Source organism: Crassostrea angulata, chromosome 1 (genome assembly GCF_025612915.1).
Source record: "Crassostrea angulata isolate pt1a10 chromosome 1, ASM2561291v2, whole genome shotgun sequence".
Lineage (NCBI taxonomy): Eukaryota > Metazoa > Mollusca > Bivalvia > Ostreida > Ostreidae > Magallana > Magallana angulata.
The window spans coordinates 56,473,163-56,527,538 of NC_069111.1; the positions used below are offsets into that span (position 1 = coordinate 56,473,163).

General features: G+C 35.1%; 2 protein-coding genes and 1 long non-coding RNA gene across 5 annotated transcripts; 1 reads left to right on the plus strand and 2 right to left on the minus strand.

Annotated features, from left to right (window-relative positions):
- The first annotated feature begins 17,206 nt into the window (after positions 1-17,206).
- LOC128176986 (endoplasmic reticulum membrane sensor NFE2L1-like) lies at positions 17,207-30,341 on the plus strand. 3 transcript variants are annotated; one of them, XM_052843507.1, is made up of 9 exons: positions 17,207-17,516; positions 24,378-24,509; positions 24,945-25,044; positions 25,355-25,512; positions 25,627-25,845; positions 26,192-26,468; positions 27,044-27,253; positions 27,411-27,499; positions 27,662-30,341. In XM_052843507.1, exons 1-9 carry the CDS (start codon positions 17,466-17,468, stop codon positions 28,484-28,486), a joined length of 2,061 nt encoding a protein of 686 aa, XP_052699467.1. In that variant the 5' UTR covers positions 17,207-17,465; the 3' UTR covers positions 28,487-30,341. The 3 variants fall into 3 exon arrangements, with proteins under 3 accessions (XP_052699467.1, XP_052699460.1, XP_052699454.1); XM_052843500.1 differs by lacking the exon at positions 17,207-17,516 and adding an exon at positions 17,817-18,739 and having other exon boundaries at positions 27,414-27,499; XM_052843494.1 differs by lacking the exon at positions 17,207-17,516 and adding an exon at positions 17,818-18,739.
- On the minus strand, positions 19,914-20,405 carry LOC128177006 (uncharacterized). Its single transcript, XR_008242806.1, has 2 exons — positions 20,197-20,405; positions 19,914-19,979 (listed from the first exon to the last, which is right to left on the minus strand). It is a non-coding gene; the product is annotated as an uncharacterized LOC128177006 (long non-coding RNA).
- Positions 30,342-31,704: 1,363 nt separating the features above from the next.
- On the minus strand, positions 31,705-42,268 carry LOC128190951 (gamma-interferon-inducible lysosomal thiol reductase-like). Its single transcript, XM_052863193.1, has 7 exons — positions 42,110-42,268; positions 41,361-41,537; positions 41,132-41,209; positions 38,883-38,984; positions 38,376-38,522; positions 32,465-32,533; positions 31,705-31,893 (listed from the first exon to the last, which is right to left on the minus strand). Exons 1-7 carry the CDS (start codon positions 42,227-42,229, stop codon positions 31,828-31,830), a joined length of 759 nt encoding a protein of 252 aa, XP_052719153.1. The 5' UTR covers positions 42,230-42,268; the 3' UTR covers positions 31,705-31,827.
- Between the last annotated feature and the right edge of the window lie 12,108 nt (positions 42,269-54,376).

Consider the following 54,376-nt stretch of genomic DNA (forward strand, 5'->3'; position numbering starts at 1 on the left):
GTTCATTTTTTCCTAATCGATCATTTCCCACACAATCGTACAATGTACCTCATTAATAGCAAAAACTGTACACCAAGTTTAAACCGGTACACAAAAATAAGTAATCGAATATTTTTGCAATATTTTTGTAATATTCTATTAAATATTTTTGCATACATACTTTTGATTTTTTTATCACGATCTTCAAAAACAAAATTGCATCGTGTCAGTCAATAATTACATTGTTTCAAATGTACAATATTTAATTTATTTTGACAATAGAAAAAGGATAATCTACATGTATATGTAAAATTATTCCGGACACTAACTTTGAGAAAGAGATGGGGTGGCTAAGGTGACTCCAGTGGCTTTCGTATCCGGTTCCTTTTTTTACACAACGGGATAATTTAACATGACATGTATTTGATTTAAAGTATTGTACAAGTATTGTTAAAGGTTCAGTACTAATATATACTAGTAGCTAATAATTTTCAAAAGGAGAGGAAACCAATAAATATGTCAAAAACCTTGGTGGAAATTAGCGGGTCAATTCAGATAATCTAATAGTATGTTTTTTATTTTGTTAGCAAAATATATAACTCTGAAAAAATAGTATGTAACAGTTAAAATGTTAATTTTTGAAACAAGTTCCGAAAATATGATTTTGCAAAATTTTTAGAAAGGTTTGTGAAGATTAAATGCAATAATTTTTTGTATATTTTTGTAGAACATCAATAGGACTTTTTCATTTAATGACTATTATATTGGATTTTCCTAAATCATAACCAAGCATAAAGTATTTTGATGTATAATTAATGAATTTTTAGACCTTGTGGGCTGAAGCTCACCGTAGGAAAATAAACGTGCAAAGGTATGAATATGTTGGCCTCTTAAGTAAGTTAATAAGTTGTTTTAATTCAAAAATTCAAATTAATAAAAAGCTTGCTTTGACTGAGATTTCTAAAAGGCTGGGTGTGCGTCGCCGGGTGACTGAATGCTCGTTATTTAGTTATTTACTAGTAGTCATTAATGAGTCGTGAGTCGCCGGGTGAATGCTCGTTATTAAGTTATTTGCCAGTAGTCATTTATGAGTTGTGTGTCGCCGGGTGAATGCTCGGAATTTAGCTATTTGCCAGTAGTCATTAATGAGTCGTGAGTCGCCGGGTGAATGTTAGTTATTAAGTTATTAAGTAATTTACATGTAGTCATTTATGAGTCGTGAGTCGCGAGGTGAATGCTCGTTCTTTAATTATTTAGCCATGAATGAGTTGTGATCGTGAGTCGCCGGGTGAGGGCTCGTTTTAAGTTATTCAGCCAGCCGGGAGAAGTCTCACTATGTAACACCTGTTAGTCTTGCCCATAATAGAATATGTTAATTAAAATTAACGATTTAATGGACTTTTTGTAAAACATTCAGTTGCTAGGAGCATGAAAAGTATATCATTGACCTATTAATGTGAGAGAACAAAAGCACAGTTACATTTATTAATAGGTAAACAATGTACAATTGGTTGTTTCAATTCTATTAGTAGAATTTCACTGTTACTTTTTTTTCGGGGGGGGGGGGGGGGGGCTGTCATATTTAACGAAATTCGTAACCCTAACTAATATTTCTAGTGTCTACGTACGTGTATATATTGTTTTCCAAAATACAAGCCCCGCTGAAAAACATAAATATTCTCGACGTGACATTAAGAACAATCCTAACACTCCAGCGGAAGTGTTTAACTTTACTCATCAAAATATAAGCTTATTTCTAAATGTTTCTGTCTTGAACTCAATTAAAGTAGCAGTGCCTGATTGGTTTATTTAGCAAGAAAATTCCAACAATTATCACAATAGCTAAAAGTTAATGAACTTGAATATTCGTAAATATGCGCTTTAAAAAACAAAATTTTTACTCTAACAATATTTGTATTGACCGAAAAACCGATTTTACTCATTGTCAGGACACCTTGGTCCGGTTATTACAACTTGAGTATTTAGTGCATGAATCACAGAGTTCCTCCCAGGCACGTAGCATTGTTTTTGAAAGTGGGGGGGGGGGCAGACTCATCCCAAAATTCTTGACCAGCCAAAAAAAAAAGGGAAAAGGTTACTTTACAAAATCCTGAAAATCCTAATCCGTGGTGGGAGGGGGGGGGGGGGGGCAAGTAATCAATTTTTTACATGGTCCTATAAAAGTGGGGGGGGGAGGGGGGCAACTCCATGATAATTCAATTGTTTGTATGTAAATTTAAGAAAATTCTTTGCTGCGCAAAAAGGTGGGGGAGGCCAGGCTCCCCTGCCCCCATCCCCCGATGCTATGTGCCTGCCTCCGTATTACAGATATATCTAGCAATGATCGATATACTGCAAATAGTGCCTAGTGGAAATCATTACTGAATCGACACCGCTTGGTCCTCGTGCACAGACATCGGTTGGGCCTCGATTTCATCCACAGACATCAGTACTAGTTTGGCCTAGCTTTTATCCACAGACACCGGTTTGGCCTCGCTTTCATCCACAGACACCGGTTGAGCCTCGCTTTCATCCACAGACACCGGTTGAGCCTTGTAGTCATCCAGTCTCTCTTTCATCCACAGGTACAGGTTGGGCCTCGCTTTCATCAACAGACACCGATGGGGCAGCGATCTACATGTAAGAAACTCGTGTTTTCAATAGGGACTGAAACAACAAAAACCCAAAGTAATTGATAAGCTGAAAAAGCAAGCAGCTGAAGAAGTAGCTACACTCCATGTATAGTAAATGAAACATATTTTTGCTATCCAACGTTTCTCATCAGCTGCATAAGCATTTTTCATTTTAGAAATAAACGGGAGTTCCATAAAAAGGATAGCAACACTATCGTTTTAACTGGTTAGATAAGTGTAATATTTAGTTTTCTTGAAATTATTCATTAAAGTATACATATACCTATTAATACCGCTTTCATTTGTCTTCATTGATACTTATTTGATACATTTGCCATTTACAATTCGTTAAACATTACAAATTGACGTCAAATTTTCAAATAAGGAAATACATCCAATGTCAACTATTGTATTTTTTCAATAAAACGTGAATATATATTTTCAGGATCTACACTAATATTTGCAACAAAATACATGTACTCATATTTTGTGATCATATGGAATGATTTTGACCTTTATAGGATGATTTTCACCCCCTATTTTTTCACTTGCCAGTGATAGCAGTATGATAATGGGAGATAAGCAACTCTACTCTCTCTCTCTCTCTCTCTCTCTCTCTCTCTCTCTCTCTCTCTCTCTCTCTCTCTCTCTCTCTCTCTCTCTTTCTCTCTCTCATGATACGTGAGATAAATATTTTTTGACATCAAGATAATATTGTTAAGGATATTCCTGGTGTTCTGAACAGACGAAGGTCACCTTAAACCAGCAAGGCCTCCTGGTCTTACTTAGATGGATGTCTTCCATCCCCACGGACCGCCCCGTGGAATTGTCCTCTAACTCTGTGCGAACGTGAACTTTCCCGAAAGTTACAACATATTTCTAGAAGCAGAGTCCTTCTAAGGACATTTTTTATTAAAATAAATGGTCTCAAAAACATTATCAAATATTTCCTAAGACATGTTTGAATTACTTAATTGATTCTGTAAGTTTTAGACTGCACAGGTTTACCAAAATTAACCCTCACGAGAATTAATTTTAACATATAAATTATTACTTTCCTACAAACCGATAATCTTTTTTATCAACCACTTTTAAACATTCTTTTATGATTTAATTTTAGTAAAAATAATTTGATAATATTGATTTTTGATTTCAATTTCCTATTTTTGTCACCATTTTATTCATGGAGTGTTTATTTTGTGGCAGTTTTATTAAATTACAATAAAATGACAAATAAATGAGGAAGGGTCGTTTGCTAAACAAAACTTCTGGGTTGTTTTTTCTAAATTTGATATTGTTTGAGTCATACCACTAAAAAATGGGCCACAACTACAATTAAATGTGAATCCACGCACGTGTTCACGTTCAGACATTGTCCTTGGCTAGTGTCCCGAATAAAGACAATGACAGATAGAGTAAAACAATGTAATTTTTATTTTAAAAAATAATTAAGAAACACGTGAAAACAAATAGTTTTTGAGTCATTTAAAAAAAAAATATATTCGTTATTTCAGATTTGCTTGTTAAAACTATTAATTGTTGGGGATTATGAAGATCTACAAACTCTGTGCATTGGTCCGATTTGTAATTGTCGGTGAGAAATCGGCGAGCCTGCTAATGTTTTCAATATTACAATATACATGGAGTGGTACATCGATTTATGTTCATTAACATCACAAAACAGGGTACTTGTATCTACATCTAGAAGTAACAGAACAGGATCAATGCACGTTACTCATGCTGGGCGCGATGGGATCAGTTATGTAACCCCCCCCCCCCTTCCCACACACACACACACACCCCTCTACATCGATAACCAAACAACCCGATCTCTAACAAAAAAACGAAAGATTTTTTTTTTGCATTTCAATATTTTCCTGGGGTAGATTTACCAATGGACCAACACTACCCCTGTCTTCAGACTTGACGCCTATTGTACTTCCAATTGCAACAACGTGTGGAAGATCTGAGCGCGTCTGATCGATTTCTACTCTATGCCCCGCCCTGGCCGTTGTGGGGGCCTCTACTCGGTGTGTTCCCGTTTTGCACACATTTGATAATTGTGTATAGAACAATAGGTGTGAATTGTGTTGTGATAGCATCTATAGTCTGCTTTCAGTCCAAGATTTTACCTGGATTTTTACCTGTGTTTTATCATTCACTTTATGAAACAAGAAGAATATAGACATTTTGTTGGGTTTTAGGTCTAATAACTAATAAATATCATCATTTTTTTTTCATTTGATAAAATAAAGATAATGATATTTTTAGTCTTGTGACGCTGTAAAGATGATGGGATACGTACTTCGTGTCTCTTTTTACAACTTGGTTGCAAAAATATGTAAAACGCATGTTTATAATTGGTTGATTGGTATCAACAGAAAGAATATTGTGAAAGGAGACAGATCTTTATCACAAAATATTTCAATCTTTGAAGTAGCGACTTTGACAGTAGTTCTTATGACATCGCCGCTTTAGTATATACTGTGGGTCACTTTCTGATTTTTCAGATTTAATACTAAGCTAAATACATGAAGCACAAACATTTCCGACAAAAATGATTATTTTGACATTGATTGGATAAGTTCTTATGTTCCGACAAAAATGATTATTTTGACATTGATTCGGTAAGTTCTTATGCTGTCATCGCTTAAGTATATAATGCGGGTCACTTTCTGGTTTTTCAAATCAGTGGCTAAATACATGAAGCAAAAATAATTCCATTTATTGCCTATTTATCATCATATATATCATCATACAATTTGTCTATTTTCTATGATTATTCAAGCAAAAGCATAAATGAAAAATATTTAACAGCGTTTTCACTAGACATATTTCCTTCATTTATGTTGGCAAAAGCATTAATTGAATATTAAAATATATTTTCTCTTCAAACTTGTAACAAGTACTTCCTATAGACAGCAAGTTAATGCATTACATATCCAACATTTTTGCAATAATCTTTTTTGTTTAATGAAATTATTCTTGACCAAATTGATGTTTGAAATTAGATTCAAGAACATGAATGTCAATTTTTATGTAAATGTGCTTTTACGCAATTCATATTGTAACATAAAATAAATGTAAATATCAATTAGAGTAGATGTTTTATATTTATTTTACTGTCGATTGCCCTCACAGGAACTGTGATATAGACTATAGCAATTAAGCAATTATCTCACCTGGTCAAATTCCCGTTTCGCACACATTTTTTCGATACCTAATTTTCAAATGTGTGCAAAACGGGAACAAACCCTCTACTCTTGGACACTGCATGTCAAGTATGACGGGCGGCGTGACACGAGGTCGGCACACAGCGGTCTGTTAATGTCTTAATGTCAAACAGTAGCGGTCATAAGGAAACGGAATGTGAAGGCGACAAACCCGGCTGTAGATGACTGTCAACGGTCGCAGGAGATCATTTATAGCCTCATAGTGTTTGGTGATTATCGAGAAATCATCTTTGCTCTAAGTACCGCACTTTTTAAAAGATAATACATTTTTATGGCTTTGTTCGTCCGCTCGTCTGTTCAAAAGTGTCGTGGAGAAAAATGCCTTTAAAACGACAAGGCACCGAAAGATGCATCGGTTTACGATCCAATCTATTCCTCCATGCAATTTAAGGAGCAGAGTGGATCGTAAACCCTTCGCTAGCGAAGATGCGAAAGATGGCTTGTTTCGTATCTATTTTTTCTTGGGTTTTTTTTTTGTGTGGGGGGGGGGGGGATATTTGTTTGTCACCTGAGGTTATTGAATATCTAGATGGGTATTGTGTCTTTGGGACGTTCACGTAAAGCAAACATTACGTCACACCGGTATCTGTTCGGTCTATTTCTATATACTTCTTTATTTTGCTTATATAAATTCTATTAATGGAGGAATTTCTTTTTTATATCTAAAACCGCACATTTATGAAGTGTTCACGCTGTTGAGTAATTTTAAGTGAATGCCAGCGAGAATTGAGGTGTAAATTTGTTGACGTTCTCTTGTTGACCGGTAAGATGAGCTAAGACGATTTTCACCTCAGTGATTCAAACCCAGGTGTTAATGAGACAGATGCCTATTGCATCAACATTTGGGGATTCTACCACCAACGATACTTTATGAGAATGAGGTTTCCTATGATGAATTCTGTTGTGATCAAGCGTTTTCATATATCAAACTGTTAGGTCTATTTGTTCTGAAAGTCGTATGATCTACTTTGCGTTTATCTTTAGTAGCTACTGTACTTGAATAGACCACGTGGTCTTTGTTCCCACCAACCTACACGCCCAGCACTAAACCCTTCATATTTGTTTGTTTGTTTGTTGTGTTTTTATTACAATGCCATATAAGGTCAACGATTTCTTTTTTAATTACATGCCTTTTTATGAATTTGATATCCCTGCTTGTTTCTAAGTATACTACATGTTGTATGAATGTAACCATCTTTAGGAATATTAATTCTTTTCTATTTATAACAGAGTAGAAATGGCTATCTACATGCAGTCGAAATATCCATGTGATTTTGACATAAATGTACATGTTTACGTACATAAAGCTGAAGATATTGGAATTCAGTAACGGGGATCAATGTGAATCAAAAATCAAAACAGCCTTTTTGCACGTGTCGGGCCTCGTAATGTGTTTGCTATTCGTTCATACGATTTACATGAGGGATTTCGCGCCTGTGTGTGTGTGTGTGTGTGGGCGACCATCATTTATTACGTCACAATCTAAGGTGTATATCACAACAGCAGGTGTTTGTCGCTGAATGAAACTTAAAAATATTGTGAGGTTTTAAATGATGGATGTATTGATCATTTGATATGTCAATATAATAGAGATTTGTTCTGATGCAATGAACGCAATAGCTCACCAGGAATAAATTGTTTTTCTATAATGCATACATTTGTTTTATAAATGAGATCATTCAAACTATCTCTCTCTCTCTCTCTCTCTCTCTCTCTCTCTCTCTCTCTCTCTCTCTCTCTCTCTCTCTGCGTCCGTGTGCAATAATCTTAATCTTAGTTTCCTGATATTATCTTTATTTCTACACTCTACACCCTCTACAGTCCACAAACATGTAATATGAACCATTCTATTGAACCGTTTACCACAAGTTCCCCGGTAAAAGAATTAAAGGGACCTGCATTATTTGTTCTGAAAGGAAATAATTTGCAAGAAAAAGAAAGAAAAAAAACACGAATGAGTTTTTATCAGAACATCAAATGGAAAAGGAAATGGAAAAGAAGCGAAAAGTTGAGTAAATAGCGATCGACTGGCAGCTGAGACCCTTGGCTGGAGGCAAGTCTGGAAAAGAATCAAAACACATATAATTGTTCACTTTATACCCGACCATCATGTAAGAAATTGTAACATTAGACCATAGATCATCCAAAAGATCTCAGACTTTGTAATCAATTGTTAAAGGGTTTATATAGATGAGCATTATTTCATTACGAATGTCCTTAGTTTTCAATGGAGGAACTGTGGGGGGGGGGGGGGGGGAAGAGAGAATCACTTTAAACTATCATCAACTTATAAAATAAACCTAGAACTGTGTATATAATGAAACTCTATTTGGCAGAGGATAATGCCAGTGAAATAAATAAATGAGGATAATGATAGTGAAATTAATAAATGAAAAATAAATGGAAACTTGGAATTTCAATAAACTTTTCAAAAATTATCTGACTATAAAAACAGATTTCTATGCAACCCCGACGTATAAAAAACCGGGAAGCGAATGAAAGTTCTAATTTTAGTTACAAATTTAGATTGATACAGAGTCAGTAGCTTTATATCTTCTAGTGGAATTATGTCGTCACAACCCTACCCGGTCCACCATTGTCTCCATATTCAATGTAAACAACTTAAGCATTCTCGTAAATGTTCGCTAATGAGTATTTTTGCGATATGAAAATTGTTCATAATATCTGCTAGTTTAATTAACGGAAAATCACTTGCACATGCAGAAAGCTGTTAATTATTGTTCATTTGTGAATCTTTATAAATGAAGCTGTTAACAACATATTTAGATTCACTCTGGTTTTGATATTAGTTTCACGCGCGCTATTGCGCTATCTTGACGCACGCGTAGCACTTGATCTGAAAATTTTTTTATTCCGGGTTTTATTGGATATGATAACCCCCGACCGTTTTGATCACTTCGTAATTCTCAAATAATAATTCCTTTTTCCCTAAATGTACTCATCGTTATTGTAATTAGATGTATATTGGGTGTACACGTTTTCTAATCCCGTGGTGTCAAACTCCTGTCATTTCATTCAATATCGCTCTGCTGGTGTTTTAAAACAAACGAGTTCTGTCTCTCTATATATGGTGAATATAAAATATATGGAAATAAAATGAAACAGTAGAAATTTCATGGGTTTTTTTCTATTTGCAAGCTTGCCTTGTTCATGTTCATTATTTTTTTTTACCAATATCAAAATAATTCTAAAAAGGGGGAAATACAGTTACTACATTGTCATCAGTAATTTGTTAGATCGTCACCCTGGAAAAAGACTTCTACAAATAAACACTACATCCATTCCCTTTGGATATGGTGGAGAGCAATAGGTAAAAGTAGATATTACCAGTGTGTAATGAAAAGTAGCGGGTAAAAACTACAGTTCTATCCAGTGTTAATGGAAGAAATTCGTTTTAAATTCAAATAAAGTTTCTAGACAGGCAGACTACAATCAAATCACGTACCCACTGGCTTGGAAAATTTGACAGTTTATAATGATAGATTTTTTATTGCTTGCCCACGGAAAAAAGACTAATTCAAAGAAACATTTACATTTCGTGCATTAGATCAGGTTGGTTGGATACCTGAACGGTGTACATGGACAGGTAGTTCTGTAGTATTTCAATGTTAATATGTTTACTTAATGTAACAAATTTCTATGTAATTTTGATATTTCAAATATGCATTTGAAGAGCCTTTCAAGAGAACTCAAACATTTCCTCGGAGTTCAGCCGCGAACTTTCGACATTAATGCTATAAAGTCCCTACTGATAGATCTTATTGCCTCAAGACAACAAAATAATTTCAAGCTTTCCTCAATCATTCATTAAATCGCATAAAATGCTGGTATTTGTTGAGTATATAAAATCATGTACCCTGAACCATGTTGTTCTGGCATTTATATCTTTTGAAGCAATGTTACAGTTTTCTTCCAATGAACGATACTGCTTGTTAACTATTCATTAACAAATGCCGTGTTCGTTTCAAGAAAAACAAATTGTGAAGAAATAGGATAAGCAGTCAACGACTTAAACTGACAGGGAAAAGGGTTCAAAGCCAAGAATTTTCATAGAAAAATAGTTTTGGTTTTGTGTCTTTTGTATAATCAATATGGGGATGCAAACACACACCAGAAATGTCATTACAGCACTGAAATAATTAGTCAAACATTTTCAGAGTGCGAAATGAATTAGGTTTCAATTCAGCTGAATCACCCTTAAAATATATATTACAGAACATTTAATAATGTTCGAAACACAAATAAAGAAAAAATAACAAATAAATATGGCCAAAACCTCTGTACACACAAAGCTTCATATTTTGTGGGTCCTATTTAAAACTCTGGGCCAGGTAGAATGTCCTGTATTTGGGGCATGCATAGTATTCTATATACCTATGTGTGTTTTGTATACATGTATAAGGGCACACTGCACACGTGTAATTGTTAGGTCTATATTCTTCAAGTACATGGGTACCCATGCACGATATACTTATATATTATAGTAACTGTATTATAAAATTTAAAAAATAAATGAAGGAATCTGCTATTTCGTGTAGGTCTGTAGAAGCTTAGAAAATCTTCAGTAGATTTTTTTTAATTGCATGGGACGGCATTAAAACCAATGCCTAGAATTTACGTTGTCGGACGGAGGTTTCGCATATTTCATCCACATGTAACTTCGGTGATAATATTGCTTTCTTATTCTTTGGACTCTTCGGAATTTCTGTGTGAAATTACGGAAATTTGTGGTACATATCTCGGTTATGTCTGAAATGGTTCGCATTTACGACTTTCTTTCACGCAATTTTTTCTTTGATCGTCTGCTTCCTCTAAATCAAGGTCTTTGGCGTCCTTCCGGGTTTTTTCTTACGAGACCGGAAGTCGAGGTTTAGATTCTACTACAATAAGTCGAGGACTGCGCGCTTAATGATCTCCGTTTCTGACATGACCGTACAATTATAGCGTGTAATCAGAGAACATACGTGAACAGCGAGCCTTTCTCACCATCGTTACCTGCGCACTTCCCCTGTGCGCGGATTTCATGGTAATGGTTTTTATAAATTTTTCAGTTTACTGTTTTCTAAATCCGCGCACATCTTGATGTCAGTCAAATTGAGAATCAGATGCACAGGAAACACACTGGCCGGCGACCTCGACCCATTTAGTGACCTTATCATGTTTCCCTGAGAAAAGTGTAGGCTTCAGTAACCTCTCCCTTTTCTCCATATCATCAAACCACAATCTACACTGTACATGTATTTATGATACCACGGCATAATGTGCAATAGAAATTCAAGACATTTTATTTTATTTGCAGGTGCAATAATACCCATATATGAGATAATCGACCGCGTGTGAACCATATCATTTCACGCTCATGCTTTCAACATTGGGGACTTTTTAACAGGTACAGGAAGGGATAATCTTGCCATCTACAAGAATACATACAGCGTATGAACCGAAAGAAGATTTGGATGCTTTAAATCTAATATTACATGTATGTACATTTCAAAGTTTTCCGTGTGATCTACCAATTACAGAGTCCAGTGACTGAATACAGTCAGTCATTTATAATGACGTCAGTCGACCTTAATTAAAATGTATTACGTATTAGATAAAGATTTGGTGTCCCAATCAAAAAACATTACTTAGTTTCCATAGAAATAGAATATCTAAAAATGCTAAACTTAGTTTTAATTATCCAGTATATATTATTGTATGAGCAAAATGTTTATTTGTTCCAGGTTCGATTGACTTCGATTAACTTTGAGGTTTCATTAACTGATTTACGGTCTTGGTCAGTTATTTAAACATTTTCAAAGATATAAATGTACATATAAATGTATATAGTTAAAAAAGAGTAGATTCGGTTAATTACGGTATGTATGGCTATCCGCGATATGTGAACTCTCTGTTTAATGAGTGACCGATCGATCAACTGTTTGTTGTTTAACGTCCGATCAATAACTTCATTAGAACTCTGTTGTGTGACGATTTCTGTGTCTCTCTTTGATTGTCGTTGATTATATCTGTTTACGATTTCTCCAATACTTTCATATATTCGTAAAGGATAAAATTAATTCGATTTTTTTTTCTCTAAAAAATAATTTCACGATCGTTTACGTTATCGATTATCATTACCAAAACTAAGTTTGTCTAGAAAAAATACAATGATATATCTTTAGAATGAATTGATATGACGTCAACTTCTAAGTTTATCATTTAACAACTTGATAAGTTGAAGACACTTGTGCATCAATCTTATTTTAGGAGATATTTTAGATAAGTTTATACTTTCAAAGAAGAAAGCTTTAATCTGATGACGTGTGCCGGTAACAAACATTGAACGTGTAACAACTGTTTACCTGGAGAATAAATTACAAAAACGGTAATTAGCAGAACTTTCTCTCCAGCGTAGATTTAATGGGTAGCTTTGGCGAGGACTGTTTGTACAGTTGCCAATCGATAGTACAACAAATGCAACGTCTCTGTGTAACATGCAAACTGTTAATTGGGTATGCACAGAAAAAAAGGGGGTCTAGAATGCATACATACTTTAAGTCAGTCCCAATAATGGAGTGTCAGATCAAACAGTGCCGCATCTACCTCTGAATTAAATAGATTTATTGTAGTGCTGTATTCAAGGTCAGGAGAGGCTCTGCTTTAATAGAGGACAAAGACTTCATTCTTTTCAGGAGTTCTTTTTTATGTCATTAAATATTCCGGCAGCCTCTCTTGAATTGATTGTATCGCTATTAGGTAAAAGAAATGTAAAAAAGATATAGTTTTTAAAAAACTGGATTCTTTCAATCGCCGACCAGAAGAATATCGATTTGGTTGATCGGGGAGCAGTGAGGCGGAACGTTATTACAAACGGCTAGAGCCTTCAAACTTCTCAACGAACCTCGGTCCTAGAGCGGAGAGAGAATGTATACCGACCATTCCTGATTCATGACATTACCGTACACATACTAATATGCTTATCTGCGTCAAAGCGTAACTTTACAGAAATTGCATGTAACTTAGTAAGTACCTGCGTCAAAGCGTAACTTTACAGAAATTGCATGTAACTTAATAAGTACCTGCGTCAAAGTGTTACTTTACGGAAATTACATGTAACTTAGTAAGTATCTGCGTCAAAGTGTTACTTTACGGAAATTACATGTAACTTAGTAAGTACCTGCATTAAAGCGTTACTTTGCAGAAATTGCATGTAACTTATTAAGTATCTGCGTCAATGTGTTACTTTACAGGAATTACATGTAACTTAGTACTAAGTACCTGCGTCAAAGCGTAACTTTACAGAAATTGCATGTAACTTAATAAGTACCTGCGTCAAAGTGTTACTTTACGGAAATTACATGTAACTTAGTAAGTACCTGCGTCAAAGCGTTACTTAACAGAAATTGCATGTAACTTAATAAGTACCTGCGTCAAAGTGTTACTTTTACGGAAATTACATGTAACTTAGTAAGTACCTGCGTAAAAGCGTTACTTTGCAGAAATTGCATGTAACTTATTAAGTATCTGCGTCAAAGCGTTACTTTACAGGAATTACATGTTACTTTGTAAGTACCTGCGCCAAAGCGTTACTTTACAGTAATTGCATGTAACTTAATATGTACCTGCGTCAAAGTGTTACTTTACAGAAATTGCATGTAACTTAGTAAGTTTCTGCGTCAATGCGTTACTTTACAGAAATTACATGTAACTTAGTAAGTTCCTGCGTTACTTTACAGAAATTACATGTAACTTAGTAAGTTCCTGCGTTACTTTACAGAAATTACATGTAACTTAGTAAGTACCTGCGTCAATGGTGTTACTTTACAGGAATTACGTGTGATTTAGTACGTGTCTGCACCAAGGGAAACCTTTCGGGCACGAAGCATTCTTTTCAAGGGATGGGAGGGGTAATTTGTATATTAGAATATTTAGAAGAAATCAAAATTGAAAACAAAAAACAAACTTTTCTCAACTTCAAAAAAATCCTATTCGGGGATATGACTGAGAAGGTTGAAGGAAGTTTGATTTCATTTCTTTCAAGATAAATTGTATACTGTCTCAGAAAAGTAAGGAGGTTAGTTTTCTTTAATGTTTATTTTAACAAATGAAAGAATTGTTATAGTCCACAAATGTGAATAAGTCAGGTCCAGAATTCCCTCCCCCGCACACCCGTAGTATAAACCCTTAATATATAGCATGTCCAGCATCATATTGTACCTGTATAACGCCCCTGCTTCGATCAGCCTGTATCGTTCATACCTGCTAAATCCTGTATCATGCAGTTTTCATCTGCCTTTATGTGTCATGTATCACGTCCTTTGGTTCCGACCTTTTCGGGGTTTTCATTGTTGGGGGTTTTTTTTTGTTGTTTTTTTTTGGGGGGGGGGGGGTGGTTGTTGTTGTTTTTTAGGGGAGGTGTTTTGAGGATTTTGTTTTATTTTTTTTTTCAATTTATTCTATTTTATTTTTTTTTTTTGGGGGGGGGGGGGGTGACAATTATTTCCTTCGTAAAATAACAAACAAGTGTAGCATTTGGTTTTATGTATGATATACTATATAGCATAGTATTACATTTTATTAATGTGTGATATTTTACAAACAATGTTGCAAATATTGAATGACAGAATTCTAAATAACTCCATCGATAAACGAATAAACTGTGGTAACAGTAGTGGAAAAATACTCATGCTTCAGATGCTGTCAGATGCATGTCTACACATGCTTTGAGAGGAAGGTAAGACACCTGTGAGAGAAGGCGCGGTAAGCATCATGCATAGGTGTTGAATATCAGCACTCATGCCAATATACCCCACCTATAGGATATTGACAATTGTTTATCGATGCTTACCTGATTATCCAATCATATGTACGCATACCGCGAACGATCACCCCACACGACCCTACCCTACCCTACCAATTCATTTTTTTCTTGTATTAGACCCCATGTGACTGCTTGAAAGGAATTATCATATTTATAGATTCCATTCATAAATTTTAATTTTAATTCATTCCCACTGATGGAAATTCCTTGCCTGTTGTTTTCTTACCGTTAGTTCATTAACACAGAGGCAAATCAATAATTCATAGATATATCCTAGATTGAAGACATGGACACAGAGAACAGAAAAGTCATGTGGCGATGTGATCGTAGTGAAACATGTGACGTAACTACAGGACATCGGGGGATAAAAACGATGGCCAATATGTATTAAATCATTAAATACTGTAGGTGTTTCCCGATACCATATAACAATCTGTAAAACTGGCCATCGTGTACACGGGGATGGACAGTATAATTTCAATTTCAATTTTTTTATTGACCAATTAAGGGTTCTCTGACAAGGGGCAACATGAAGATCGTATAATAAACATTCAATAAACATGTACCGAGGGGCAACATGAAGATCGTATAATAAACATTCAATAAGCATGTACCGGAGGGAAAGAGTTGGATGATTGAAAGAGCTAGAGAGACATGAACATTTAATTAGTATATGTAAGTATGCTTCTATACTTAATACTTATATCAGAAAACTAACAGAAACAAACCGGTTAACATTCACTACGTTATTGCTTTGCAATAGTTAAAAAACGATTTTTGAACCCAATGTATTAAAATTATCATCTGTAGTTCGGTAAAATAAACAATTTATTGCAATTTTTGGAACTCAGAAATACAAATTAAAGCACTGCCTTTTGTAAAATGTTATTCCTGGCCCCTAAGAATGGTAGCCATTAGCATTGAAGAAATTCTTCATTCTTAATCTTCATATGCCTGCTATATTTATTAATTGGACTGGAGTCTGGATCTTTTTAAAATAGAATTCTATATTAAAACCGTCATCATCATGGTTTGTTGTAACCTGTCTATGGTTTAATTATATCCATGCAATTGCAAATATAAGTACGTGTATCTGTCTGAAATTCTTAATACATAATTAATTCGACAAAAAAGTTTTAATTTATTTAAGATACTTCATAAATTACTTCTTAACCGCATTCTTATACGAAGATTTGCATTAATTGACCTTTATTTAAAATTCTACTCAACTGGAAAATCCATCTTGGAACTACTGCAAGTATAGTGACGTCCAGTTGGTTTATCTCAGTTATCTAAATTTCAGTTTGAATTTTCAAAGCAAATTAGAGAACAAATCTAAAAGTGCAATTTCAGTATTGGCGATGTGAGCGGTGTATAGTCTACAGGTGAAAAGATTGCATTCGTGTCCACTTATATATCCACCTTCTCCATGCATTTAGTCGTCCTTTTAATTATTTCCTTTGCGCGTGCTTTTCATCCTGTCCTAATCACAGAGGAACATGCTCAATATAGATCTGCACTGGGTGGAGAGACATTATGTAGAGGCCGAGTCCAAAAAATGACTGAGCCTTATACCTGCTTTAATTAGTGATGGCGTTCCTGACCTTGGACGCGAGATTCAATGCAAAGCGTGAATCAACGGGCACCTGTTAAAGTTGTGGTCGGGGGGGGGGGGGTGAGAATGGAACAGAAAAAGAGAAAAAAAACTTCCTCTGATTTAGTTTAATCACAATTTGATATTCCCAAGTGTACGACATTTCAACTATTCAAGAAATTAAAATATGATATTTAATTAATTAATCGTATGCATAAAATGGTTATATCTTGCCTAGCTGTAAGACAAACGGGAATTTTGCTATACTTTGTGCGTCAGAGTCTAGTAATTTACACTTATATTAAATTCAAATTTTGTCTGTTTTTTTTTTTTTTTTTTCGAAAGACAACGCTTTTTAAACTAGCGATGTTGTTTTATCTTAGTTGTATCATGCATAAATGCATAATCTATAGAAAACAAATTATTGAGTATATCTACATTAATGAAAAAGTTATTATAAGCGTAAAAATTGCAATAACTCTCAAAGTGACATATAACTGCCCATTAAAGTTATTATATATTGTCTCTGCATCTATTTTACTTTAACTCTCTTATAACATTTGTATACTTTCATTTCAAAACTAGGTATATGTTTTATACATCTATATTTTCCACATTTCCGGAAAAGCTCGGCTTTCCTTAACTGATGATAAATATAAAGTATTCCAACAAATTAAAAACCTATATCAGTTCTCAATCTAAATACTGGTTAAATGAAATCATAAAATTTATTACGTTAATGCATAATCCTTTATTTTAAAAACATAGATCAATCTGACTCATCCTTTCTTTTTCTGAAAATAAATAACAACATGTGTACAAATGAAGGTATGAAATATGTAGACTGTAAAATATAAAGCCCCTGTGCGGTCCTTTTTACCTACAGAGTCACATGGGAAGTTCTCAGCCAATCACGCGAATAGCTCACATAGCAGGTTAAATACATTAGCACATTTCAATACACACACACCATGGCATAACGTTGATAATGTGCGGGATGGACGAGTAGAGCGATCAGATCCAATGTTTTCATGGAGAACATGTTTCAGTTAAGGTTTTATTCATATGGATTAAAATTCAAGTTTTGATAAGTTGTGGATATTTTAATTTTCACCTGGATTAAGGAATTACAGACTTCATTCTAAGCGAGTGCTCTGAAAGACGGCTATAGGGCACCTGTTGTAATCAAGCCGTTCAAGATGATGGAAACACAGTCTGTCAGACTTCACGGGAATAACCCGGTGAATGGGGTTAGTATACCATACTTAGATTTTATTAATTCATCCACTGTTAGTACTGAAAATTAATTGGAAGCTCTCCAAGACTAGGTTGTCAAAACTGGAGGTATTGAGAATTTGGGTTGTTTTTTTTTTCGATGTGTCGTGTTGAAATTATATTGGTTCGATTTAAGGTTTATGTGAGGATGCTGCGATCTTTAAAATATACTTGGGCATCTGTTAACACTTGCAGACACCTTGTCAACATATATTTGGTCAGTTTATTTTGCACTTTTGTGACCCGGATGTGACCTTCGTATAGTATTTCGTGCACATGCGTACAGCAACAATTCTGACGTCACATTCAATTTTGCACGATCAGAGTTGTTTCGATAGATGATGTCCGCTTCCTGTCAAAGGAATATTCTAGTCATTACATCATAACGAAGAACAGTTTTCTCAACATTAAACCAAAGAACTTGATGCCGTTCAGCCCAGAATTCAAGATGATTTGACTCTGAAATGCCGCTTCACGTCGTTGCACGTGCGGTAAGGAAAAAACATGGTTGCCATATATTGACAATGTGCTTTGTTTACTTATGATCGAAGACAAAAGTAGTAGAAGTCTCGATTTAAAAATAACAACTGATTCACTTTCCTTGTGGAGACATTAAAGGGGAAGAATAAAATATTAGTCACGTTTTGTAGTGAAAGGTTTATACGAAATGCTTCTGAAGCAGTACTTCACAGATGGGCTTGTGCAGATTGCCATTGTTCTGAGTTTGTTACGAATTGATCTCAACAGTTACTTGAACACTAACTATGTAAACTACCCAGAGGTGCAAGAGCTGATTCTTGGACAGACGGCAGTGTACACACAAACTAATTTTCACAGAAATAGTTTCGAAAACTATTATTCAGGACATGAGCATTTAAAAAGTATAGAGAGTGAGGCATCAATTATCCTTCAAGATCTCCGTTCATTAAGTCGTTTCGCAAGACATCAAGTCACAAGACAGCAGAGGATAGCGACGTTTCTTGTTGGCTTATCCAACGGAGGTGGACGTATTTTGACAAATTCACAACCGCAGGATACGCAACCTGTGAACAATGACAACGTAAATGAATCTCCGACAACAGAACAGTCGTCCGGAACGGCACAAGAAGAGGAAAATGCGGAACCCCAAGAGCAAGAGGAAGTCATTCTTTGTCAAGTCGATGCTGACTGCTCTTCAGCAGTAGATCCATCTTTTGAGGTGAACAAAAAGAGAGAAAAAATGCATCAGCTATGGGTGTCATTGCTTTGCTGAGTTGTCTTCCTCTTATTGATTGTTTTTTTTTCTGCTGGCAATTAGTTAATTGTAGTGGCAAAACAGGTGCGGTAGCCTCAATGATTCTTATTGTGTTTTGCAAGTGCTTAGCAATGTTTAATTTTGTAGGGCAATGAGCATTACAAAGAATGAAAATACTTGAATTAGAATTGGAAAATTAATGTACAGTCTGAATGCAGTACTTAATATCACCTTCAACTCGATATGTCGCCTCTTTTCTGTATAGTAGTAATGGTTTTTTTAGTTTGAGATTTGTTTCATTTGTCAAAAATTCAGTTCACGGTTGATGGATATGAACCTGATAAATTAAAAATTGAAAAAATAAAAATAAATTAAAAAACAGAACATGATTAAATAAAAAGTTTTAGAAGTTTTGTACCTCTCTCCCAAATGGGATATAATACCCTGTTAAGGAACTTAAGCTGCAAAAAATGGAAAAATTTTATTGAATAGTTGTCACAAGAATAATTAAATGTACATTAAAAATACAACAACTTTTGAGAGGCAAGTTTTGCTGCAAACCTATAAATTAAGAGATTGATTCCCCAGAAGCTTTGAATCCACCAACATGACAAGGGATCATCTCAATCTGTTGGGTTACAGAAAAAACTTGTTTACCTAAAGTTGTAACATTTTGTTTATTTTAATGCAGATTTACAATATTATTTAGTAAAATTAAAATTTTTAAAAATTAAAACCATTAATTTTTGCACTGTAATTTAATTTCCTGTTTATGAGTAATATAGCCCATTTCGACGATTGGTCACAACCTGATTAAAGTTGATTAAATTGACAATTGCCATTACCTTCAGAGAGGGAATTTCAAAAATCATGAGTTGTTACAACATGGTCATTGATGTAATATAATAAGAAGAGGAAGCAGTTTCTGTGATCTATTATTGATAAGATTGTAATACAGGTATTTATGTAGTCCTCCTGGTATCTATGAACCGTAGTAGATTAACATTAAGAAGTTCTAAATCATCAAAGTTGATTTCAAGTTCTGAATTTTGAACTCATTATGAAGCGTGGTTTTGACTGTATTCTGCCTGGTGCAGGCAGATAGCTAACCTTGCACAACGCACAACGCAAACAAAAGTCACACGGGTTTCATAGTTTATTTTGTGTGGAAAACGTTGCCGTCGTGAATAATATTGGTAAAAAACTACAACAAATAGAAATAACAAATTACTAAATAGGAAAATATAGAACCTTACTTCATACATAGAAAAAATATGTAAATTACTTTAAAGACCATAATGGCGTGCCATACTTTTGAGAATGTTTTATCTGCATAATAAAATTTCCATCTGTAACTATACTTCAAAAATACAATTAAATACTGACAGATTTAAGCAATAACTTCAATAAAAAAGACTTACTTAGTGGCTCGAGGCACGCATCTAACAAGATTGAAGCCGATAGACAAAGTGAGACCGGACTGGTCAGTAAGGCTGACAGGAAGTGAGTGATTGACCAGATATACGTTGTAGTTAACTTGTACCAAAAAGGATTACCGGATATACTAAACTCAGAGTGGTTAACTTGTACAAAAATATTTCTGAAGAATTTAAATTTTAAACTATAGACAGCACAGACTGCATGTGTCAGAGTTGGCTGCTTGAAAAATTGCTTTTATTAATATGGCATTTGATCTATATTTTTATATATTTGGATTGTGGTTTTTATGTCTTTAAACATTAGTTTGAGTTAAATGTAAAGAAAACTTGTGTACATTATTTTGTAAATTATGCATTATTTGTAAATTCTTTTTGAGTATACATTTAAAGCTAAACTTTAAAGTTTTTGTCACATTTTAGGGGAAAAAAATTTCAGCAAACATTTCGGATTTCGACATCAATGGCCTGTTTACTCGTACCTAAAAAGTTTTCTACTTTAAGGAAATTTTAAAGGCAGATTCAATTTAATTTTTGTCTCGGCTTTCTCAAGGATATGTCTCCAAAATTTCCCCACTTGCATACTTGATTTCAGGCCTTCGTCAAGGAAGCATTATAATTCAATGGACCATTAATCTTTTGTGTCTTATGCCTCAGCCTTGTGGGGGTTTCCCTGTCGAGTAGGTAAACTCTCTGTATGGTCAGTGAGGACACTGAGCTTCACCTACTCCTGGTGTGATGATGTGGTCGGATTGTTTTCTTGTTTAGCAATGTCTTAATCCCACAGTACTCCCTGTGCTGTCCCGGATTTTGACCGACCTTATGCCTTTAGCCCTCGTTAATGGTGACAAATGTCGGTACAGATTGTAATGCTGTGACCTCGTGTAATTTTTCGGTCAGTTGCCTTGATATGAAAGCTGTCATTTAATTATGCCAGGTACAAAGAACATAACTATAATTATTCTGTTATAAGCTTTAAGGATTCACATTGTAAAATTATGGTCCTCCTAAAGGAAAAAAATTCTCATTTAATTTTTTTTTTTTTTTTTTTTTTTTTTTTACAAATTTGCTTCTTTTTCCATGTAATGCTTTGGAATTGACAAGAATCACATTTGAGTGTTATTAATTTCTTCATTATATTTGGCTGTTAGCCAACAGGTAAACAAAAGCTGATGTCATTAGATCCCTGAATTCTTGTCTTTTGCCACGGTTCATTTTGTGGATATTGGATGTGATTGAAAAATGAATTGGTCACTGAAAAGATGACAAAACTATTTCTTTCATATAGTCGCTGGGATGACGTTGAAACCATTCCATTGGCATTAGCTTTAATGATTTTCGACTTTGATTTTTATGACATCAACAATATCTATAATGCTTGGAAAAAAATGTCAGTGAACTTCACAATATTTCGGGGGTGCAATCCAAAACTTCTTTCCTCTTTTGGCAATGCTTCCTAATATAAATAAAATGATACAATTATTTAAAGACAACATAATTCAAATTTTTGCATTTCATATCTAATAAAATATATTGAGTGTAAATACAGTTTTGACACTTCATAATGTTTAAGTAATGTTATATGTTTGAGGTTTTTTGAATTATTATCAAATGACAACATATGTTTTGTTATACATGAAAAAACTTGATTTAAACATTTTCAGAGATCAACTGTCAAACACACCGACAAGGTGTAAAAATCAGCTGATCCACAGTTTGTAAAACGGTGTAAATTCTGGCAGTTTTACATGGCGGTGAATTATTTTGGTCTTCGGGTGGCAATAGTTGAAAGCAACATTCCTTATGAAACCCGTGGAATTGATATCGAGTGCGTAAAATCACCTAAGGCTTTCCTTGTAGATTCTAGCATCTAGCTTTTATTATTTTATTCAACTTTGTATACAATATTGAATTATTAATTTATTACAAAAGTTAAGAGCGCATGATAATTGATACCAAATGACAGGAGTGCGATTTATGAAATCGAGTGAAGAAGGGAATCTATCGTAGTTAAAGACTAAAACTGACAACCAATATCCATTCGGTTTTGACACAGATTGATCTTTTTGCAGGGTTAGGTCTACAGTGAGACATGTAGCAGGTTTTGAATCTCAAGGTTTCAAGGAGATTCAGATACGGATGTCACAAAATGTCATGATTGTATAATGAGTAGAGCTTGAATAAAAGAACCACACCTAGTGACTGTGTCAGGTGACTCAGTGAAAACCTCAGAACCTGTTCATTGTTGTACTGCACAAAGACTCGTTAGCTGCAACCTGCTCAGTTCTTTACTAGGTAGATCACTGAATGCCTCGTAGGTGTTCAGTGAATTTTGTTTGACACATATCTTTACATCTCTATGTAAGTCATGTATTTGAAGACTGTTGTGTTTAAGAATCTCTTGAATATTCCTCTTTTAATTGTCATCATTGATCCGTATGAAAACCATGTCCTGGGGTTATTTGGCCTGTTTATTCTGTTTAGATTGATGTTGGTTGATGATGAATTATTTGTGCTGTACATTAATTTATATGATCATCAACTCAGGCCATGGTAAATGGCTACATGTATTATGTATAACATTTCCCAGCTGCTGTTTGTCTGGGACATTGTCGGCCTTTGAATTGGGAGTTGTCCCATTCTGAACAGCCATTCCAAGTACTTGATGATTGTACACAGGTTCGATCCTGTTCTAATGCACAATATTTAACATGCATGTATAAATAAAACGAAAGAGTATTATGCAGAGAGCGGCAAGCCTTTAAATATTTGATTGGTATTTGTTTTGTACATTGAGTTGTGTGATTGTTCTGTTCAGTACTGGATATGTAGCTATCCATGGGTTCAGTGGGGTTTTGTTTAAGACAGAGGTTTTATAGGTCAGTGTGTGTTGCCAAGCTTTGGAATTCTTCATTTTTCAGGCTGTATGAAAGAGGCGCTCTCGTGGGCTGTGTTGTATTACATACTGGTTTGACTGGCTTGATCACTCAAGCGTAACCGATTTACCTGTGTTCCCTACACTGAACAATTCCACCTCTACACAAAGATCGCCTCTAATACACTACAATAATTACGCACAGATTTTTTTTCAATTCACAGTTTAATCTTAAGGTTGGTGCCGCAGGGTGTTTGAAGGAGAAAATTGACATACATTAGATAGCTGTTTGTTGGCTTAGTTTGATGGATGGGATGGGATATTGTGAATAATATTCCCCATTGTGATCGGCTCTAGACCCATAATGATGGGTGTTTGTTAGCATCAAGAAAACCTGGCTTCAAGTTTTAGACATTAATTGATTATAGTGTGCTTTTTTAAGAACAGATCATGTTTCGATGCAACAGATTTCAAACTGAAGACAACCTAGGTCAAGATTTTGCATTGATTATCCAACTGGCTTTGAATATTGAATGAAATCGACGTAGATCAAAGCTATGACTAATAAGAAAAACCCAAGATCCTAGACTCAGGATTTGGGTGATAAAGCAATCGGGTCAGACTATGCAGAGATTTTATCTGATTTTTTCAGTCGTTACGTAATTCTTGAAATGCGGGTAACCTGACACCATAGGAACAGTTCAGTGTGTGAGGTGATACACGAGATCTCTTTTAATTGGCCACTGTACATTGCTTTAGATATAATTATGTACAGGTTTTTTGTCAGATATGTGCACTCAAACCACCCCACAAATTACACTGACGCTTTTAAAATCACACAAACTAGAATTTGATAAAACTGTAGTTCAAGTACTGATGTCAAGAGTAAAAGTACTGATGTTGTTAATACAATACTTATGTTATTAGTACCAGTGCTTATGATCTTATAGTACAGGGACTGATGTTAAGAGAATAATTACTGATGTTAATAGTACAAGAAGGGATGTTGATATAGTACAAAGTACTGATGTTGATGATAGGAAGTATTGATGTTGATAGTACAACTTAACAAGTACTGATGTTGATAGTACAAGTACTGATGTTGATATTACAACTTAACAAGTACTGATGTTGATAGTACAAGTACTGATGTTGATAGTACAAGTACTGATGTTGATAGTACAACTTAACAAGTACTGATGTTGATAGTACAAGTACTGATGTTGATAGTACAAGTACTGATGTTGATAGTACAACTTAACAAGTACTGATGTTGTGTGCTCTGTTGTAGGACCTAGACCTGATAGACGTACTATGGAGGCAAGACATAGATCTGGGGGTAGGGAAGGAGATGTTCGACGTGAATCTCCGGAGAGAACTCGAACGAGAGAGAGAAATCGAACTGCAGAAAGAAAGGCAAAAAGTAAGTCAATTTTTAAAGTTTTGTTGAATTGGGTTATTTGGTTGGGAAATTGATTAAGGTGGCTCACTACATCTTGATATAGTCCTAAAAATTGGCAGAATATTACCCTATTATGATAGAAAACGTGATGCACAAGAAGTTTGATGTCACATAAGTAATAATTATGCATTAAAGGATTTTAAAAAATTAAATTGGTAAATATGAACCAAAGACCCAGATTGATTCAAACTCATGGTCTGCAGTTCAAAAGACAAATACTTGAACCACTGAGCTATGATGATATGTAACCAAAATAGGTATTGCAAACAATAGAACAAAACATTCAAATTGTTATCTTGTGAAGTAGTTTCTTAAAAGTGTAAGTCTTAATGTAGTGAGGTACCTTAAGTTTTATGACAAGATCATTTTCTGTACAAATATTTTTATTTTACACAGCAAAAAGACAGAGAACTTTTACAAGCCAAGCTTGAGGAGCAGCGTCGACGCCACGAGCAACAATGGATGGCGGAGAACTTCATGAGGGACGGAGAGACAGGTAGATGTTTGTGTGTACCTGTATATGTGTGTACCTGTACATCTATATATGTACCTGTACATCTATGTGTATGTGTATATCTACTTGTGTTCCTGTACATCTGTGTATGTACCTGTACATACGGGTATGTGTGTGTACCTTTACATCTATTAGATGTTTGTTCCTGCACATCTGTTTGTACCTGTCCATCTATTAGGTGTTTGTTCCTGTATAATTGTTAGATTTTGACACTGACCTTGGTCTTCATCTGAGGTCTGAATCTAATTTGGATATTTTGCAATGTATTCATCATTAACTTTTCTACCCACAGGTGAATGGGTGCCTATGAATGGAAGAAGGGCCCCCTCCCAACCCCTGGCTTCTCCTCCTGCAGTCCCCCAGAACATGTCTCCACAAGTGCCCAATGTGGCTCCCCCCAATGTCACCAATATGGGTCAACAGAGTATGAACCAGACCAGCCAGTTTCAGGTATGGTTAACTTGTGATGAAGTTCTGGTAAACCAGGCATTCTTATTTTACTTGTGTTTTAAACTCTATACACACGACTGTGTTGTAATGTTTTACCATCGCTTGTATCTTCAGAATTACCAGTCCTATGAAACTGGGATGCCCATGATGAACAGCTCCATGCCGCAGCATCTGAGTGTGCTGGAGAACGACTATCACATTCCGACCTCCAACCAGAGTTATCCGCCCCAGCTGGCCTCACCTTCCCATCAGCCCATCACGTCCCCGCTCCATCACATGTCCCCAGAACAGAGTCACCTTCAGAACTACACGTACAATCAAACGCAGCAGCAGGTACTGATTGCACGGCTCTTATCAAGTTTGAATTGCTTTCATATCATGTTGTTAGGAGATATTTTTGATCGTGGTGGGAAAATCTGTAACTTTGGCATTCTTGTCCTTTACAAGTGTATTGACACAATGATTACAGCACACTTGAAAACTGATTTATTTTAGTAATATGTGTATCCAAAACTGCATTCTCAATTTCTCATAGACAGATAAATTATATAATCCACACATACATTATAAACACTGAGGGCACTTGATAGGTGAATAAACCAAAAGATTAATCTGTTGTAGGGCTAGCAGTTGCATACTGCAAGGGTTGATGATGTGCTAATTTTTGCTTTGTTTACAGAGTCAGGGTAACTACCACCCCCAGGAAAGGATGCCCCAGCCCCGGTATGCCACCCAGGAGAACCGGGGCTACGGCGGCAACACTTCCCTGGAGGAGACCTGGATGGACCTGGTCAACATCCTGGAGCTCCCCAGCAACGACAGTGCCGGCATGGTCAATAACATGAACGGCCCCGGGCGCATGATGACCCCCCAGAATCACTCCAACGCCCTGATCCAGAACGTTACCATGCCCACCCCCATCAACAACACTGTCAACACTAACAGCTTTGAGCCTCGTAAGCACCCTCATTTATCAAATACGGTGTCCTGATGACACAGTCAAAGAACATTTATCAAAGATTCATTTGATCATGTTTCTGATAATATAAAGTTCATGTAATCTTTGGTGTCAATCAGTCATAGATAAGTCCATGTCTTAATTCATAAACTCAAGTCCTGAAAAAGTAGTCATCAATAAACAATTCAAAATAAGTTTTATCAGACATAAGTAATCAAGGTCTTAAAAACCAACACACACTGAAAGAATATTTCTCAAAAATGCATATTATCATGTCTCCTACAATGTAAAGTTAATCTAATCAATAGTGTCTGAGTTCTTCCAAAAGAAGCACTCTCATTTAATAAACTAGTAATGGTGTGCTGATGATTAAACACAGTAAGAAATATTTATCAAAGAAGCATAATACAGTGTTTTGATAACACAAACTTACTGAACACACTCTTAAAAGAATACAAGAGATAACGATGTACCAATATATCTTATAAACTTATTGTGATCAAGTGTATCAAAATGATCGACAGTAACACAGTGATTTGTTTTATGTTTGATGATGGGATGGTTGATTTACAGAAACGAGGAGTAACTTCACCTCTGCACCACCCAGTGAGGGCTGCTCCTCCCCACTAGAGTGGAACCCAACCAGCATGTTGTTTAACGGAAGCAGTACTGGCCCGGAGCCCAGCGGAGGGAACCTCACCACCCAGGTGGATGACATTCTATCCAACATCATCGACGAGGGCCTTGATGACCTCAATATCACCGAAATGGCCTTAGAAGATGGTAAGCAAGACTTATCTTCATTCTAAAATATTGTAACAAATTTCTCCAATGGTTCAAAGAATATTAAATAGGTAAATAATTGTGGAAATAAATGTAAAGTTGAAATCTGTTTGTTGATTAAAATTAGAATTACAAAATGAATTTGTCTTTTTTTTAGCAGGTTTAGGCTCCATGCAGATGCTTGATGATGCCAGCAGCGAGTCTGGAATTTCCATGGGTGGGAGCTCGGGAGGTTCTCCCTCACAGGTAAGGACATGACCCACACCAGACACACCCACCCTCATCAGACACAGACGCCCACCCCTACCAACCACCATAACTAGTGCCACTGAATACACATACATGTGCAGTATTGATGTAATTTTCTTGTGGAATGTGTGAACTATAACATTGTAAATCTGTTTTCAGGATCACTTTAGCGAGGGAGCCATGTCCCCGTATGATGGTATGGAGGGTGGAGCCCGTGGGGGCGGTGACTTTGGTGATGGCACCCCCGACTTTGGGAAAAGGCCCAGGAAATACAATTTCAATGGTGGATTTAACTACAATGAAAATGGAGCCGAATCTTCTCAGTCCAACTATTCCTCGTCTTCTAACGACACCGATTTCCAATACCGTCCATCCAGCACTAATCATATCAGACACAACCACTCCTACCCACTGCAGCCCGGGCAGGAGCCCAGAGAGTTCAAGAAATACTCCATCACGGACAAACCCAAACAAAAGGGGCCGCACTGCAGGGACAAGAAGAGGCTGGAGGATCTCAAGGTGCCCCTGTCCATGGATCAGATCGTGGAATCCCCCGTGGAGGAGTTTAACGAGATCTTGACCCACCACAAGCTCTCCGAGTCACAGCTCCAGCTGATCCGAGACATCAGGCGACGCGGCAAGAACAAGGTGGCAGCCCAGAACTGCAGGAAACGCAAAATGGACGTAATTGTTACACTGGAAGACGAAATGACTCAGCTGAAAGAATCCCGCGAAAAACTGATGGCTGAGAGACAGATGATCGACAAACAGACACGGGACATGAAAGATAAGTACAGCGCCCTCTACAGAGAAATCTTCCTGTCTCTTCGCGACGAACACGGACGTCCATACGACCCCGCTCAGTTCTCTCTACAACAGTCCAGTGACGGAAACGTGTTCCTTGTGCCTAAAAATGTTACGTCGGAAGAACAGCTGGAAATGAACAAGAAGATCAAGGAGGAGCGGGACAAGGACTCTCACTGAGGACCAGCTTACAGTCCCAGAAATCCACTTTGTGCACCCAAACTGTTGCTAAGATACTTTGCATTTTTCCCCTTGTTTTGGGAAATTAAGAATCTTGTTCTAGTATAAAGATCTGTGATCAAATTTAAGTGCTTGAAAACCTATACTCAGGAAAACTTGCAGTTTTCTTACAAAAACAAAAAAAAATTGTCATAATTTATGAAAGTTTTGTATTTATGATTAGGATTGACCCCATTCCCCTACAGTTTGGCTTGGCAAGTGTTGTCAGGGTATTAGGTTTGTGTGCTAGTTACTGAAATAAGTCCCGGTGGTGAACGACCAAAGATAGGGGTAGAAAAGCTGGAAGTAGATAAGACACTCATTAAAATGTATATGCTGAAAGCTATACAAATTTTGTCATAAAGCATCAAATGGAATGTTTCTAAGCTGGAGAATTATGTGGTTTGTTAACCTTAAAATTTGATAGGATTTAGTTATATTAATTAGGCGTGCGTTGATGGCAAGAGTTCAATTTATTTTATCTGTACTTCAACTCCCTATAAGTACACAGTTGAAAAAACGGGGGTCAGGGGTTAAGTGGTAAGGACATTAATTATTCAGCTGTGGATTGATTCTTTGTTCTTCCCCTACTTGTCCATTGTCCTCATTGATTGTCGGAGACAAGGAAACAATAATCCTTTGTACAGCTGATGATATAAAAGATGAACTCAATAAAGAGTAATTAGATATGAAAGATTAAAACTCAGTTTTGCGTAATTGGAGCCTGGCATGTCTTATCATTTTAAGAATCATTTATTGTTTTGAACTGTTTTTTTGGCATCAGAATGTTTATAACTGCCATTAATAATATTTTGTTATCTATATATTTACATCTGTCCTGTGTTACATTTATTATTCTTTTAAGGAGTTTTCAATTTGCAATATGAATAGTAACGAGGATTGGAGTAGCCTGATAAAGTGAAAAAATGTTAGATTGGTATCAAATATTAGTACGAAATATTAAGGATTGGCTCGTGTTTCCATACTGAATGCCAAGTTCGAATCTACGGGAAATGTGATCACATTGCACGTTGAAATGTTACATGTTATTTAAAAACTTGGCTCTATTTGGAGTACAAAATGTATTCATTTTGATTCCTGTTAATATATTCATTTTTGTGTTTTGACTTTCCCTCATGTTTGTTTCTGTATGCATATCACTTGGAACCCCCATCCCCCCTTCATCCCATAACAAAGCATAGTTTGTAAAACGGGCTTAATTTTGTACATTTGTTTCATTGCATGTACATAATGTGTACATACTGTAAGTTTTTGTTATTATATATTTGGTTCTTGCTTCGTATACTATTGATGTTACTGATACACTACCCTCTTTGGTCTTTGAGTTACGAGTAAAGCAGAGAATATATCTCAATCTAAATAGAGGTCATTTTTATCAACAAAAGTGCTGCCTTATCGACTTACAACTTTTTATTTGGGTAAAGTTCAGTGCTTTCATAGACACTGCACACTTTGTTTCATAGAAATAATGGTATTTATTCTGAATTGTAGCAATTGTGAAAATTTTTGCCTCTCCTTTTCTTTGTTTCATGTTTTTCAATATTACGACATCATTTTAATCATTGAACCATGCAGGAAATGCTTTCAAATCTGAAATAATTTACCATTGAAAGTTCTTGTTGGTGATTGTTATTGAAGACTATTACAAACTGAATGCTTTTGACATTTGACGGATTATTTCCTAGCATTCTGTTGTTTATTTTGTTTCTGCGTGATTGTTGAAATATTGATATCGTCTCACAAGTTATGGTTGTGTATAGGCGTATTCATATGAATAAAATATATTTTCTGTAAAGCTGGTTTTCTCTGATTGTCATGTTGTATCGCGTTCCCCATTAAATGCAGCATTATGGGTGCTTATTTTGAATGGACTACCCTTGCATGTCAATGTGCAGTGACACCACTACAAATATTCCATGAGACCATGTAATACTACATTGATACCCACGCGAGCATCACCAGTAGTGAATCACCAGACTAAGTAGCATTATGTGTTATGGAGATAGCACCTAGGAAACATTATCGGGCATTGCCTTCAAGTGAAACTAACCTACACACAGATCCAAGGGATGGTCAGTGAAATAGTAAATGGTATAGTTCACCAGATACATGGCATATAAGACGGAAAAAAAAACTCCGACATGCAAATGCAATGTGTGCTTTATCTAAACAGATAAATATCCCAGTGTAAGAAATTAATAATTTTGTCTGTTTTGCACACCATTTGATGGAAAATTTTCTTCGTTGCATTAAAACACATTTAAAGTATTTTTAAAAGATATGTAGTCACCAAATTTCCTAGACACGCTAGAGAAACAATGGAATGGCCTCGCCGTCACCAAAATTCTAAACCCCTTTGTTTATTTTGAGGTCTCTAACTCGGATTTGAGGCTGAGTATTGAGATGATGAAAGTTTGTTACACAGTGGGATCACAGGTCCATAGGCTTGAGTTATACATGTGGTGCACCGGAACTGTGACCACAACTCAGAGGCAGGCTAGCCAGAAATTCCAAAGGCAGAGGGAAGCTAAGATTCATGGTGCAGTACCATTGAAAGAAAAAGAAACCTGCTCGGCTCTTTAGTTCATACAGGGCCGCGTTTTAAAAAAGAACCTACGATAAATTTGTAAATGCTAAATATTCATTAGCTATCAAATGCTTACTACCAGTTAAAAACACTTCGATGAATGTTCGTTTGATATATTCATTGGTTTTGTATATAAATTTTATACGTGGTGGATAATTCAGTTAGACTGAAAATTAATAACGACTTTGTCGTACGTTATTTCATAAAAGTAGAAGACGGTGCTTGGTTAGATCGATTGTTCAACAGAGGGGGCGGTTGACAGAGCGAGCCCTCCATCACATTACTGTTATAGGGTAGGGGACTGTGGCAACTAGGGACTCACTAACGCTTGTAGTTGAATACCATTCTGGTCAAGCAAGTGCAGGAAACCTTGGACGGTAGCTGGCAAAAAGAGCAACGGTGCATGCAGGACGTTCAGAAGACCAAGAAAGAAATGTAATGTGTGATTGTAACTATTGTAGTTTTACAGACTACATATTTACAGCATTCATTAACATGCTCTCTGTATTCTTTATAGCATTTGTGTATAATTATTTTTGTACCACGCTTAGTAGTTTTCAAAAGGTAAAGCTAGAAATTATATTTTACTTTTATAAACTTGTCACCATCATCTCAACTGAGACACAAATACATGTAGCACCATTAGATGGAAGAGATTTTTATCAAATAATTGTCTCCGCTTTTTCACAACTGTTCATAATTTTCTCCTTGAGTGATGAAGGCCTGTCTTTTTGTTGCAGGCAGCAGGTTTTGAGGATCCCTGAAAATAAAAATTGACAACTCGCAAATTAGCATCGACAGAATACCATCAATGTAAAAATATCCAGGTATACTCATGGATGGGTTTAATGTAATGTATACTAATCTAAATCCTTCACCTGATACGTAGGTTATAAATCTAAGTCCTCAATTACGTGATTCTTACAGACAGGTGGAAATGAATTATCATGCAATTCAAAACCAAGATTTCCATGTAGAATATACAGGGGGTATAGAATCTACCTGTTTTTTTTTAAAATAACAACAACACCTGGATGGATTTGCTTATTAAATCAACTGGAAAATAGCTTTGTTCAGTTATGTCACCTTGTCAGGTGCAACATAAAAAATATTATACACATACATGTACATCAAAGTGACACAAACAATCAAACAGTGGTTGACCAAATCATATCTATCTAGCCTCACACACGAATGAGCTGTGTCGCCATTCCCGAATTGATTAGAGGAAATACTAGCGTATATACTTAGTAAACAAACTGGTTGTTTGCTTTTCATATGGTGGGGTTAAGGTTAGGGTTAAAAATTGTAATTAACAAGACACCCCTCACCTTGTAAGTATTACAGATCAGTGCCGTTAAATCACCCTCAGCTTTCTTCTGAATATCCTCCGTGTGTACCTTACAAAGAAAAAGAAAAAATAACAGAATAAAGATTGAAACCAATTTACGTCCAGTATCACAGCAAAAACTAGAGCAGAGCTCGTGGCAAAGCCACGAGTAGGTCTTCCGTTGTTGCTGCGAGTTGAAAATATATCTGATGTGGTGTCAAACGATTATAATTACTAAACTTTCAGTTCTGTTTTTGTAATAAAAACGTGTTGTGATTGAAAGCCTGCATATAAAACGTGTATTGAAAAAGAAAATGTTTTAGTTTATGTAATCGTAACAAACATTATTTAAAGAATGAAATATTTAATGGCGAGTTAAATTTTCAGAGGGTAGCAAGCATTGTTGTAAACAGTATGCACTCATGGGTCATGTCAGGAATTGTGGTTTTATTTTTTAAACCGAACCCGTTTACAAAACACGTAACCTTTTCTCTAAGATAACTTCTTTATTTAAATATTTCTAAATTTTTGAAAACAATGTACAATTTAGAATTGTTGCGTGCTGACAAAATTTACAGACCCTGAAACGTACTACTACACCAAAAAAGCGTGCGACTTACGTGCAAGAAACGTTTCGTGTTAACCGTTTCGTGTGAATCGTGAAGCGTTTCGTGTAAACCGTTTAGCGTTTCGGACAAAGCGTGCAGAGTTTCGGACAAAGCGTGTAAATCGTTTCGAGCAAAGCGTGCGAGAACCATGTGAAACGTTCATCAGATTTCATTCGGAACTCTCTGACAATTTGTTTCAAAATGGCGCCTGTGTTTTACATTACATGTACTTTAAACTGTTTGTAATTGGCAAAACTCTTTTGTAGGTATTTTCATGGGAAAAAAAAATCTAGAGGAAATGATATACTTATCTTTTTACAAAATTGAATTTGTTTTTAACAAACAAAAGAAATGTATATGTATTAAAAGACGACTAGTTACAGAGTACATGTATATATAACGTTTTTATACGATGTTTCAGTACTGGTCCAGTCGTTTTACCGGTAACGAATATTTGCCAGTATCGAATAATTTTTAGAAAAATTACTAGTGGAAGACGAAGTTGGGGTTTTAAAAAATCCTAGCTAGGTAATTATAAAACAGAAATAAATATTCTATCAGTGCGTGAAGTTGTTTGCCATTTGCACGATTATTTACCGAATTGTTTACAAATTAAAAATGTGACCCAGATATGAGCTGCCGGAAGTTCATAGCAGAACAAACGAAAGTGTGAAAACAATTAAGCCTAACTATGAAAATAAGTTTGTTATTGATCCCTATTTAGTGGATAATTAGTAAATATAATTCATTTTAAAAGATAATGCATCATTTCAAATAATAATGGAGCTTTGAATGAAATTACGACTTCAAATAGAACCACGTGTAGTTTTCCTAGTTTCGGTTCATTGCGACAGAAGTATTATTTTGCTGCATATATTGATAGATATACGGGAAAAACAAAGGAAAATGGCAACTACTTATCATCAATTACTATTATAAAGTGTTTTTATGAAAATTCAATATTATAAAGTAACGGAAATGAAAACTGTTGAAGTCCAGTTTTAATTTGACGGGAAAACGGTATGATAAAAATAACGATCATATTATTTGTTTAAATGACATATTCCCACAATTGTTTTTCCTTCTTCATTTATAAGTCCATTAACAAGTACCTCTAGTATATTTTTGAAATTAATTCGCCTCAAAATATTCGGTCAGAAGTGATAAAGGGCGCTTAATTCGATACTGGGAAACGAATTCTCAAAACTAGGAAAATGGAGGGGGTGTTGAAATTACTTCCTTTATATTTTCGGAAGTTTGATACTACAGTTTAGAAGGACAAAGAAACGCGATTTAAACATAAAATAAAAACATTTGGAATTCCGATAATAATAGTTGCATGCACGACGAAACCACATACTGATTCGTTACCGGTAAAATGACTGTGCAATATTAAAATTCGCTATACATAAACAATATTAAATACAATTTGCAAAACATGATTTCTGTTGGAACAAGCCTTAATCAACTTTAACTTACACGAGCATGTTTTGATAAGCATGTGGTTTTTTTATTATTTATTTACATCGACATTCGGCTTTGTACAATCGGCACACATAACCTCGGACATCGGGTGAGACCTGCACCTGGCTGAACCTGTCAATCAAACTCTGTGTATTTGTTTTCATTGGATGGTCAAGCGTCTCTTTTTTGTCAATAGCCAATGGAAAAATTAATGACTTCAATGTAATCGGAATCAGTATTTGATGAAGCACACAATTTAAATGATAGAAAATTTATTAATTTTTTGAACAAAATTAAATGTAAACATAGAAAGAAAACATACTGATCATTTCTATGAATTGCAGGAAGTACTAGTAAGTTCTTTGGAATCCCGATTATAGATATTTTTACAAGTAATTATTTTAATTATTTAAACCACTGTTAACGGAAAACAAGAGGTCTTAAAAGTAATTAACGCACAGGGATTTGCCTACAATGTACACAGTCATGCAATTAATTATTATGGGAATCTTTACGTAAGGTACTTAATTCAAATAGATCATGATAATCTATACACTGTACGCCGTTATACATGTACATGTAAGGAGCGCCGGTAATATATACGAAGATTGAGTCAAAAAATTAAATCATTTTTATTTCTTGTTCTTTTCAATACAATGTTAAATTACTTTGAAAAAAAAAATCCGAAATAGTAATTACAACTTTCTTTTTTGTTTAATCATTTGAATTTTTTCTGAGGTGCATGGATATGTACAGAACATATTTATTTACGCGAATGATACGACATAGGAAAAAAATTAACGATTGTTTGTATAACATTGTTTCTAACGAATGTGACTAATTTAATTTTAAATATTTTTCAAAATTATCAATGTAAGTAATATCAGATTTATTTACTGTTTGTATTTTTACATCGTATTCTCTGAAACCAATAAAAATACTAATGTTAGAAGAAAAATAAAATCCCGCCGAATACTGAAAACCCGATTTCAGTTTGTAATCATACGGATTTTATTTTTGGTATTGACTATTGAGTTACGGTAACATTTTTTATGGATGATTTTTTTTATTTATTATTTTATGTAGTAAAAGCACCATTCCAATTGTTACTCAATTAACATAACAATTGATGACCCGGGGCTATATATGTTCTGAGCTGTGTGCACTGAAGCGACACAAGATTCTCAGTCGCACGTGGCGGTTGAATTAACACAGACTGACCGAATAAACAAACGGGTGGGAAAGTGAAACAAAATGTTACACATAAGAAAAAGCCACCAAAAATGATTTTCGACATATCTTGATATCGTTTCGCCAATCAAAAAAAAAAAAAAATACAGCTCGAGCTCCTGTCAGCGGGGCGGGAGGAGGGGGCAGCAATGAGTTCGCTTCCACAATGAAACGAACATGTAGAAAAACTACAGAAGTGATTAATATGTGAACGATAGAATCTAATCTAAAGTGTTTAAAACTCATGTGAATATTCTTTTAAATAATCATCGGATGCCTCAACTCAGGACATTCTTTTATCGTGCTAGCACCTACCGCAAACATGTACCATGGAACTTTGATTATAATTTGATTTGATTTTTAAACTACCTTGTACGCTATCGTATACATCAATGCTTAATCAACTGTACAAGTAAAATAAATTCTTTTTACCTTAAACCAATATAATAGTTGAAAACATAATAAAATATAGTTGTGTCCGTGCAAAATATGAAACATGAACGCGTGATAAGGTACATATAGAAGATCACGAACCGACCGCGGATCACTTGTCTACTCGCGCCGGATCTCCTCAGCCATGTGCGATGGATGATCATCATTTACATGTTTAATATTTAGGGGTTGTTGTTGTTGATTTAAAGCATTATTTGTACAGTTTATGAAATATTTTACATAAACAAACCAACCATTAATTTATGTCTGACGGTGTTTCCGATTTGGAGTAATATCGTTCATTTATATTCATTTACACTCAAATTTAATTAAATAAATACAAAATGGACAAACTTTGATAACATAAAATTAAAACAGTTCTTGTATTTACGGCTATATTAACTCAAACACGTTCATATGCATGGAAGTGTGCGTCTCGGTGTGCGAATCTTGTGTATTAAATAACCGCTATGTAGTGCAGCCGTGGCTGAGATCCTCGGCCGTGGGCGAACGATAGATTACGTAAAAGTACGACGCACAAACCCGCACAGCTCAGAACCCAGGAAGCTTTGAAAAAATTGCAGTATAATGACCTTACTCTATCAAATAGAAGTTATTTATTTTAAACTTAAAAACCCACAATTGATCTATGTCTATTATTGCTTTAGATTGAAAATGACATTCCTTTATTAATTAACTGAACGATTTCTTAATTGACACCCAATCGTTTAATCCATAAAAAATGTGTAATCAAAACTAAAACAAGATTTGAGTTTGCGGGTAAATAAACTCATATATGAGAGACGCAACTCTCGTGTATTAGATAACCGCTGACCGCTAGGTAGTCCGGCCGCGACCATGGTGACCGATTTTCTCGGCCGCGGGCGAGGGAGAGCTTACGTAATGGTACACACACACAGCTCTGATTCAAGGTTAATTTTAAATGCATGGAGTTAATAACTAAAATGTAATGCATAGATTTTTTTTTCATTCCATATTTTGTGGTTTACTAGAAAAGAAAAACAATGATTTGTTTCCCAAATTCCGTTTCTAAGGATTGTGCATTATAAGAACTTAACAACAATGACTTAAACTCCTAAAATAAAGCACGTATTCTAAAAAAAAAATTCTTATGAATTAATGCCGTTTGTATAAACCAGCATACTTTCTGCAGTAACTTTATGCCAGTTGTACGCGCAAAGACTTTCGTTAACCTGTCAAATGAAAACAGGTACATGTTAACATGTAAAGCTTTTTACACTCATACTACACAAATCTCATACAAAATAACATTGTAACGACCTTTATGAGATCCCAACAAACAACTTTTCCAGCGACAGTCATATCAAAATCCTAACCGTTTTTGAGTTATTAAGCAAACATTTTTAGGGGCCAATGGCCCTTGATTTAAGGGGCCAGCCCTTTTTTATTGGTGTCAAATGAAAGCCCTTAATATTTTGCACAACTTTTATTCTACATGTCTTAACAAAATGTTTTTCGTTTTAAAGATATAAAGGAAAACATGTCTTAATTTTTGCACTTTTTTGAATCCTGTTTTTTGACCCCCTACCTTTTCCTAAATAAAAAACATAATCTAAAAACAAAAACCGATGTGCACAACTACAATGTCTCTGTTATTCAAATTCGTTGGATTCCTATTCCCTGCTATCATAGTCTCGGAGCCTTTGTCTGGAAACAAAAGGCCCTAAAAAAATTTAAAAGGGGAATAACTCTTTAACGGAAAGGGAATTCTACATTTTAGGAATTGCTTAAGATAGCGTTTTGTAAAGTACATTAGCCCTGAAAATTTGAGCAAAAACCGTTCAGAAATGAGCAAGATATGAAGCCTCAAAGTTCGCGTCTAGGAAACAAAAAAAAAAAAGAAAAATAAGAAAAATCTTAATTTTTTTCCCGCACAATAATAGAAAGGTCTTCCGTTGGAAACGGAAGACCTTAAATAGAGCTGCTAAGACTTACACGTCTCAGAAATTGTACATTAAAATCTTTTTTGTAAAACGAGTACTTTTAAATTTTGCGAAAAATTTATCTTTAAATCTTAATTTCCAAAGATTAGTAATAAAGATAAAAATTCAATAGCCAAACTTAATGTCAATATAGCTTTCCAAACAACAAAAAGAGAGATAACTCAATAATTGTTCCAAAAATGCCGATTTTTACCCCATTGAGAGTGACCCAGGGAACATATTCATGGGGTGGGTTGAGGGCTTCTGTTTTAAGCGCCATCTGGTGTTCCAGGCTGTTGCCAAGGGAACTGGTGGAGCAGTCCATGATTGGCTGAAGGTCTATTCCTTGTTGTTTGGCACACTGTGGATAAAAAAAGACAATGTCATAATCACGTAACTATTAGCTTTATCAGCAATCTATTGATATATTTTAACATTGTTGGGGAATAATTTGTTGTATATTTATAATCTTACCTTCTTTTAACATTGTTGGGGGATAATTTGTTGTATGTTTATAATCTTACCTTCTTTTAACATTGTTGGGGATAATTTGTTGTATGTTTATAATCTTACCTTCTTTTAACATTGTTGGGAATAATTTGTTGTATGTTTATAATCTTACCTTCTTTTAACATTGTTGGGAATAATTTGTTGTATGTTTATAATCTTACCTTCTTCTAACATTGTTGGGGGGTAATTTGTTGTATGTTAATTATCTAACCTTTTTGGCTGAGAATTGGGGTGTTCCAAATTGATCGTGTTCTATACAGCTGATAAAAGGAAAATATACAGAGATGTTCTTCAACAAGTGAATAGCACACGTCTGCAATAAGAAACATCGAATTATCAACTCGTCTCCAAAATACTCGATCAAAGCATCACAATTTCTTAGGTACCCATTGAATCGTTCTGTCTTTATTGGAACTTAGTTTAACTCTTTGTAGTTTTAACTTACATTCAATCACCTATTAAGATGTAACAACGCCATCATGTTTCTAAAATTTCTAAACTGCTTTCTCTGTATAATTGTTCTCTCTGACCGGACACAATAACCTGTATCTTGTTCCTTGTGTGTCCCTACCAATTACAAAGAACTTTCACACAGATCTACAACCTATCTCTAGACTATCTATTGCTCTAAACTCGGAGAAACTTTGTTATCTCTATTTTAACAATTAATATTGTCATCTCTTCAGCTATCCGACAAAATCATTGCCATTCTTTGTAATAAATGATCTGTATTGTATCTTAGTCTCATTTATACAATTGGTCCCAAATTGTTGTTCATTATTGTGTGTAGTAACCATTCTCTTGACGAGCAGATGCCACTCTTAATCTCTACCGATAACCCGTGCATCGATTACTTCATCAAGCTGCTTCACAAATGTATCTTACTATATCACTAGAAGGGGAATCATCAATTATTATTGTACAGATATTCCTTTTATAAATGACATTTTTATCGAATGCAAACGATTCGTTATTTCATTTCTATCACAGACGTATTATCTTTATCGATGCCCACTGCATCATTGATATACATGTGTGCTTTAATTCACTTCATGATAGCTCCATCCTTATTATCTATACAGTCATGATCTTTCTTAACGACGATTGTACCATCTCTGAAAGGTTCACCACCATTCTCTGTCACTAGCTACTAACTCTTGGTTAGAGCTTACGCATCTTTACACGACACGGTGGATTCATCAATATCATTTAAACGTTTTAATAAAACCACGGAATTTATCATTACCAGAAGATTATCCTAATACAAGACTTTCGTTTAGTTTTTGATCACTTGAACAATAATTACTAACGTTTCTTTATGTTTTATATGCAATAATGCGAATTTCTGACTTCTTCCAAGCCATTTTACTTAAGCGACCCATGTATTTCTTTAAAGGGGCATGATCACGTTTTTGGTTAAATTCTTTTTTTCTGTTTTTATTATTTACAATGCTTTAGGAATGCATTTCCAATTACCAAATAAAAGTGGAGAGTCAGTAGTGAAGTTATAAGCAAGATACAGGGCTCACAATTCTTTGTCATGTAAACAAGGCTCGTGCCCTGTTTTTGTTTACATTAGTTCAATATACCGGTAAAATTTCTTTTCCAAGCTGATCTTTCAATCTTCTTATTCATTTTAAGCATAAAGAAACAGATCTTAACGTTTACCACATTCATTTTCGGTCTAAAACTGTAGTATTCACTTAAACGTTCAAAATGTAAACAAAAGCGTTGTTTACATAGCAAGGAATTGTAAGCTCTGTAACTCGCTTATATCTCAACGAATGACACTTAAATTTTGGTTGCCTATTAAAAATGCCTTACTGAAGCATTGTAAACATTAAAATCGGGAAAATAACTTTTTACAAAAATTGTGACCATGCCCCTTTAAGATTTTGGTCAAATTCAATTTTACTTTTTTTATTATTTAGAAATGCTTTAGGAATGTATTTCTAATGATCAAAGGAAAATTGAGAGTCAGGCGTAGAGTTTTGAGCCAGATCTAAGGCTCACAATTCTCTGTCATGTAAACAAGGCTCGTGCCCTGTTTTTGTTTACGTAGGTTCATTATACCAGTAAAAATTCTTTTTCAAGCTGATTTGTCGTTATTTTTTTTTTCACTTTAAGCATAAAAAAACAGTTCCTAACGTTTAACACAATCATTGCGGGTCTAAAACTGGAATTTTCACTTTAACATTCAAAATGTAAACAAAAGCTTTGTTTACATAGCAAAGAATTGCAAGCTCTGTAACTCGCTTATAACTCAACGGATGATACTCAAATTTTAGTTGCCTATCAAAAATGCCTTACTGAAGCATTGTAAACATTAAAATCGGAAACATAATTTTTGACTAAAATCGTGACCATGCCCCTTTTACTGCACGAAGATTTTTAGTTCATTCTCTTCAGTACGTGTCTCTCCAAATCTTTTCTGACCTTCCCTAGTTTCCAATAATTTACCTCAATCAGGTTCCCCACACATTCATCTTCCCCATGCTGACACGTGAAATTCCACCTTCCAGATGCATCCTTCTTTTCCTATAAAAAAAAAACTCACAATGATAATGAACAATTAGAAGTTTACAAATAACTACTAAGTATTCATAACATTCTGGAACCAGAATATTAGTATTGAAGTTTTCATTTTTTATCTGCATGGCTATCTGATAGTTTGTGTGCACGTAATCACCCAGGCATTTCCATACGGCACCAGTGTAAGATCCATGATGTCTTTCAACGTAGTTAAGGTCTTGGTCAGCTGGGTGCGGAAAAAGTCCCTACAGCCCGGGCACATTGATTCATAGTACAGAGCAAACCGCACTTTGTCAGCATTGGGTTCATAAAACCGGTGACACTGTTCAGTTACCTGTTTGAACGAAAAGTTGTTTAAACATTATACACGCACATGCACGGAATATAGACGTGTCTGTACGATTGGAGGGTTTATTTTGATTTCAGACGTGTAATCTAGTTCACTGTATAATTGATACAGTCGGTTTTTCAATGCATTAACTGCAGTTGCCCTGGAGGTATGTTCCCCGATGCGTAGAATCGTTCTGGCATAAACATCTTTCTTCAGTTCCGTTAGAACTTTACCAACTTAACTATATGTTTCACCATAGAAGGTCTATAATCACGTTTTATCCATTGCCTTTCCGTGGAAAAGGGGGAAAGGATATCAACCAAATCTTTCTATGCATCAAAAAGTCAAGTTTGGTTTGTTTGTGTTTTTGTAATACTTAAAAAATGTATGAGAGCCTCAGTTTAGCGATAGATCATGTATATACAACATAAATATCAACTAGATCACTAACATATACGGGTCAACAGAGGTATTAACTCAGAAATTTCCAGTTCATACGAATGAGTAACAAATACATTTTTTGGTGACTTTTTTAACTAATAGTTTTGCTGGCAAGAACAAAAAGAGTACCCTACCTGACAGTGTCTCGCAACCTTCTCTGAACCACACCAAAACTCCGGTGGTACATCACATTTGTTTCCCAAGGACTTAGCAACAGCTACCACCATGAAAAATACCACCAGCTTAACCATCATGTGAAAAAGCAAAGTATGTATATGTATGAGTAGTTTTGTATTTTGATCCCGATTTCATTAAGATTACATTATGATTGGATTCATTCCGTCCCACTTGGCCTTTTTTTAAGAATCAAACATCAATTTTAGTGCTTCTCAGAAAACTTGATCATGCACAAATCAAGTTCAGACTCATTATCTCTATTGGCATTTTAAAATATGCTGTTTATATCTTATATTTATACCTGAAAACGCGTCAGTATAATTATGCTATTTATTTCTTATACTACTATTTACGTTTGAGAATGTCAGTGGTTAAAATCATAAAACTAATATTTGGTGGGTTAGAAAAAGATCGATGTGAATTTATATATAAATAAGGTATTTATCATACATGTAGGTTCAACATGGAGCATTACTTATTTATATTCATTTACAGATACCGACGCTGATGGAAATGTGAGCAGAGATAGTGCGTCGTTAGGTAGTTCTTGAAACCGCCTTACGTCGTCGCAATCAAAATTTCAAACTTTTAAATCCTTCCTCCCTCCTTCCACGTTCACGTTGACAACTTTAAGGTTTGTACACCCCGAACATAAATAGCAAAGGGAACCTTGACAGATCGGATAGACAATGAGATCTTGGTCAGATATTGCTGAGAGGGAAACAAATGACGTGACCCAAACCTGAAAAAAGAACAACTTGAAACTGAATGGAAATGCTCTAGCACAAAACAAGAGTTGACAGCAGCCAAAGATGAAACGGAGGTACTAGAGATGAAATGTGTTGGAGGAGAGCACACACTCACGCAGAAAGGTTAGACCACCTGCTGAACAAATGGAGCTTGGCCCACACTTTATCAAGGGGCAATTGGTTATTGATATTTACGAAGTAAAATTACAAGAACGCCCCAAACATTCAAAGAAAACCAATTTCAAAAGAATGCTGTGCCAAAAAGACTTTAAAATTAATTTAAGTTTAATTTAGAAAGTTTCTCCAACAAAACTTACTTAAATCTCGTCTAACTTGATTTTCTGTAAAGAAAGGAAATTCGAATTGGTCCAAGACACACTTGGCGGAAATAATGGATAACAACAAAGAAAATTGAAAATAAACGGAATATATTTAGCTCTAAGTATGTGTTCTCCACAACGTTATTCTTATATTGAGTCCGATTTGTGTGGTTTTACAAATCATTTGAAGAACAATGATATTGTCTGCGATATATTAAACAGTGGATTTTTTTTTTTTTGGCAAATCTGTTTAACAAATGTTGCGAGAAAGAACAATTCGCAGAAACAAAATACAATTGTCAGCTCTTCATATCCACGATCCATAAGGTGGGGAGAACATATGCGACAACTGTGCGACATTTGCTTGTACAAGACTACGAGACAACAACTTGTAATATATCAAAAAAGCACACAACATAGACAATAGCACATGTACTAGTGTTCAAAGAGATTTTAAAAACCAGTTTATGGTCAAAATGAGGAAAGTATGCGACAACTATGCAGAAACTGTGTCATCTCTAAAAGAAGAAGAAGAATATTGAGATTGACACATGTTCGGGATGAACCAATCATTAGAGTCATCCCAAATTAGAGCTGTGGTCAATTCGACTTCTCTGCCGATTTCTGCAAGACGTTCCTGCTTCTGGTGCATCTTTAAAGGGGCATGGCTACGATTTTGGTTAAATTTTATTTTTCTGTTTTTATTATTTGCAATGCTTTAGAAATGCATTTATAATAATCAAATGAAATTTGGTTGCCAGTCGTCGAGTTTTAAGCAAGATACAGGGCTCACAATTCTTCGTCATGTAAACAAGGCTCGTGCCCTGTTTTTGTTTACATAGGTTCAATATACCAGTAAAAAAATCTGTTTAAAGCTGGGTTGTCTATCTTATTATTCATTTAAAGCATAGATAAACAATTCCTAACGATTTACACATTTATTTTAGGTCTAAAACTGGAATTTTTAATTCAACATTCGAAATGTAAACAAACGCTTTGTTTACAAAGTGAAGAATTGTAAGTGTAACTCGCTTATAACTCATCAAATGACACTCAATTTTTGGTTGCCTATAAAAAATGCCTTACTAATCGAAAAAATAATTTTTGACCAAAATCGTGATCACGCCCCTTTAATACTAGAACTTTGGGGTACCTCTGCGTTTCTGAAGAGTCCGTAACTGATAAAGCTCTCAGACATAAAAACTTTTTTATTCACTGTAGTCTAGTCTACAAGGAAAATATGGAACCCTACTGCATACGAGTCAATGTGCTTGGGAGCTTGCGTTCACCGTCAGTTGCTGTTTTTCGGCCTGAATATGTCAATGTATGGATATGGTTTTGTAAATTTCTAGAGAAGTTCGTTTAATGTGGTTGATGAGTTTACCTCTCTATCTACTCAGTCGAGTAAGCAATGATTTTGCTTAAATTCGAACTTAAAGGGTACCTGCAGTGCCGGTCAATTTTTGATATAATGGAGATCTATGTGTAAAAACATCATCCTGAAAATTTTACTCCGATTGCGAAAGTAGTTTTCGAGATATTTGGGGAAAACCCGATTTCACACCTGAACGAGTTTTGAATCAAGCCGATTTGGCGCGAGATGAACTGTGACGTCACGGAGTCAACGCCGCTGTATGAGAAACAGGAATATCGTATGAAAACTGTTCGTTTTCTTGCATTGTTTTATCGATATATGAACATTTTTTTCTGTTGTTTTATTTCCTTATCAACCCTGGATAACTAATTATACTGTTGTTTGAGTTTAACCCGTATTTTATCGAACAAAAATGCCGAATTCGGACAATTGTTTGCTTCATGAATTTCGTCAAATGTGTAACACATTTTACATATAAATGTACACCATATGTAGCAAAATAACAATTAATCAAAGCATTATTGATATAAGAAACACATTTTGTTAATATTGTCTTTTTTTCGAATGATTTCTCAGTGACTTTATTAACCGATTAAGAATATTGATAATACATAATGATATTTCGTAAAAGGTAACTCGGGGTCTATTCCTCGTATAAGGCATAAAATTACAAATGATGTCGCCCAATTATTCAATAATATTGATATCGGACCAATAACAATCAAAATAGTATGCATTCTTTAACAAACAAACACGGGATTATAAACGGACCGAGGCGAAAGTCCAAGATGGCTGCATGATTAACTGTCTCGTATTCTAATGGAATTTAATTTTTTCATTTATTTACATCATTTGTCAAAATGTTCCAGTTATTCAGATTTCATAATGATTCGTTGTCAGTATTACAATTTAAGCTAAACGGAGTTATAAGCGTTTAATATCTGGCCATAGCGCTCGAAAGAAAGTTGCACTTTATTAAATAAGAAATTATAAAGACCAACGTAATTACTTCCGAAATAATTACTTGATCATATAAAAAAGGTTTCAATTGCTGAATTGTAAATTTAGTCATTATTTAAGTGATTAGATAAGTAACAATAAAGGCATTTACTTCGCACACTAGTTTTACTATTTAATAGTATCATGCATGATTCTTTAATCACTGATTGACGGACTATACACATGTTTTAGCTGACGAATGCTTGATTTTACCCAGTCTAATTTATTTTTCTGTTTTATCTTTTAACAATTGAGTAGCTAATTATACACAAATCAATTTACCCGTCTAGAGGTGTGAAACCCTCTCTTTGTTCACCGGACTCGTGTACCTTGTGTATTCATACCCCAGATACACGTGTGTCTGGAGCAGTGGCTTCGTTAGTTTACCTGTTTACCTGTGTCATTCTCTCGGATCACTCGTGTGTGGAAGGATATTATGTAATCAAAAAATGAATAATGAACATAAATTTGCCCATGTAAGCGTTTTAAGATATCGTATTCATCTGTAAAAAGGCGAAGAGAAAAACAAATTTTAAAATCCTTTAAAAAGAAATCTGATTGTAATGAAATAATAACGGATACAAATTTCTAGATCTACAATACTTAAAATAACAAGATAAGTCAAAACATCAGACCTATATCAATCATTTTGGCTGAAAAATCGAATTTAATTTGTATAGCTTTGTAAGGAAATTTCCCTCCTGTTGACCTCGTGACGTCACTTCCGCAGAAGCCTCGTTATCGCCTAATTCTGTTTTCTCTTGATTAGATTTCCCAAAGCAGGTAAAAATAGCCACTTTGAAGAGGCGTAACTCCTTTATTTTTGCACCGATTTCGATGCGGTTTTTTGCATTAAATTTTGGTAAATAAACTCTTTAACATATGTTTCACATCGGCTGGGCTGCAGGTACCCTTTAAACTACTCTCAGTTTGTTAATAAAGATTCACTCGATCTGCTTTGAAAGAAAACACTCTTGGGAAATGTGCGGCGCAACATATGCAACTACTTTTAAGCTTTGAGTGACCGCTTAAAATTAAAACATTTTAACAAGGCCTCTTATTTACTAAATGTGATAAAAAAAATTAATTAAAAAGGATACTATCTTCGAAGGCATGACGGAACGCATGGAAGAATAGATGGTTTTCACAAATTGCTTTCTCTGTCAACGAAAGACTCGCGAAAAAATCTGCTGTAAATGTTCTAAAGAGTCAACTGAAACTTGTGAGAAAAATTAATCGAAAATATTATTACTTAAAAGAATGCATCACTAACAAACATATCAACATTAACATTCATTGTGCACATTGCGGGATAACATTTAAAGGGGCATGGTCAGGAATTTTGGTCAAATTCTATTTTTCTGTTCTTATTTAAACAATTCTTGAGCATTGCATTTCTAATGATCTAAGAAAAATTGAGAGTCAGTTGTAGAGCTATAAGCAAGATAAAGGGCTCACAATTCTTTCTCATGTAAACAAGGCTCGTGTCCTGCTTCTGTTTACATAGGTTCAATACACAAGTAAAAAAATTTTTTTTCCAGCTGAATAGTCTATCTCCTTATTCATTGTAAGCATGAATAAACAGATCCTAACGTTTAACACCTTCATTTTAGGTATATAACTGGAATTTCACTTAAAAATTCAAAAAGTAAACAAAATCTTTGTTTACATAGGTACGAACTGTAAGCTCTGTAACTCGCTTATAACTCAACGAATGACACTCAAATTTGGGTTGACTATTAAAAATGCTTTACTGAGATATTATAAAAATTTTGATCGGAAAAATAACTTTTGAATAAAATTGTGACCATGCCCCTTTAAGGAGAAGAAAACTCTCCTTCAGCAAAAAAGAATTTCTCAACTGTTAATGGTTTTAAAAATGCATTTGCGGTAGATTCATCATTCACCTCGTTATGTTTGAGTTATTTCCCCCCACTTTTTTCCAAGTTGATGCCACTAGTACGCCCTCTTGTCCATCTCTATCAGAACACTCCTATGCAAGGTGCTCTTAAGCCTATAGCGTAGCTTTCCTTAATCTTTTCCTCTGTAGGTTCTCCTGGAGTGTCTGCTTGATGATGGAAGCCTTAAGCCTCATTACCATATCGACAATCTATCGCCCTATCCTTTTACATATTTCAAGTCCTATTGAGTGTTGATTTGTTTTCTTCCATAAGTTTTCCATTCGTATCCTCTCATGGTGTTAAGAATTCGCCTAAAACAGATGTCAAACTGATGAAAGCTTGTATAATTTTGGTAGTTCTTCAGTATAGTAATAATTAGAGCAATATGGTAAATTATCTTTGAATTTAATTCCCAACATGATGGTTCTGGCTTTTCCCATTCTGGGTTCTAATATGTATGTCAGATCCTCTAGTACTGTCTACCTCAAAGCATAAGTATGTAAAATATGTTACATATCCTGTCTTCCTATCTAATTTTCAGGCAATAGGTTATGGTAAGGTGTTTGCCCTGAGCACCTTGATTTTCTTAGAGCTTATTATAAATCCAGTTTCATACGCTAATCTGTCTCTTTGTCTACTTCGGCATTTTTTCATGCATCTGCTGGTGTTGTCAGGGCGATGTATTCTGCAAAATCCAGATCATTAAGCTGTGAGAATAGTGTTGATTCCAGTGTGTTTATTTATGATGATTTAATTCGCGATCTACTGAGTACTAGTATTTAACTGGTAGACGAAACATCAGTGTTGAAAGTTGGCATCCTCATCTTACCCCTGTGTCAATGTCGGAGGGTTCTGTTAGTTTTTCTTCATGATTTATGAGTTTTTTCATTTCTCTATAAGTATTTCTGATGATATAGATATGAACTTGTCTATCTTGGATACCATGGTGCGTCAATAGATGCTACAGTGTTTCTCCGTCCCGGCTGTCGAACGCTTTCCTGAAGACGACAAAGGGTATAGCGACTTGTGTTGATATAATTCGCAGTGTTTCTATTGGTCAGTACATGATCTTTTCTGCCCAAATCTGCTCCGAGTCGGTGTAGCATGACTCTGTCAAGCACCTTTTCCTGGAACAGATAGGAGCATTATCCCTTTATAATTATCACAAATAACCAGGATTATCTTATTGGGTAACATTACAAGATGTCCTAATTCCATTCTAATGGTTCTTCCTCTTCCTCTCAGATCTTGGCAAAGAGGTCATTATAGCAGCTTGGCTAAGTGTCTCTGTCTGTATTGAGAGAGGATGTTGTCTTGTCCTTGAGCCTTGCTGGTTTATTGTTTTTATTACTTTCTTGATTCCTGTAATTGGAGGACGCTCCCAACTGAAATCGAAATTGTGTTAGCAGCATCCTTGTTTTTTCTTCTGGTGCTTGTTGGTTAGCAGTGACTTGAAAGTTTCCTTTCCATCAAGGCAATTATTTCTCAAAGGTATTGAAGTCTTTCCCTCTTTTTTAATAAGTCAACTAGTTTCTATAGTTTTATAGTAAGAAGCCATATACTGTCATACAGAGCTTTGATGTTGTTGTGCCTGACTGCTCCTTCTGCTTCTGTGGCTAGCTTGCTTACAACGTTTCTTTTGTCTCTCCTGGCATTTTTCTTGACTTCTTTGTTTGCTTTATTAAAGGCATCGACATCTGTGTGTTTCTGTGCACCTGCTTTGCTGTTGGTTTTTGGCTTTTTTGAATTGTTTTCTTTTTCCTATTTCCATAAGGATCCATTTTTGGTGTTTTCATTTCTTGCTCCTATTGGTGTTTCAAATGCAGATGTAATAGCGTGCCTGATCTGGTACCAATATCATTCTCATTTTAGAGTTCTTTGAAAGCTGAGAAGCGATTTCTAAGTTTCAGCAGGAAATCTGTTTTCTTGAGCTAACGCACAGGTGTTAAATCCAAGATTTGTGGTGCTTTTTCTTGTAAGTTTCAGTAAATCACGTTTCACTTTTGCTAGTAGCAGCAGTTGGTCTGAATGAAAAAATGACAATAACAAACCGTCAACCATCTCTAAATCCATTAAACGAAATACTAATTCAAACCAGAGCAACACGGACCTCCAAATACTAAGTAGACAGAGGTAGGATCAGGAGTGAGCATCCTCTGCTGACCGGTCACACCCGCCGTGTGCTCTTTGTCGATATCGGGGAAAAACCCCGGAAAAGTCCGTAGACAATTGGGTGATTAATTATGGTCTAACAATTAGTATGAAAAACTTCATTCAGCATGCGACCCAGTGGAAGATTGTATTTGCTGACAAGGTCGTTGTATCGACCATAGAACTTACAAAAAGATGACTTCATACGAGACTGTTGATAGTCCTGTTTTATCAACTTGTTTGTCAGTAGCTTGCATCGCCTTAGAAACTGTTCCTACGATGAGCATTCACTTGCGTATCGAATCAACTGAGAGACAAAACATCATATATGCAGGTGATGAAGGTAAATTGCTACATAAGTAAGGAAAGTTGACTATAGAAAAATTGAAGCCATCGCGTTTATCATAAAGTTTTGTTGTTAGGTTACAATCAATGTCCGTTATGCAAATATCCAAATATGAAACAGATGAAGCAAACTCTTTGGTATCTTTTATTTCAAGTTCACTGGGATATAACAATTTTAATTGATAATGCGTCGTCGATATACCTGAATGTTGAGGTGATTTATTTTCTTCGCGTACAAGTTTTTTAATAAATTATGGTTCATAAGAATACAAAAATAGATCTGCTAACAACGGGTACAATTGGTACCCATGGGAATTCCAACAGATTGTTGGAAGACTTGATTTCCAAAAACTACATAGATGTTGTCTATCAGAAACCCTAGCATCTTTTTAATGTCAACTTCAGAATACTTGTGTGTGCAATCAGAATAGTTTTTAACAAAATAATTTTTTTAGATTTCCAATGACAAGGTAAGCATTTTTACGACTCCCATTTTTATTGAAGAAACAACTGTTGATGATATCAAAAAGCCTAGATTTTAATTTGTCATGGGGAATGGTTGTATAAAGCGTTGAAAAATCGTACGTTTTGATGCTATTGATTTTGGTAAGATTTTTTTACCTCAAAGTTTTTAATAATTCTTTAGAGTTTTTTAGTGTCCACATCTGAATCACACCATTCCTGGAGTATATTGTTGTACAGTACTCTTGAAGTTTCTCCTTCATTACTGTAAGAATTTTAGTAAGGAGTAAAGAGAGAGGTTTGGTAGAACATGTACTGGAACCTGCTATACATCTCTGTTTGTAAGGACTTTTGTGAATCTTTGGAATCCAGTACAAATAAGGTAAATCAAATTCATTTTGTTTATTGGGGATATTAAAGATATCCATAACCGATTTATGATTTTGAAGTATTTCCTGCTTGGAAAGGCTGCTATGGGTGTAAGTAGAATTACCATGTGTAGAATCAAAACCTAGCCAGTTCTTTGAAAATGCAATTAATATGATGTGCCTTACAAACAAAGACAATGTTGTTACTTGCCTTATCAGCAGGGACCAGTACATACTGATCGTGCAATCTGTGTAGTTCTTTTCTCCCTTCTGCTTTATTGAAAACAGAAGGATAGATGGTTTTCATATGACCTCTCAGTAGTTTAATACGAGATTTAAATATACACCTGATGCTTTTAACCCACTCTGACAAGGTATCAAGTTCTTTTTCAGATTTTGCCCATCGCTTGGCGTAATTTTCAACAGAATTCATGATATGTATAAAATTACGACGCCATGTGAAGCTGCATCTGCCCCCTCTCATAATCCTCATGTCTTGCAGGCTTCTTCTTCTTCGCCTTCCAATGCAGGTGGGTTCATAAGTATGTCCAAATTTGAAGTTTGTACTCCACTTAAAACCAAGTAGTTCATTTATTTGCAATGAAGAAGAGTGCAGAATTTATCTGACAACTTTTGAAGGATCTACTATTGTTAAACTTTTTCATTGCCACCAAAATCTGAGACCATGCAACATTAGGATATATAACATTTTTGAATAAGTTTTCTCGTTATGTCACAAATGAGATAATTTTATTACTATGCCCTGAAAATTGCTGAATCACACCGGAAACAGTTATATTGCCCTCCCGGAAACAGTTATATTTCACAGGAAATAGTTATATTGCCCTCCCGAAACTGTAATATCACCATCGCGTGCAAGAATTCTGCATATTAATTACGTCGGGTTCGAAATTCAACCCAAGCAAACGTAAACAGGTCACATACCACTATTTTTACCCCGTGCTCATTGACCACGCAAGTAGTTCCATTCTAAAAGTGTATGTATTATTTCAAAAATTCCTAGGGGTACTAAATTGTCGAATTTGGTTCCTTTTATGGCATGGATGGAAAGAAGAAGGTTTGAAAAAAAATACAGACAGGAAAAAATTTAGAAAAATTATCTTTACAGGCGCAATAGAAAGGGTGTAAAGAGGCCAATGTTTACACAAATTCCAAAGTGGAAGTGAATTTTTCATGGTAGGGGTTATTTTAGGGGCCATATCTCAGTCCCCTCTCGATTGATTTTCCTGTAGTTTGGATATGTTGTTGGACTAGTGTCATTCTATAGGTATGCTGAATTTGAACTCATTTGAGCCGGTGAAATTTTTTATATGATTTATTTTTGTATAAAGGAATAAGAGGGAAAAATAATTGTGGTCTGTGTCCTATCAGGTCAAAGGTCAAAATCCACGTTTATCAACTTAAGTCTAATTTTTCGTTATTTTTCAAAGAATTAGGATGAATAATGACATTTTGTGGGGTTCTTTTTCAATTTTGGCAGATAATATGAAAAAATAACGGTAAAAATTGTGTGGAATGGATTTGAACGGGGTGTGAACAGCATGGTGTCATCAAGGAGTCAAACAGGGGACGTAAGTACTTGCAAAATGTCTAAAAACACTTTCTAATGTTAACTTTACTTATCACCCAAATCATAAAAGAATTGGTCGATTTGTCATTAAGTTATAAAGCCTTAAATATACCCCCCCCTCTCTCTCTCTCTCTCTCTCTCTCATATTAATCATAGTACATGTAAAAGTATATGTATATTGCCTTTAATATTATTTTGATTAAATTATAAGGAGGAAAGTAGGGCTTATGTTACTTTATGATTCCTATGAATGATAACATATTTCACTGCCTAGCAGATTGCATGACAGGACATACAAGGTGGTAAAGGGGCACCTGCTGCCCCCCCCCCCCCCCCCCCCCCCCCCCCAGTTAACACCATTTTGACAGAGAAATAATGTAGAAAACAACAAATGGTAAGTTGATTTTATTCATTTATTCATATTTTTCTTACAATTTAACACTTGGAATCTGATGTTGAGTATAGGCATCACACCATTTTCCTCAGTACTTTAGAATATGTAAACCTTCATGTATAGATATTTATATGAGACATATACATTTTACTGGTTAGAAATAGTCATTTTAGCATCTAAATTATCAATGCTTTGCAAACTTTTATTTAAATTACTGCTTTAAAGTCTTATTATGTCAGTTTTTTCCCCTCTTTGTGTCCTAGAAATGTAACTTCCAACAAATGTAGCATGTGTATGAGTTTGGTTGCTGGCATTGAACAGTGATTGCCCAAGACATATGAGGTCTGCTAGAAGCTTTACTATTTGTAATACTGTAGTAATATCTTTTTGGCACTCTCATCATTAATTTGAGTCTTGGTCATCATTGTTCATGGTAACATACCAGACATTTTCACCTCTAAATGCACAATGTATGTAGAAACCCTTGATTTTGAATGGTGAATCCTCGCTACAAAAGGTATGATCTCCTCAAGATTAATCACACCAGATAATGCTGAAAGAAGGTGATGGACTTGTAATTTCTAAAATAGTTTCTCGTTAATGTTTGTAAAAAATCCCTACTTTGGATTTTAATGTGTAGAGTTATCTCCCTGTTTTAAGAGTACAGTTTTCATGAACCAAGGCTCCTTATGAATTAGGGTACATTTAAGTAATTTATTCAGTGTATATGTAATGAATGGACAAATAGAATTCATTCTAAATTCTTCTAAATTGTTAGTTTTGTTTCAAAAGGCATTTTATGCCTATCCATATCAGCCCTGTGTACTCTGAGTTAATCTACTTTGGTCAGCAAGTGCCATTTCCTGAAAATGTGTGAATGGTTCTATGTGATTATCTGCTTAATGTAAACGGATTAGCCACTGTATATTTATCAAAATACCTGATTTCTATAGCAAACTTAATGCAGAATTTTTAAAATATTTTTTCAAGCTCATAGCATGTGATTAAATGTTTCATTTTTGGCATTTTCTGAAAAATTTAGCCATATTTGGGGTATTTTTTTCAAAAATTTCCAAAAAATAGTTCCAGGTGTAAAAGAATTAAATCATCATTAGCATCATCATGTAGACATGTTAGGTTAATGAATGTAATAGATTAATGAAACTTTTGACAAGTAATTAATGTTAAATGTAGCTCTTGAAATTTGAATATTGTGTGTAACGTGCTAGATTTTGCATGTTATTTCAGCCTTCCTGGACCATATTTCAAAGGCCTATAACTCTGATGCAGAATACACAATTCCCGCCAAATTTCACAGGGAGGTGTATTATTGGTATAAGTGTCTACCTACCAAGTTTCATCAAAATCAACGAAGAATTGTGTAATTATTAGGTCACATACCACTATTTTTACCCCGTGCTCATTGACCACGCAAGTAGTTCCATTCTAAAAGTGTATGTATTATTTCAAAAATTCCTAGGGGTACTAAATTGTCGAATTTGGTTCCTTTTATGGCATGGATGGAAAGAAGAAGGTTTGAAAAAAAATACAGACAGGAAAAAATTTAGA

What these genes read in the sequence shown, in the direction of transcription:
- LOC128190951 (XM_052863193.1), bottom strand. Translation starts at nt 42,229, where the DNA reads ATGATGGTTAAGCTGGTGGTATTTTTCATGGTGGTAGCTGTTGCTAAG. An exon ending in CCCAATTCTCAGCCAAAAAG is followed by an intron (nt 38,523 to 38,882) that starts GTTAGATAATTA and finishes TTTTATCCACAG; the next exon opens with TGTGCCAAACAACAAGGAAT. An exon ending in CCTGGGTCACTCTCAATGGG is followed by an intron (nt 32,534 to 38,375) that starts GTAAAAATCGGC and finishes TTTCTTTGTAAG; the next exon opens with GTACACACGGAGGATATTCA.
- LOC128176986 (XM_052843494.1), top strand. Translation starts at nt 18,209, where the DNA reads ATGCTTCTGAAGCAGTACTTCACAGATGGGCTTGTGCAGATTGCCATT. An exon ending in CAGTAGATCCATCTTTTGAG is followed by an intron (nt 18,740 to 24,377) that starts GTGAACAAAAAG and finishes GCTCTGTTGTAG; the next exon opens with GACCTAGACCTGATAGACGT. An exon ending in TGCAGAAAGAAAGGCAAAAA is followed by an intron (nt 24,510 to 24,944) that starts GTAAGTCAATTT and finishes TATTTTACACAG; the next exon opens with CAAAAAGACAGAGAACTTTT.